The sequence below is a fragment of the Scardinius erythrophthalmus genome, assembly GCF_964197995.2.
Source record: "Scardinius erythrophthalmus genome assembly, chromosome: 1".
In the NCBI taxonomy this organism is placed as follows: domain Eukaryota; kingdom Metazoa; phylum Chordata; class Actinopteri; order Cypriniformes; family Leuciscidae; genus Scardinius; species Scardinius erythrophthalmus.
The window spans coordinates 3,415,955-3,488,043 of NC_138221.1; the positions used below are offsets into that span (position 1 = coordinate 3,415,955).

Below are 72,089 nucleotides of genomic sequence, written 5' to 3' on the forward strand. Positions count from 1 at the left end.
TAAATAGTTTATTAATCGTTTACTTACACTTTCTAAGTGATCTTATGAACCACTGACAACAACTCCTAAATATCCGGTTTGTAAATAATGCAATACTTCATTTAGAAATGATAAATTGATCATTAAAAAGTGAGAAAATACAATTATTAAACACACTATAGATATGTTTATAAATCAAAAATAAAGCATTTATAGCTGTATTTATAAACTGCTTATTAATGTCTATCCATGCTTTATAAATGATGAATTAACTGTTTTCTTTTTACTAATGTTTAACTAATGATTAATTGCGTGCAGTTATTATAGTGTTACCGAAACACAATTCAACTTATAAAAGCGTAAGAAAGAAAAATAAACAAGAAAGAAATCCGCACTTGTTAAATATGCAGCAGTGTGTGCAGTGTGTGTGTGTAAGAGTGGGATGTGCGCGTCTATGAATATAGCAACACTGGCCAAGTCGGCAGCACGGGTGGCTAAGAGTGACTCGGGTACATCGGCGGCGTTAGCCCATCTTGCTCCTGTCTTTTTCCCTGTTCCACCAAGCCATGGAATTTGGGAGTACGGTGCAAAATACTCCAGTCCCGTCCCAAACCGAGGGTAACGCCCGCTAAGTGTTCTCCACGCTTGTAAACAAGGGGGCGGTACTTCCGCCTACGTCCAGCGTGACCTTTCCAGTGTGATTACGTAAAAGTCACGGCTAACATCAGTGAGATCTCATCCTGGGGAAAATTGAGTTTTTTGAGAAAAACATTTCAGGATTTGTCTTTTAAAAGAAACCATGGCTAGGATTGACAGGATTGGCAGGATTGCATTCATGAGCTGCAATCATTCAAGCTTATGTAATCTTCCAGTGTTTGCTCATAAATAGGGGTGACAGGTAAGAGTCTAGTTCATTGCTCTTTTATTTCTAGATTTGTATTTTGTCTAATTCTTGTGTGATTCTGTTTATCCAGATTTGTTAGCGGTTGTTTATGATCATCATTCTTTTACTTCATACTTAACGTTGAGCATTATTCATATTATAAGCTCTAAAATGCTTATATTATGTGAGCATTTGTAAAGTCCCATTTGTAAAGACTTTAACATCATCAGCTCCTCCTGTGGTTATTAACTTCCTCTGTTCTGACCAACTCAGTGTTTAAATTCAGCTAGAGTTTCCGTTGTGTTGGTGTCAATACCACAATGAAGTGAACCACACTGGCTCAACGCACATCTGCTCTGAACACAGTTTATAAGATATTCTTTTGCACACAAGAGCATTACTGTTAGTCTCCCTTCCTTATTTTAGCAGTTTCCTGAATTATAAAACAGATTTTAAAAGTATTGTAAAGTAATTATAAGCATAAGCTTGGTAAAATAAAGCGCACACTGTGTCCCACAGTGAAGTGTTGCTTTACATGCGTGAAACGAGTGAGAAATGCATATACTGTTAATCACACTGATTGTCTGGTTGGCCAGAGGAGAACTGAGCGACTGAGACTGGGTTCTCACAAGGTTTTTTCTCCATTCTGTCACTGATGGGAGTTTTGGTTTCTTGCCAATGTTGCCTTGGCTTTTGGCTTGCTTTGTTGGGGACATTTAATATTCAACAATATTATTGATCTGCCTTACTTAGGGTGGACGATGACGCAATTTTCTTCTAGAAACAAAATTTGCTGTATTATTTTCATGTTATCACTGTGAAGCTGCTTTGATACAATCTGTGTTGTAAAAAGCGCTATATAAATAAAGGTGACTTGACTTGACTATACACATTTTCTACACATGGATTATAGCGTTCTGCTTTACTCTCTCCAGCCTTGAGAAATATATCAGATCCAGACTCCTTTATCAACACTACAAATGCTCTGGAAGATCTGGGATGTATTTCTCAAGCACCACTGATTTAACTTCCGCCTCCCTGAACTTCTGGACCACTTTGCTAAAACACTTGAACGAGTCGTTTTCCACCAACTATCTCCATTTCTCACACAGAACATCCTCCTGGACAACAACCAGTCTGGCTTCAGAAGCGCCACTAAACTGAGACGGCCCTGCTCTCGGTTATTGAAGCTCTGAGACTGGCAAGAGGAGCCTCCGAATCCTCAGTTCTCCTCTTGCTGGATCTGTCTGCTGCTTACAGTTAACCACCAAGAAGAGCATCTCAGGAACAGTGCTTCAAGTCTGACCTCTCAGTGGCTCCTTCAGGGTGTCGTGAGGTGTTTAAGATCCAATATCTAGCTCTCGGTTATTGAAGCGGCTTCTCAACTACAACTCGCTTCAGTGGACTTACAGATACTGTCACATGCCTGTCCTGTCTTGTGCTGCACATGGGTGTTTTTGTTATTTTGGGCCATGTGCTCTTGTCATTGTCTGGTCCATCCCACTTGTTATCTGATTATTGTTTGAGTTCTCCCACCTGTTCCCCCTTGATTAGTTTCCCTTTATTAGTTCCCTCTTGTTTGCAGTCTGTGTCGATCGTTGTCTACGTTTCCCCTGTGTTATGTTCCTGAGTTCTGCCTGCCTTGTTTTCCCCCACGGGGAGTTTTGTTGTAGTTTGATTTTGTTTATTATTTATTAAAAATTCCTTACCTGCACTTGAATCCTCGCTTCACTTTTTGACCACCCGTGACAGAACGATCGACCATAAAATGAGGATTCAGCGGAAGGATTCACTCCAGCCTCCTATTTCCTGCCCGCAATATGAGCGCATTGTAAGATTCAGCACTTTGAGTTCCCTTCGTCAGATGGGGACTAATGTGAGAGAGTTTGCCGTGAAGTTCAGCGCAGCTGCAGAAGGACTGGGGCTTGGTGTTGAAGCTCTTAAGGACTTGTTTAACTACGCCCTTGATGAACCCATCGACTTCCTGATAATGAGAGCATTGAAACATCTGACGTTTGAGGAGTTTGTGAATTTCTTGGAGCGTCACGGTAATCCTCCTGCTAAAGAGGTCCCAGTTCCGGTGGTCCCAGTTCCGGTGGTCCCAGTTCCGATGGTCCCGGGTTCGGTGGTCTCGAGTCCGGTGGTCCGGAGGCGGAGGAGGAGGAGGAAGACTTCCTGCCTCCCCAATGGCCCAGAGGCCGCCCCCTCCGAGCAGCCCGCTGTCATCCCTGAGATCGTCTCGGAGCCGCCCATCATCAGTCCTACCACGGCCAAGAGAGTGGTCTTCTTGTTTTATGCAGTGGTGGTACTGCAGGCGTGGAGGTAGCACAGTACGTCTGCCGATCCAGAGACTGTTCCTGAGCCTGTGTCTTCGGACAAGATGGCAGCCGCTGCCGAGCCTGGGTCTTCGGACAAGATGGCCGCTGCAGAGAGTGTTCACGTCACGTCTGCCTGGCCTGTGTCTTCGGACAAGATGGCCGCCACAGAGACTGTTCACATCACGTCTGCAGAGCCTGTGTCTTCAGACAAGATTGAGCCGGAGCCAGAGCCAGTGTCTGTTCCTGAGCCAGAGTCTCCTCCTGAGCCGGAGCCAGAGCCAGTGTCTGTTCCTGAGCCGGAGCCAGAGCCTGTTCCTGAGCCGGAGCCAGAGCCTGTTCCTGAGCCGGAGCCAGAGCCTGTTCCTGAGCCAGAGCCAGAGCCTGTGTCTGTTCCTGAGCCGGAGCCAGAGCCTGTTCCTGAGCCAGAGCCAGAGCCTGTGTCTGTTCCTGAGCCGGAGCCAGAGCCAGTGTCTGTTCCTGAGCCGGAGCCAGTGTCTGTTCCTGAGCCGGAACCGGAGCCAGTGTCTGTTCCTGAGCCGGAGCCAGTGTCTGTTCCTGAGCCGGAGCCAGTGTCTGTTCCTGAGCCGGAGCCAGTGTCTGTTCCTGAGCCGGAGCCAGTGTCTGTTCCTGAGCCGGAGCCAGTGTCTGTTCCTGAGCCGGAGCCAGTGTCTGTTCCTGAGCCGGAGCCAGTGTCTGTTCCTGAGCCGGAGCCGGTGGTGTCTGTTCCTGAGCCGGAGCAGGGGTTGGTGTCTGTTCCTGAGCCGGAGGTGTTTGCGTCTGTTCCTTGGCCGGTGGTGTCTGTTCCTGGGCCGGTGGTGTCTGTTCCTTGGCCGGTGGTGTCTGTTCCTGGGCCGGTGGTGTCTGTTCCTGAGTCGGTGGTGCCAGTTCCAGTGCCTGAGCCGGTGGTGCCAGTTCCAGTGCCTGAGTCGGTGGTGCCAGTTCCAGTGCCTGAGTCGGTGGTGCCAGTTCCAGTGCCTGAGTCGGTGGTACCAGTTCCAGTGCCTGAGTCGATGGTGCCAGTTCCAGTGCCATTTCCGGTGGTGCCAGTTCCGGTGGTGCCAGTTCCAGTGCCTGAGCCGGTGGTGTCTGTTCCAGTTCCTGAGCCCTGGCCGCCCGGGGGGTCGTCTCCGCCCTGGCCGCCCGAGGGGTCGTCTCCGCCCTGGCCGCCCGAGGGGTCGTCTCCGCCCTGGCCGCTCGAGGGGTCGTCTCTGCCCTGGCCGCCGAGGGAGAGTCTCCGCCCTGGCCGCCTGAGGGGTCATCTCCGCCCTGGCCGCCCGAGGGAGAGTCTCCGCCCTGGCCGCCCGAGGGATTGTCTCCTCGGTCCAGGCCACCCGATGAACTGTCGTCTCCGCCCTGGCCGCCTGTTGGACTGTCTTTGCCCTGGTCTGTCCCTCCCGTCCCGCCCTGGTCTGTCCTTCCCGTTCCGCCCTGGTCTGTCCCTCCCGTCCCGCCCTGGTCTGTCCCTCCCGTCCCGCCCTGGTCTGTCCCTCCCGTCCCGCCCTGGTCTGTCACTCCCGCCCCGCCCTGGTCTGTCCCTCCCGTCCCCCACCCTGGTCTGATGGAGCGTCTGGTAGCCGCTCCGTAGGGAGGGGGTAATGTCACATGCCTGTCCTGTCTTGTGCTGCACATGGGTGTTTTTGTTATTTTGGGCCATGTGCTCTTGTCATTGTCTGGTCCCTCCCACTTGTTATCTGATTATTGTTTGAGTTCTCCCACCTGTTCCCCCTTGATTAGTTTCCCTTTATTAGTTCCCTCTTGTTTGCAGTCTGTGTCGATCGTTGTCTACGTTTCCCCTGTGTTATGTTCCTGAGTTCTGCCTGCCTTGTTTTCCCCCACGGGGAGTTTTGTTGTAGTTTGATTTTGTTTATTATTTATTAAAAATTCCTTACCTGCACTTGAATCCTCGCTTCACTTTTTGACCACCCGTGACAGATACAGTACCAGCTCATGAAGGGGAATTAACATATTCCTAACAAACATCTCAGGAAAGGAGACTTATTAAAGGAGTCATAAAGTAGAAATTTCACTTTTCCACGAGAATCAATGCATAATGATTGTACACTGGCCGGGAAGCCGATATTTAAAAGTGAAGCGTTTGTTTACCTCAGGGTTTGTAAAATAGGCCACGTGCACGCGTCAAGACGGGGGAGGATATACCAAATATGGACACCGCAAACCTATGCAGCGGGAAGCCCGCCCCTCTCCCCCTCTCCCCCTCAGATTCAGTTTAGTCGACTCGAGAAAAATGGAGAAACCGAGTGTAGCCTACACCTGAGATGCTCTGTGGGTGACTGCCACAAACAACATGCAAATGTGTTTTATCTACCAAAAACGGACGAAACTATCAGGGAACAGTGGAGGAAATTCATTTTTAATGACGCTGTCCCAACAACTCTTTCAAGTGGCGTATCGTTAGGTGTGTGTGCTAAACATTTTACACCGGAATCATTTACAAATTTGGGGCTTATCAGGCGAACTTGGCCTCGAAGCTCCGTTTGGGAAAAGGTGCCATCCCAACCATCAGGGACTTGCCAGAAATTGAAAAGGTAAGACTGTGTTTTTATTGCTCTACTGTGGTTAACAAATAGCAGCTAACTGCTAATGCGGCTATTGTATGTAACGTTACCTTCGAGGTAAACACGGGGAATGGACTCTACGAATGCTAGCCACATCTTTCCACTTTGTTTTACACTAGCAGCTACAGTAGTGACGGTACAGGAGTCCATGCTCAGTGGCTAAAACTGTTTAAATGCAAGTATAACATCACGTTGCATGTCTAAAGAAGAAAAATATTGAATGTCTAAATAACCACAACGTGAAACAAGGCAAAAACACCACATGATAGTAAACGTCTATCTCAAAACCACTGTAAGCTAAAAAAAAAAAAAAAAAAACTACATCTCCGTTAATGTAATCTACATTAAATAAAAGGTAAATTTATGTGGGAGAAAATAGCAACACACGTTTTTGCTCGTTACTGATGTTAATGTATGTCTCAGTCAAAATGATTGTCTTTACCATTCAGAGACATCTTGATGTAGAACGTCCTTCCATCGACTCTACAGCTTCACTTTCCAGCTCTGGTTCAGAGTCCGGCTCAAACATGTAGGGTTGAATCCCATAGGTCGCGGCCGGGTCGGGTTCATTGACAACTTGCGCCATGATGTCAGTTTGTAATGATGCTGAAGTTACCTGCGGTGTCAACCCCACTCCTTCCTGCAACCAATCAACGCGCCCCTCATTTGCATTATTATAATGACCGTCCACGACAGCCAAAACATCGCATCAGATCTCGCGAGACAATAATGCCTTTAGAAATAAGGGTCTTGAGGGGCTCTGTGTTGATTTTTTTTTCCACTTTTCTTTTTTAGAAGTGCCTGAAAGACTATAATAGAGCATTGGGTACCAAAGTTAAAACAACATTATGACTCCTTTAAACACAACTGCAGAGGTTTATTAAGAAAATTACAGCAATCATTCAAAATGAAAAAAGATGCTAAAATCAGGAATGAACAGACAAGATCCAAGAATCCTCAAATCAGCTCCATCACAAAGAACAGAGAGAGATTATACAGTCTGAGTCTGTCCATTACTGTATTAATATTATATTTAAAGCAGTTTACATATGAAGCACAAGAGAATGACTTTCAACACTGTAGGCAAATATATCCATAAAATCCATATACTGTAAATGAAAATAAATCTGGCTTTTTATATGTAAAAAAACAAACATTTTAATCTAAACATGATTATGTCACTATAAGTGCTCAGTTTTCTGAGAAGAAGAAAATAAAACAATGAACAATCCTCTGTAAGTTTTTGCTATTGTAAATATTGCTGCAGATTGGCTCTAAACTCATCAGTATTTTATTCTAATATTGTCGGCATCTCTATTTCCTCTGGGTGCTTCGAGTCCTTCCTCCCTGCAAAATAAAAGCATTGACTGACCTCTCGTATGTGTTTTTATCATGATTGCAGATTGTTCCAGATCAGATGAGTGTGAATCATCAGATTGTGTGCGGCTCAAAACTCACCAGCTCTTCTTGCACAGATGATCTGAAGAAGAATCACAGTAGGAGCAGCAAACACTGCCATCTCAACAATAATCACAATCACTGCAGGAAACATGAGAGGAAGAAGAGAAACTGTACATGACTGAAGTCAAGGGTATTCAACTATCAACAGTTATTGATGAAGCATTTACAGACTGACTGATAGTTTAATGTTATAAAGCTGTCAGTATAAATGAACGTGTCGTACCTCTGTATAATGATCCAGCAGTCACACTGACTTCAGTTTCTGATGCTGTATCAGCTGGATCTGTGGATCACGTCTGTTAGTTCAGTTCAACACATAATGCCACTGTAAGAACAATGGTCGTACATTAATATTAATATTAATATTAGCTCAAGTGATCTATAGGGAATTTTAATAATTAATCATGAATATGATTAATATTTTGTATGTTACAGTTACATTAATTTATCGCAGCTGAACTAGATTGATATATGAACGATTACCATAACGGGTTATGGTTCGTCATTAATACATCAATTGTTCTTATTTCAGCTCGAAGTTATGGGATAACTTTAATGGAATTAATTTAGTTATCAAACAATCTGTTTGTCCAGCGAACAGATTGTTCGTAAGATTAAATTAACTCTCAAGGAAAATTATCCTTCTTACAAACACGAGAAAGAGTATCTCTTCCAGGCCTTGAAAAGACACTCTCGGTGTTTGTAGACTAAAATTAGGTTACTTAAATCGTAGCCAAGATAAAGCATATAGCTAAGATCGAACATTTCAGGGACTAAGTAACATGGGCAATTAAATCAGAGTCAGTCAAGGGCATATGGAATTTAATAATTGGACTAATACTACATCGAACTAAGGAATACAAGTTCTACAATTTACACGAGTAAATGTATGTACAGGACATGAAAACAAAATACAAGACTAAACGGATAACAGATGAGAGAGGGAGAGGAAGGGAGAAAGTGAAACTAAAGTTTCAGGATGAGAGAGATCACCGAGATGATCTCAGCATGGCAAAAATCACCGACAGTAACCCGTAAGAGACAACAAAGAAATCACATTGTAAGTTCAATTCAATAATCGATACTTGCATGGTACATGGTTCTCTTTGTATTTGCTGAAGAAGAGCTCCTTTAAGAGCGGGGCGTGTTTCCTCGTGTCTTCGGGGCGCGTAGACTCGCGCGCAGTTTAAAGGTTCACTGAAACGTGAAGTGGCCAGAAACATGATTCAGAGTTCGGTTCCCTTTGTGGAGGGAGTAACGAATATGAAAATAAAACTTAGTAAAGAAAATAAAACGGAGATGAGGACTTCCTAGGTCCCATGGAGCCAGGAATTTCCTCAGACGCAGTGCTCGTGCACGTCCTCAATGAAGACGAGCGCGCGCCGCGGGATTTTCAACAGTCTTTTCCTCTGAGTTGAAGTTGTCGGCTGAAGTTCGAAGACGAAACAAAACTAAAAGACTTAAAGAAAATAAAATATCAAGCCCCCTAAACGGGAGCCATTGATGGTCTCCCTGATGAGGAGGGTTCGAACAAGCAGGAACAAACAAGACGAAAGAAAATACCGAACTCAACTCAGCAGAACGCGGAGTGTAACCGCTTTTCTAGGGCACAGGAATTTCACTCCTCCCTGGGGCTTGAGCCAATTGGAATGCGAAATTCCAGGCGGGAGAAAAGTTCTTTGTCTCACTATGAGTTTGATTTGCATGTTTTATGGCAGTCTTAGGATCATGCCATTTCTACGTTAAACAATTATAACTGCAGTAAAATGCATTTTATCATAATTTGGTATCCATATCTTTCCTACGGGTATATGGAGGTTCAATTCAAGACCAAATTTGGTATGTTTAAAAGCTACGGCCTAGAAGTACCTTCTTACTCTGTAAGATAAGTATTAAAAGTTCGATTAACAAACTGGGAATAAGACTAACCTAAAATGTGATGTGCATTTACAAGTGGGAATGAAAATTAGACTTTTTTTAAAAAGATCCACATGGCATATCTATGATTGCAACGGGTGCACATCTGAAACCTTATTCCTTTACGGTTTACAAGAGTACAAAAACCCATCACAGAGAAGAACAATCATGAAAAAGAGAAATTACATTCAGGCTTACATATTTCTTCAATGGTTATACATATAAAATATCTAGGATGAACACCTAATTCTGCTCTTCTGGCTAACATTCCTGTTAGGTAATAAAACACAGTTCCACACAGGGGGGAAGGGATTGCCAGAGAATGTTAGTGAACCCTCTCTAACTAAAACACTATTGATTAAAGAATACATTTCAAAACCACACCTCTAGAAAATCACAATTATATGGTCAAACGAATTAATAAAACATGCGTACAGGAAGATCAAACCCAAATCTGAGTTACATACATTAAAACTATATTTCTATAGGAGGATGTTTGTGTGTGTGTGTGTGTGTGTGTGTGTGTGTGTGTGTGTGTGTAGAAGGTTTCAAGTTTCGTTATCTCTCTGTGGTCCAGAGAGGGAAAAGGGGGGTTTGGAATGTCTCTGAGGTGACATTAGTGTCGTAAAAGTCAATTGGTTCCAGTCTTTATGGAGCCTGGCGTATGATTTGTAATTTCGAAGTCAGGAGGTTACAAGCTCTGATAAGCTTAGCAAAGAACGTTTTGGGCAGGAATTTGCTTAGAAAACACAGAGAGTCCGAATTTGTTAATTCAGAATCAAACGAACGAATGATTCAAATAGCCAATGTTGTTACACCACATATACACAACATCATCATCACATAATACTGGAGCTTCACATCACAGAAATGATGAATATGTGCACGAGTCTGTCATCTATTATCTTCTTACTTCACTCTCAAGCTGTCAGGAGGAGACTGGCAGTAGTTGAGAAGAGACTGTACTGTATTACTGTATTACTGTATTACTGTGTTACTGTATAATTTATTCCTGGTTTATATGAGAGTGAAACACAGTTGAGCTTCTGCAAATAAACCTATAATTAACCTATAATTCCTAAAGCCGACCTCCTACATGGGTCATTTTAGGCTTTAATACACTCGTCTGATTTATGCAATATATCATGTATGACCCATGTAGGAGGCCAATATTGGGGATTATAAGGATTGTATGCGGTTTATGACTTTGACCACTAATATTTTACAACTCCAAAACGTATGAAGCCATCAGAAAGAGTAGAGCCAATCTGTGGAAGTTTTCACAAATCTGTCAGAAAAGAGTGTTTTCTCACCTGAATACTTGACAGTGTATCTGACTGAGGTCAAGAGTTGATCTCTGCGAGTAAGCTGACATCTCCACTCTCTGTTGTCATCTTCATTCAGGAGTGTTGTAGTCAGACTGATGATACAGTGATCTTGATCTGATGATGATAATATCTGATATCTGGAGTCTGTCTTCAGATCAACACCAGCCTGATTCACCCACAACAGCTCAACTCCCTCAGAACGGACCAAAGAATCACAGGAGAGTCTATAAACTGAATACAACTGACAGGAGAGAGTCACAGAGCGGCCTGGACTGATCTCAGTCTGTGAGGATGATGAAGATGATGAAGATAAAGTTGATGATGGAGACACTGAAACTGAACACAAGACACAAATCACAGACTCTTCAATCATCATCTGAGTTTAAAGGGAGAATCTGCCCTTTTTAAATTGACCACATAATCATAAACTTACCGTGAAGAATATTCAGAAGAACATCAGCATCAGGTCCTTGTTGTTCTCCATTCACATATTGTCTGCATCTGTATAATCCATAATCTTCTTCTGTGATGTTCTTGATGTTCAGAGAGCAGTCAGACTCCAGACTCAGTCTCTCATGTCTCTCTGTGTCTTTATTCTTTATCCCTCCAGTAATCAGTTCATCACCGTTATAGTAGATCCATGTAGTTGAGTTGCAGTCAGAAAGAGCTTTATTACAGGACAGAGAGACATTTTCACCAGAACTGATGAACACATCATCATCTCCACTGGTTCCTGAAACACAGTATATCTCAGTGATCATTATGATATATATTAATAAATGAAACATAAAACACACCAGCATAAAAAGCAGAAGTTTTAAATCATAGTATTTTCCCTGACTTAAAGCAAACAACACACTCTCCAGAATAAACTATTAGTCTTCATCAGAGAGCTGTTCAAATCACTCACACACTCTTAATATGAAGATAATTCTTCATCATCAGATGTTTGAGTGACACTATGTCCAGTATCAGGAATAATACAGTATGATCTGTGTGTATCAATACACAACTCTGAGATCACAACGTGAATGTGTGCAAGAATAAACTGAGCATGTTCAAATGAACTCTTTCCAGACTAATTCCACTAAATGTCTTTAGAGAAAATACAGATTTCTTTACCTGTGAGAAGTGAAGAGAGAATGATCAGTCCCAGCACACACAGATCACACTTATCAGCCATTTTCTGTTTCTGTCAGTCTTTCTCTTCATTATATATAGTTACAGCTCCTCCTTTAAACATCATCAGCTCCTCCTGTGGTTATTAACTTCCTCTCATCTGACCAACCGAGTGTTTAAATCCGTTGCTATATAGTGACATATATAGACTGTGTATTTTAACACTGGGGATTTTGCTCTGTGGTCTTGAATGGTCATGACTCTGAGTAAGCTTTTCTCACCTGAGAAAGACAAAGACACTCCCTAATGGCCCTATTAGGAGCTATCAGGGCCCTATCATTCTGAGCAACCTTGCACAATACTGTAAATGAGGAGATTTAAAAAAAGAATGGCTTTTAAATTGTTTGGATTTATTTACAACACAACATAATCCAAAGATACAAAACAAATGTCAAAAAAGCACTCATTGAAAACTATTATCCAAAGACAGAGACCTTTGTGCCATTCCTAAAAGCATTGTACATACCTTTCATTTCCAAGGTGTTTGATTTTCACTTTACCATGTTCATGTACAGAGACTCATGTGAATGTTGAAGTCAGCAGGAGTGGCATCTGGGCCCTGAAAAAAAAAAAAAAGTGAACATACTGATATCAAGAGAAACTATAGGCCTGCACGATTTTGGGTATAAATTTTAGATTTTTCTGGTTAAAATTGCTTTTTAAAATTCACAGAATACACACACACACACACACATAAATGTTTCCAATAATAATGAACATCAGGTTTATTGTGCCTTATAGGCATAGGCTATGCGCAGTGCTGCATAAAATAATAACAATAACCATAGCAGCCTATAAATCTTCCAAAATATTTCAGTAACAACTAAGCTAGAGAAAAATATATTGATTATCATGTTACTTCAAATGTTTCCATTTGTTATGATGATATGGCATGAGATAATAGTAAAAACATGAAGCCGTTTGGTGCTTTTCACCAAATATGATACATTCAAACGCGATCGCGCTCCAAATATGATACATTCAAACGCGATCGCGATCCAAATATGATACATTCAAACGCGATCACGCTCAAATATAAAACATTATGATTACCATATCTACATTTGAGCAGATATCCACAAACACAGTAACAGTAAACACGGGTCTAAATATTATAATATTCACCATATATCTAGCAACAGTTCAACTGCAACGTGACATTTATGCAACAATAACAAACTAATATGTAAGAATTTCTTACCTTAAATCTTCCTTGTTTTCAAATCGCGTTCTTCTTAGGTAATTCCAATGTAAGCTCACGGCGCTCGACGAAAAGCAGAGACTTGTGAAGTGTTTTGGTGTTTTGTTTTTGAGGTAACGAGCGCGTTCGCGTCCCCATGTGGAGATTTGCATGTGAATGTCTTTTATGCGAGTGGGCGTGGCCAAATTAACTGTAATGAGCAAGCGTTTGAGAAGCTGGACATCTTGTTGGTTTTATACAAATTACTTAAACAGAGAATATTTGTTTTCGTTTTGAATCCGATCATTTAAAAGTACACACTTAAATGTTTATAAAGGTATATGGCTCATAAATGTGTGACAAGTATTTGCTGAGTTTTGTTTCAGTTTATAGACGTGCTCAAGAAAAAAAAGTTCGCCGTGACGGAGAGGCAGAACGCACACCCTGTTTATTTTCTTTATTTTACAAAAGCACAATGTTTTGATTTGATTGTAAGTGGACACATACAAAAGGAGAAATATCACAGATTCTTTTTTTTATATTTCTTTTTTCTGTATGACCATAAATGACGGAGTAATTTAAGTTTATAGTGCTACAATGTGGAGAAAATCCGGCAAAACGAGCCTGCGCGTTTGCCGACCTCAGAGGGTTAACTTCCTCTCATCTGACCAACCGAGTGTTTACATCCGTTGCTATATAGTGACATATATAGACATATATAGACTGTGTATTTTAACACTGGGGATTTTGCTCTGTGGTCTTTAATGTTCTTGACTCTGAGTGACACTCAACTTTCCTGTACAAAACCCCCATGTAATGTATTGAGTGAGCGTCGACAGCACCCTCATCAGTCTAAACGCTTCCCTCCTAAACGTCAGGGACCCTGGGCTAAGATAATGCTGGACACTTCATCATCATCATCATCATCCAGTGAAGACAAGCTTTTCATTTTCTTTAAAAGACAGAAAAGAAGGTTTTGGGTGCACCCGATCTTACAGAAAAGCGAGTATGAAGGGGAGTGTGCTAATATCCACTTTTCTTTTCCTCTCTCCTTCTTCTCTCACAGAGGTGTCCCTGAGGCTTTCCCACAGTTTTTTGCATCTTCAACTAAACACAGTGCGTTTTCTAATGTCGATTACATTACATGTCACACACGAAGTAACAAGATAAAATCATTCGACTAGAAACTGTAGATATCACACAAAGAATGTATAGCAGGGGTCGGCAAATAACTTTGGCCGCGGGCCAATATTTTTTTTAGCCAGTAGATGGCGGGCCAGCTACACGGAGTAGTCCGCAAAATTTAGATCTCATTTCCAGAATCTCACATTCAAATGTCTCTAACGGAAAGAGAGAGATAAGTAGCCTATAACAATTATAAATGCTATACAAAAATTGTGTTCGTGTCAATATAAATATTATTTTAACATTGTACTGTCAGCAGAGAAAAAATGTCACAGAAAAAAAATAATGAAATATAAATAACAAATAAATATCAAATCACTCAAGCAACATAAATGAAAACCATATTGCCCTACTGAAAAATGAAGTAGCCTAGGCTATTTTCTGCCAAACTATTTCAAACATCCTTGCAAAAATAAAATAAATTAAAAAAAAAATAATAATAATAATAATAATGTTGTTGACTGACAATGGTTTCAGTACCAAACAGCTCCTCAGAGCTATAGGTGTAGCTACAGGTGGTCAGAATGAAGTGTGGATACGCTGTCAAAACACGTCGGGGAGTGGGCTATTGTCAGTCAGACCGCCCGCTCTGTCCAAAACTACACCAGAGTTCTGACCGCTACCGTCTTTATACTTTAAAATAGAGTCCTGCACGGGTTCGGGTACCCGACGGGTCACCCGCAAATTTTGCTCAAACGGGGGAAAAATATCCAACTGTGTCGGATACGGATGCGGGTCGGGTCTGACACGGGGGAAACACGGGTTTAAAACAATCACATTTAAACGTAAAAATATATGCATATTTTTAGGAACACATCTATAAAAAATATGCCTGTATTTCAAGTTTATAAAATAATTTAAAATCCACATCAGTTTATCTGTGCCCACGCGCCACGCCTTCCCAGGAATCTATAACGTTACCTTACTTTCAGTTTTAAAAATTCATCATAACCGCGCGCGCGATCTGCTTGCAGTCGTCGAGATGGATGCTGAGGAGTTGAAGAAAAGAATAGCTAGTGGAAATTGTAAAGTTGTCGACAATAGTCATCAAAAATCAAGTCCAGTGTGTGGGAGAAATTTGGAGTTATCTGAAGAAAATATTGTAAGGCTTTGCTGCATTTTCATGTTGGATAGCCGCAAATGTGGAACTTCATCGCCGAGGAAGCACGCAGATAACTGTGGTAACAAAGCAGTTCTATCGAACAGTAGCCTATTTTTCAAATTTAACACTGTTAAGTAGCCTATGTGTGGTGTGCATTAAAATGGCCGTAATCTGTTACCACAATAGTACTTGATCTGTTTAAAACGATTTAATTGGTATATGTCTGCTAGGTGTTAAATTAAAATTCAACATTCAAATTCGTCTAAACCTGTTATTCATTTTTTCTATTTTTGATCTGAGCGCACAATCAGAAAATCGGAAAACGAGTCGTTATTCGTTTTTTTTTTTCATTTTAGTTCAGGAAATAAATAATGGAAAAACAAGTCGTTTTTCATTTATTTATTTTTGGTTTTAATGAAAAAAAAAAAAAAGCGATTAAACGAATAATACGCGGGGTCTATTTGTAAACCGTTATTGTAAAATAAAAATAGGCTGAGAAAAAAAAAAAAAAAAAAAACGGACTTCCAATATAATCCGGCGGGCCAGAAAATATTGCTGGCGGGCCAGTTTTGGCCCGCGGGCCGCCTATTGCCGACCCCTGATGTATAGCCTACTAAAAGCAGCCCTAAATAGTCTCACTACATTTCGTTACATGTTCACAGTAAACACGGTCTCTGTCTCTATCTTTGACGATAATAGTGTTAGCTTTCTATCCCAGATGTAGTTTAGCCTGCTAGCCTACACAGCACAGGACTATACAACGACTAACACTATCACACAACACACTCACAGTCGAGATAACAGAGTTGCTTGGCAATGCTACGCCACACATCGTCTTTCAAATCGTTGTGCTTGTAGTTTGTGATCGGCTGAAGCCTTTTCTGTCGCCGCAAAAGCAAAAAACAAAAATAAAACTATTGCGCGAATTATTCGTGTGTCAAAAGTGTGAAAGGACCTTTACTGTTACCGTTACAGTTATCAGTAGTTATTATACAGTTATCATTAGTTATCGTTACAGTTACATGTATCGTTAGTTATTATAGTTATTGTTATCATCAGTTATTATATAGTTATTGATACAGTTATCATTATCGATACTGTTATCATCATGGTTATTACATAGTTATCGTTACAGCTGTTATAGTTATTACAGTATTATAGTTATAACTGTATTTTTACAGTTATTATAGTTATTACAGTTATGGTTATGGTTGTAAACTTGCGTAATGTGGGAATAAGAGTTTGACACTGTAGCATGAAAGGTTTCTTTTTTTAATGTCCGTTTAAAGGTGCCATGTGTCAAAAAAAATTAATTCATACTCCACATTCCATACCAGATGAGGGCAGTATACCTCCAGAAAGTGAGTTGCTCTACTCTAGAGTATGAATATGACATCTTCAAGCTACTCCCCTTCACCTTTACCAGTGAATATGTTCATATTCGTTTTGTTCATATTACATTTTTTTTGTTAGTTTGAATTACATTAATTTGACAGACAGCATTCGCTGATGTTGACCAAGCTAGTGCCAACGGAACTCAGAGCTTCCAACTCTCACGCATTCACCATGAGACACACGCAATTGACACTTTTCACACTCTCACCCCACACATCACTTTTCTTCACGCACAGAAAAATCGCGAAGCAAAGAGGACACGGATACCGACAGAATAGACAGAGCAGGTTAGTTATGATATAAAAAAATCTCAGCTCTCAGATTCTGTAAATTTTATTACGCAATTCAAACAATAAATACCGTTTTGGCGCTTGTAAATGTTACACGACAGATCCCTAGCGCACGTGAACAGATCATCTCTACTAATAGTAAAAAAACCACGAACACTGTTGAAAGATAGAGTACAACTTACCAAAATGTATTCCTTATACATAATATCGACCAATCAGTGTTTTTTATCAGCGTGAAGAGATCAATAACACAGTTGGAGAACAATTATGTCAGATTTACCTCAGGAAAGCCATTTAATAAACATAATATATGTCATATAGTTGGCAAGAAAAAAAGAGCAATAGAGATTGTGCTATATATGTGTACTATATTACAATACTGTATTTATGAACGTTATATATAGGCTACGTTTATCGAACAGCCTTCGATACATTTCTATGTTATAACTTCCCGAAAAAACTACACAAACATATAAAACAAACTTCTAACGAAATACTAACAGCATCTTACTTACCAATCCAAAAGAAATGTTGCAAGTTCGGAGTCGAACCTCATTTCTTTCATGTCCATAGTTGTCTCCAGCGATGGAAAGCAGTGCCAATGTTTACTCTGGTTCTGTTCCTTTGTTTATCAGATTTTATTTGAATGTAGTAGTGGGCAGTAGGCTACTTTCCACACGATTGACATCAGGTTCAAGTACGGCCACAAGCCGTGCGAGTTATTCGTGTATTGCATGTTTGACTGGTGGTTATGTTGCCCGCATACCGCCTCCCATGGCCGAAACTGGTATTACGACACCTGTCGGGCCGTGGCTAGTAATGCTAATGCTAATTCAGGTTGATATCTCTGCAGCACTATAATTTGTCATTTTTTTGATGACATCATCGCCCTTATTTCTTCTCATTCTTTTGATGCGTGTAGCTCATTTTTTGGACATTTTTACCTCAATTTTTACACATGGCACCTTTAAAGCATCAACATGTAAAAACACACACACACACAGAGTGGCGAGAGTTCATGAGTGTGTCGCATCAGTCGCTCCACGGGTCTGCCGCTCCTCAGTCCTGGTGCCGCTCGTTCCGGCCCGTCTGTCTGCGTCTCTGAGCTTTGGTGCTTCTGCCCTGGCGGAGCTTGTTGTCTTGCGCTGATGACGACTTCCTGTCGCTCTGGCGGTTTCTGCGCCTCATTTCCTTTTTGGACCTTCGCTTGCTGCTCTTCTGTTTAGTGAGGCTGTTGAGTGACGCCGTGAGGCTCTGGATCCTGCAGAATCACACACACGACAAATCTGAATCACTGACTCATTCAAAGAGCTTTACAACACGATCTGAACCCCCTTCTGGTGTTTGTTTGTGTGTGTGTGTGTGTGTGTGTGTGTTAGTGAATGATGACAGTGATCATACTTCTTGGACAGCAGAGGGTTTCCGGCGACCTTGGGCAGGGCTGTCGTCTTCTCCTCGCCGTGTGTGTGTGTGTGTGTGTGTGTGTGTGTGTGTGTGTGTGTTAGAGAATGATGACAGTGATCATACTTCTTGGACAGCAGAGGGTTTCCGGCGACCTTGGGCAGGGCTGTCGTCTTCTCCTCGCCGTCCTGCTCTTCTCTCGGCGGATCCAGCATTCTGCCTGCTGATAGGTTGAGGTCGCTGATGGTCGTCACGGTGACGGTGTGGTTGGGATGATCGTACTGAACGCTCTCCGTCGTGGCCGTGATCACGTCCTCCAGCTCGTCACCTGCATGCTTGTCTTCAGTCATCTGCTTCCTTCATCCGTCTTCAGTCATTGCCTCGATCTCCATTTCAGAACAGACATCTATCCTGAACACTGTATTCATCAGTTACTCTCCTGCTTCCATCGCTGCGATCACACACTTCTGCAAATAAACCTGTTGATTACTTTACCTGTGTGAATCCTTTACCTGTGTGAAAAATACATCAGTGTTTACAACATTTATAATAAGTTATAATAAATAACAACAGTTATAACATTTAATAATCCATAAGCATTTCACAGATTCTATGTACACTAATTGTATAAAACAATTCTGTCAGTACACCATAAGTTTTAAAAATGAACTAGATCAATGTGATTAATGCCATTCATAGTTTCCATCCTTATGTTGTGTCTCCCTCTAGTGGGCAAGCAACATTTATTTATTATACGTGTTTTAAACACTTATGAAAATAACATAGAATTATAAAATATATATAAATATAACATTCATGCATTTATAACATTTGAAATTTTTAGAAATGTGTACTTTTATTTTATAATATTACAATTTGTGATTTTCCATTGGTTAATGTTACTAAATCATGATAACTAGTTTACTAGATCAATGCGATTATTTCCATTCATAGTTTCCATCCTTATCCTGTGTCTCCCTCTAGTGGGCAAGCAACATTTATTTATCATACATGTTGTAAACTCTTATGAATATATATATTTTTTAAATATATATAAATATAACATTCATGCATTTATAACATTTAGAATTTTGCCCTTTTATTTTATAATATTACAATTTGTGATTTTCCATTGATTAAGCCATGATAAGTAGTTTACTTTATTATATATTTTTAATTCATGTAAATATTTTATTAACCACTGAAATCACTTTAGAATGAGTGGAACGTGTCCAGTTGAGTGTGCTTAGTACAGTAGAGGCGGGTTAATACACATTTTAGTGTTTAAAACTAATGAGGCTTCATTCAAAAATGTCATAAGCTGACAGGGGTCAAAAGGTCAAAAAAGGGTCACGCGTCCGTAAGGAGACGGAATGTTGTAGGACCCTGAAATTCTAGGTTTTAGTGGTTTTGGAGGTGTCTGGTCCTGGTTTTGAATGGTTTGAAGATATTGAGATATTGATATCATGAGATATTGACACTCTATTTCTTAACCGGAAGTGGTCGTATCTCCTAATTAGAAGTTCTCATTGAATCATGGGAGGCGTTAATAGAAACGTCTTGGTGAGGCCTTTAAGAAGACACCATATTTATGTCGTTCTGAGCTTTGGGGGCGGAGCTATGGGACCTAATATATTTGTGTATCCAAAAATGATCTCGGTCTAGTAAAGTCGAACCGACTCGTAATTGGTGTCATTGGAAAGGTCTCTATGAGTGTTTTCCAATGACACCTTGGTTGTACCGCTGGGACATGGAGTGAAATCACTCCCAAGCATGCTCGAAGAAGATAGGCTCCCTAGCGTGATCCCATTCAGTCGACGTTCTTGACTGAAAGGGAACATAAAACTCTCCAGAATAAACTATTAGTCTTTATCAGAGAGCTGTTCAAATCACTGACAGACTCTTAATATGAAGATAATTCTTCATCACAGGGCTGGCCCTGACCAATTTGCTGCCCTAGGCAAGATTTTTCCTGGTGCCCCATGCATCACAGCCCATTTCACCCCTTCATTGTGTTCACGATTATATAGACTATATATATATATATATATATATATATATATATGTATATATATATGGTAAATTATGTAAGGGATAATGTATAGTGAGCCGGTTGTTATAGTGAATAACAACCCCGATAGGCTGAACGGGATCCCGACGCGAAGCGGAGGGATCTTGAATCAGCCTGAAGGGGTTGTTATTCACTATAACAACCGGCTCACTATACATTATCCCGCTTATTACATGGCTACCAACAAAATAAATAAATAATTTGACACAAATTATTTATTTAAAAAGGAGTTTATTGATTTAAAAAAGATTGTATTGCTTCCGCTAAAGAAAATAGTCCGTTCCGCGTCCATAGCAACGCGCTGTTTTTCATGGCAACGGTTTGTTATACTTCGCAGCGGTCTGTTATCAAGAATTAACAGACCGCATTCTACATTGGAATTCAACCAAGCCATGTAATAAATATATTTATTACATGGCTTGGTTGAATTCCAATCTAGAATGCGGTCTGTTAATTCTTGATAACAGACCGCAGCGAAGTATAACAGACCGTTGCTGTAACGATCACCAGCTGGAGTGCCTCTGAGAGTCATCAGAGGGCACTACACACCAGACTGATCACTTCACAAAACTACCATTCCCATAATGCTTCATACCTGGGACTGATTGCGACTCACCTGCATCTCATTCAGACACTCCATATAAACCACACTCAAACAGAGGATCACTGCGAAGTATTGCATTGCCACGGACTGTAATCACTGAGCGGTTTCCCCTATTCTACTGATCTGTTTATTGACCTTGGATTGATCTCGTTTCTGTCTGTTTGCTGCCTGTCTCGACTTGGATTGATCTTGGATTATTGTCTCTTGCTGCCTGCCCTGAACTTCTGCCTGTGACCTGACTTTTCTCTGTGTCTGTTCTCTGATCACCCTGTTTTGCTGTTGCCTGACCCTTGCCTGTTTTGACGTTCCTTCATTAAAAGCTGCAAATGGATCCTACTGAGTCTTCCAATTCATAACAGAATACTTCGCCGCTTCAGATCCAGCAGCCGAGAAAGAACCGAGACCCACCATGGACCCACTAATCAGTCTCTTCCGCCTCAGCCAAGGTAACCGATCTATAGAGGAATATGTTGAAGAATTTTGTGAGCTCTGCCATGGGGTAGACTTGGACGATGCAGTCTTAAAGGATAGTTTCCGATATGGGCTTGAGGACATGTTAAATTATCTCATGCCTGACAACACCCCTCAATGGACTATGTCAATATATAGAATTCGCCCTGAGGATAAGCGGCTCATCCTTTTCTGTGGGCCCTGTGGATGAGGGTTCCCATGAACTTCTCACACCCGTTGAACCAGAGTTCTGCTACACCTCAACTGATTCCCCAGACTCTCGTTACGTCTTAGCAGAATTCCCCGAGCCCTCTACTGCTGAGGGGGCGTTTCCAGAGACCATTGCTGTCACGTCTACCGATCCAGAGACTGTTCACGTCACTTCTTCCGATCCAGAGACTGTTTACGTCACTTCTGCCGATCCAGAGACTGTTCACGTCACTTCTGCCGATCCAGAGACTGTTCACTTCACTTCTGCCGATACAGAGACTGTTCACGTCACTTCTGCCGATCCAGAGACTGTTCACGTCACTTCTGCCGATCCAGAGACTGTTCACTTCACTTCTGCCGATACAGAGACTGTTCACGTCACTTCTGCCGATCCAGTGTCTCCAGACAAGATGGCCGCCGTCGAGCCAGTGTCCGGACAAGATGGCCGCCGTCGCCGCCGAACCAGTGTCTCAGGACAAGATGGTCTCCGCCGAGCAAGTGTCTCCGGACAAGATGGGGTCTGGTCCTGGCTTTGAGTGGTGTTGGGTTAGGTTTTAGTGGTTTTGGAGGGGTCCGGTCCTGGTTTTGAGTGGTTTGGGTTAGGTTTTAGTGGTTTTGGAGGGATCTGGTCCTGGTTTTGAGTGGTTTAGGTTAGGTTTTAGTGGTTTTGGAGGGGTCTGGTCCTGGTTTTGAGTGGTTTGGGTTAGGTTTTAGTGGTTTTGGAGGGGTCTGGTCCTGGTTTTGGGTGGTTAGGTTTTAGTGGTTTTGGAGGGGTCTGGTCCTGGTTTTGAGTGGTTTTGGGTTAGGTTTTAGTGGTTTTGGAGGGGTCTGGTCCTGGTTTTGAGTGGCTTTGGGTGGTTTGGGTTAGGTTTTAGTGGTTTTGGAGGGGTCTGGTCCTGGTTTTGGGTGGTTTGGGTTAGGTTTTAGTGGTTTTGGAGTGGTCTGATCCTGGTTTTGAGTGGCTTTGGGTGGTTTGGGTTAGGTTTTAGTGGTTTTGGAGGGGTCTGGTCCTGGTTTTGAGTGGCTTTGGGTGGTTTGGGTTAGGTTTTAGTGGTTTTGGAGGGGTCTGATCCTGGTTTTGAGTGGTTTTGGGTGGTTTGGGTTAGGTTTTAGTGGTTTTGGAGGGGTCTGGTCCTGGTTTTGGGTGGTTTGGGTTAGGTTTTAGTGGTTTTGGAGGGGTCTGATCCTGGTTTTGAGTGGTTTTGGGTGGTTTGGGTTAGGTTTTAGTGGTTTTGGAGGGGTCTGGTCCTGGTTTTGGGTGGTTTGGGTTAGGTTTTAGTGGTTTTGGAGGGGTCTGGTTTTGAGTGGTTTGGTTTAGGTTTTAGTGGTTTTGGAGGGGTCTGGTCCTGGTTTTGGGTGGTTGGGTTAGGTTTTAGTGGTTTTGGAGGGGTCTGATCCTGGTTTTGAGTGGTTAGGTTATAGTGGTTTTGGAGGGGTCTGGTCCTGGTTTTGAGTGGTTTTGGGTGGTTTGGGTTAGGTTTTAGTGGTTTTGGAGGGGTCTGGTCCTGGTTTTGAGTGGTTTGGGTTAGGTTTTAGTGGTACTGTTTTCCACCCCTTCTTTCTACCATAATTTGTAGTTCATGAAAGCCTTAGCGTAAGTTCTGCCAGGCAGACTCAATCAGCGCATCATGTATTACCTCACTTCTAACCAATCATGTGCTAACACTCGCAGTATAAAAGATTGGTACTAACATTTGTCTGAGTTTGCAGATGCTGACACTGCCAATTACCTCCATCCTTCCCACCACCACCAAGATGGTTCCTTCCTTTACCTCCAGGGGGTCGGCTGTGCCCCTGCCTTTGTCTTCAGGCAGGATATGCAGCTTCCACTACCTTCGCATTGCGCGCTAAGGATGGGACCTACGCCAAACAACTTTATAAATTTATGCTTGCTGGGCTGTTAATAAATATACGCTTGTTATATCAGTTTATCTCCCGAGTCTTTCTGGTAGAACTAAAGGAACAGAGGGGCTGATAGTGATCAAGTGTACTTCGGGGTCGATGAACTCTCACACCTTTAGTGTGGTGGGGGAAGATGTAATTATCTGATTGGTCAGTTTGAACGTCTCTCATTTGGGTTAAAGTCACATGGTCAGGGAAGGATAAAACAAAATTAGAATTAGGGTTAGGGTTAGGGTTAGGGTTAAAAAAGAGACTCATACATCTCCCCTCTCTCCTCCTCAGAAAGAAAAGGCAGGCCCTTGAATCGCGGGTCCAGAGCAGAAGCTGTGAAAAGAGTGTTTCTCTCTTGCTCGCTTTTGTATCTCTTGCTGAGGTCCCCACTGATGGCTTGCTTTATCTCCCAGACCATTGATGACTCTCCAAAACTGTCCTTCGTGTCCTGGATGAGTTGAGCTTGCAAAGGAGCAATCAAACAGATGGTGGAGCTGCTCTCCTCTGACATGAGAATAGTTGCATCATTCATTGGCTTTAGGGCCTTGATAATATCCTCTGCATTTGAGATGTCTGCTTCAGTGAGAGTGCAGATGTCAGACTCTCCTCTCCTTACCTGAGGAGACAGTAAGGCAGCAGAGACTGCAGGCTGTTGCTCCAGAAACCTGTCAATCATCTCATACGCACTATTCCACCTGGTACTCACATCTGTTTTCAGCTTGTGTTTCGGCAGACCAAGTAGAATCTGCTTCTCTTCAAGCTGGTGTTTTGCAGTGGTACTGCGGTGAAAATGCGTAGTAATGCGTCTCACCCTGCCTAGTAGCCTTGACACAGTGGGCAACTTGAGCGCCCGCTGAGAGGCCAGGTTTAGCGTGTGGGCATAGCACTTCATGTGCAGGAAATTACACATTTCAGCAGCAACAGCCATGTTGGATGCATTATCAGTAACTAAAACTAAATCTGTTGTAGTGATCTTCCATTCCTCTGCTACATTCTTTAACAGCTCAGCCATATTTGCACCCGTGTGGCTCTCATTCACTGCTCTTGTCTGGAGCACATGAGACGCTAGCTGCCACTCACCTTTAATAAAATGTGCAGTTACGGTAAGATTCTGTGGCAATGGATGTCCACGCATCACATGTTACAGCTATCGTACCCGCGTTCTTCAGTGATTCCATGACTTCGGTTTTGGCCTTGTTGTAGAGTGTGGGGATCGCTGTGTCTGTAAATATCTCTGAGATGGGACGTTGTATCTCGGCTCCGAAGTGTGCAAAATAGCGCGAAAGCCCTGGTTCTCAATGCCTGAATATCCTTGGCAATAAAAGTTGTGATTGATTGTACAATGCGCTTTGCCCTTTCCAAGCCGGGTGGAAGCTTCGACAATATAGTTTGCTTGATGGTCCTCTGTTTGGCAGCAACGACCGGTACAGCCGAGGGTTTTTCCTCCTCTGGGTGGAAACGTGTCATATGGCTTCTCATATTTGTTGTGTTTTAGTATTTTAGTTTTATTCTACAAAGCTTACAAATAGTGTGGCTCTTGTCTACCTCCTTTCCCCCTTCAACTTCATAGAAGCCAAAATATTTCCACACGTCAGCTTTTAACGAGGAAGGTGTTTGAATTTTGCGCTCAGCCATCATTGCGTCTGTTATGTGCACGCCACAGACGGTCCAGGCACTGCACTTCCGCGCTTCAGAGTTCCGTCTTTTGCGTTCCGTCAATATTACATTATTATTAATATATATATCAAAAAATTCAAAAAATTTGAAAATCGAGTTTTGACATTTTCGAATCGATTCAGAATCGTCCACGTCCGCATCGCGATGCATCTAAGAATCGATTTTTCCCCACCCCTACAGGTGATGCGTCTGAACATTCATCTTCTGCAGCTCCAGTCGCTTCACCAACACTGATTCCAGTCAGAAGCTCAAACTCTGAGACGACATCAAGCCGAACTACAGCAGCAGCTCCTACACAAGGTTCATGATCACATGATCACTGTATAAATAGATTTATTTTTGGTGAATGGCGATAGTCATTCTCCTCCTGACAGCTTGAGAGTGAAGTAAGAAGATAATAGATGACAGACTCGTGCACATATTCATCATTTCTGTGATGTGAAGCTCCAGTATTATGTGATGATGATGATGTGTATATGTGGCTATATGTGGCATTATGTGTTGAACTGAACTAACAGACGTGATCCACAGATCCAGCTGATCCAGCATCAGAAACTGGAGTCAGTGTGACTGCTGGATCATTATACAGAGGTACGACACGTTCATTTATACTGACAGCTTTATAACATTAAACTATCAGTCAGTCTGTAAATGCTTCATCAATAACTGTTGATAGTTGAATACCCTTGACTTCAGTCATGTACAGTTTCTCTTCTTCCTCTCATGTTTCCTGCAGTGATTGTGAGTATTGTTGGGATGGCAGTGTTTGCTGCTCCTACTGTGATTCTTCTTCAGATCATCTGTGCAAGAAGAGCTGGTGAGTTTTGAGCCGCACACAATCTGATGATTCACACTCATCTGATCTGGAACAATCTGCAATCATGATAAAAACACATACGAGAGGTCAGTCAATGCTTTTATTTTGCAGGGAGGAAGGACTCGAAGCACCCAGAGGAAATAGAGATGCCGACAATATTAGAATAAAATACTGATGAGTTTAGAGCCAATCTGCAGCAATATTTACAATAGCAGAAACTTACAGAGGATTGTTCATTGTTTTATTTTCTTCTTCTCAGAAAACAGAGAAGGAACTCTGAGCACTTATAGTGACATAATCAAGTTTAGATTAAAATGTGTTTTTTTACATATAAAAAGCCAGATTTATTTTCATTTATATGGATTTTAAGGATATATTTGCCTACAGTGTTGACAGTCATTCTCTTGCGCTTCACATGTAAACTGCTTTAAATATAATATTAATACAGTAATGGACAGACTCAGACTGTATAATCTCTCTCTGTTCTGTGTGATGGAGCTGATTTGAGGATTCTTGGATCTTGTCTGTTCATTCCTGTTTTTAGCATCTTTTTTCATTTTGAATGATTGCTATAATTTTTTTAATAAACCTCTGCAGTTGTGTTTAATACGTCTCCTTTCCTGAGATGTTTGTTCCCCTTCATGAGCTCGTAATGTATCGTAATATAGAATAGTAAGTGTGAGTATTAATGGGTCGAGTGTTGATGAAATATATGCGTTTTCAGCCGTTTCTTGAAGATGGCTAAAGCCTCATCAGCTCAGGTTGAGTTCGGCAGGTCGTTCCTCCAGCAGGATCAGTCCAGGTGAAGGTCTGTGAAAGTGATTCTGTGTCTCTTTGAGATGATGCACCACAAGACAACGTTCACTTGCAGAACACAAGCTTCTGGAGACACATCGGTCTGGAGTAGTGAGTTTAGGTGTAGAGGAGCAGAGCCAGTGGTTGTTCTGTAGGAAAACATCAGGGCCTTGAATCTGGTGTGAGCGGCTGTTGGAAACCAATGCAGGTTTATGAGGAGAGGAGTGACGTGCGTCTCTTCGGCTCGATAAACACACTCTTGCTGCAGCATCTGGATCAGTTGCAGAGGTTTGACAGTGATGCTGGAAGGAGAGAGCATTACAATAGTCCAGTCAGGAGAGAACAAGCTCTTGGGCAAGGAGTTGTGAAGCTCCGATAGGAAGGGCCTGATCCTCCTAATGTTGTATAAGGCTAATCTGCAGTTCTAGCACTGTGGTCTGTGAAGTTCAACTGATCATCAATAGCTGAATGGAGAAGTTGTGATGAAGTGTTGGGTTGGCCAACACCATGAGCAGTTCTGCCTCAGCAAGGTTTAGTTGAAGGTCCTTCATCCAGCAAGAAATGTCTGTTAGGCGAGCAGTGAAAGAAAGAAGAAATTAGATTTCTGATTGGCTACAGCAGTCAGATGACATCACAGGTGCCCTGATAGGCTGTAAAACATCATCAGCTCTTTTGTCTTCAGAAAGCTGTTTGTCTGTAAAAGTGTCACACAGATGGCTGGTTGGGTTAAAAAGTGCATCACGTCATTGAATCTGATCTGTTTTGGAGCAAAGCACGCTGGGTTAACTCTCGAGGGTCTGGCTGTACTCAATGCGATCGATTCACAGTGAAGAAGCTCCGCTCCCGCCTGGCTCTCTTTAAGAGGGATGGGAGCAAAGCATTTGCACATAGCGGTCCAGTCCCACTGCTTTGTTTATGAGGCTCATAGGTGGAGCTGGCGGAGGAGTTTGATTCGGATCTCTGCCTTTATCAAAACTCAGCCACTAGCTCCTCATGCCCAAACCAGAAGCATCGGCAGGCCCGTCCGATCCGGCAGAGAGCATGTTTTTGGCCCGGTCTATCTCTGAGGAGAGATGAGACAGATGTTTTATGTAAGCCTGTCTCCTCCCTCTCTCCAGGAGTTGGACATGATGACCCTTGCCATGGCCGGTGGAAAAGAGGAATCTCCTCCAGATAGATTAGAGGAGTGATTCCTTGCCAGGCATGCGTGGCAGTGGGCCCGGCTGGAGGAGATTCCTGTTGCACACCAAGGCGATGTTGCAAGCCGACTAAATGAAGGACCTTATCAAGGCGAGGGAGTGTCTCCAGATGCAGTCCTGGAGCTCCGGCACTCCACAGACCTCCTGAAGTCCATTGAGTGGCATCTGTGGGTTAACCTTTTGGGGCTCAAGGAGGAATAAAAGTCTTCCGGGCTGTTAATAACACCATTGAGACAGTGGTCCAGAAGTTCAGGGAGGCGAAAGTTAAATCAGTGGTGCTTGAGTAATACATCCCAGATCTATCTCCCAGAACATCTGTAGCGTTGATAAAGAAGTCTGGATCTGATCTTTGTTCCTCAGAGGAAACAGCACATTATAATCCATGTGTAGAAACACTCCCTGAGACAGATTAATCTCTTCTTTAGAGACGCTCATGTAGTGTGTGCATATACTTTCTGTTTGACCAAACTGGAACTGATGCTAATAATTACTTTTAAAATACTTTAAAAACTGTTTTATAATTCAGGAGTCATGGATAGTGGATAACTTTTAAGTAACAAAACAATTTTTTCACTAATAATGTAATGATTTTATTTCTAGAATTTAACGGCATGCAGGAAACTGCTAAAATAAGAAAGTGAAACTAACAGCAATGTTCTCGTGTGCAAAAGAATATCCTTGTGTTCAGAGTAGATGTCAAACCTAAAGAGCAAGCATTTACTTACCTGTTTCGAATGCGCATGCGTCGCGTCTGAGCGCGTTGTTGTCTTTGGAGCTCCATCGATTGATTTATAATTCTTGATTTCTCTTTAAACTCACTTACAACGAACATTTTCTACTTTTCCTCACCTCATAGTTATAACGCGGATTGTTGAGCAGACGCGTCTCAAGCCTTGTGATCCAACGCTGGATACTCTTATAGGTTACGTCCGTGGATCACGGCTGAACGCGTCTTCTCCGCACTCATTTAAGTTACAAACAAACATTTTTTCGCCTATCGTGCGTCTACTCTACACCCGTACCACTGAAAAGACGGATTATATCCAAGACTTAAGCCATAAATTAGTATTAATATTGATAGCACCACTGGTAGCGTCGTTGCTAACTTAACTTACTGTCCATCTGTTAAAATGGCGAATATATCAAATGTAAGTAGTCTACCTTTTGGTGCAGGTGAGGACACATTTGAGCTGCACGTGGTGCAGTCTGAGCTGGAAGCTGTTGAGAAACAGATCCACGACCTTTTAGTAAGAAAAGCCGAGCTGATAGACCGGCGTTTGGCTCTCGAAACATCACGTGCCGAGGCACACAAATCAGAGATTAATGTTACTAACCCGCTGACTCCGACCTCGTCTACTCCGTGCGTTCCTCAACATCGGTCCCGAACGTCGAGGTCGCGATCAGCCATGGTCTCGTTCACTCCGGCTCCAACATGCCATCACGAAGCCTGGATTTTTCCGCAGCGGAAGTCGCGAGTCAGGTCTAGACCAAGAAAACTCTCTCCGACCCTCCCGGTTTTCGAGATATCCACACAAAACCGCTTCTCCCCTCTTCGCGAAACAGAACGCGATGCTGTGATCATCGGCGATTCCATCGTTCTACACGTACACGTTACGTTAAATAAAAGTAAGGTGCATAGTCACTGCTTTCCTGGTGCTCGTGTTTCTGAAATCGCTGCTCACGTTCCCGAGATTCTGAACGAGCGCGTCGGAACCGTTGTCCTGCACGTGGGAGGGGCCGACATCAGACTGCGCCAAACGGAGGTTTTGAAGAAAGAGTTCAGGAATCTGATCGATACGGTACGCAGCACATCGCCTGATATAACGATTATTGTGTCAGGACCGCTTCCCACGTATCGACTAGGTCATGAAAAGTTTAGTAGATTATTTGCGCTTAATGAATGGTTAATATCATGGTGCAATGAGCAGAAACTTCTCTTTGTAAATAATTGGAATCTGTTTTGGGAGCGTCCTAGGCTTTACCGTGCTGATGGCTTACACCCAAGCAGATTCGGATCGGATCTTCTGTCAGATAACATCTCCAAAATGTTAAATACCTTTTGACTAGTAAACAAAAGTCCAAATCATAGTCTCTGCTGCACCAATTTAACTGATATAAATAGTGTAGAACATTGCATAGAAACTGTGTCTATTCCTCGTTTAGTGAGATCAAATCATAAATCTACTGCAGGATCTAGAAAAAATCTAATTGTTATTAAACCAGAAAATGTTGCTATTGGTAATCAAAAACAATTTTTAAAGCTAGGTCTTCTAAACATTAGATCACTCACACCTAAGGCAGTTATTGTAAATGAAATAGTCACAGATAATAGCTTCGATGTACTTTGCCTTACTGAAACCTGGCTTAAACCAAATGATTATTTTGGTTTAAATGAGTCTACTCCAGCAGGATACTCCTATAAGCACGAGCCCCGTCTGAATGGTCGTGGCGGCGGTGTTGCAACAATCTATAGAGATTTTCTCAATGTTACTCAGAAAACGGGTTATAAGTTTATTTCATTTGAAGTACTTGTACTAAATGTTACGCTGTTAGATGTTCAAAAAACATCCCTATTAACTCTAGCCTTGGCTACCGTATATAGACCGCCTGGGCCTTACGCTGATTTCCTAAAAGAGTTTGCAGATTTTCTCTCAGACCTATTAGTTAACTTCGATAAAGCATTAATTGTTGGAGACTTTAATATCCATGTAGATAATCAAAATGATGCGTTAGGGGCTGCGTTTACAGATTTATTAAACTCCTTTGGGGTCAAGCAAAACATTACCGGACCGACTCATCGATTTAATCATACACTCGATTTAATTATATCACATGGAACCGATCCAACCGATATAGATATCATTCCACAAAGTGACGATGTCACTGACCATTACATGGTAACTTGCATATTACGTACTCCTGTAATATATCATGCTGCGCCGCGTTATCGATTAGGCAGAACAATCCTTCCATCCACCATAGATATTTTTTCAAACAGCTTATCGGATCTGTCTCAGCTGCTCAGTGAACCCAAACAAACAGATGAACTTGAGGAATTAACTAGCACTATGAGCACCATTCTCTCTGGATCATTGGATATTGTTGCGCCCATTAGATTAAAAAAGGTCAGAGAGAAAAGTAAAGCACCATGGTACAACAATACTACGCGTGTTCTAAAGAGAGAAACCCGTAATTTAGAGCGTAAATGGAAACAAACCAACTTAGAGGTCTTTAGAATCGCATGGAAAGACAGTATGTCACGTTATAAAAAGGCCCTAAAAGCGGCCAGGGCTGAGCATCTACGCAAACTAATAGAAAACAACCATAACAATCCTAAGTTCTTATTTAACACCGTGGCGAGACTAACAAATAAACAGATGTCTCCTGAACAAAATATTCCATTACAGTTTAGTAGTAATGATTTCATGAAGTTCTTCACTGAGAAAATAGAAAACATCAGAACCACAATTGTAAACGTTCAATCCTCAATCGCGCCTTATAATTCAGCCTCAATTATCACCCCGCAAGAACAATTACAATGCTTTACAACTATAGAACAAAAAGAGTTAAATAAACTTATCACTTCATCTAAAACAACAACATGTTTATTAGATCCCATACCAACTAAACTATTGAAAGAAGTGTTACCTGTAGTGGAAGAGCCTCTCCTCAATATTATTAACTCGTCTTTATCTTTAGGTTATGTTCCAAAAACATTTAAACTGGCAGTTATAAAACCTCTCATTAAGAAACCACAATTAGATCCGAATAATCTAGTAAATTATAGACCCATTTCAAATCTACCTTTTATGTCTAAAATACTAGAAAAAGTTGTGTCCGCTCAACTGGGCTCTTTCTTACAAGAAAATGACACCTATGAAAAGTTTCAGTCTGGATTCAGGCCGCATCATAGCACTGAAACTGCGCTCGTTAAAATCACAAATGATTTACTTTTAGCTTCTGACCAAGGCTGTATCTCAATATTAGTTTTACTTGATCTTAGTGCTGCGTTCGATACTATAGATCATACAATACTCTTAGATCGACTACAAAATTATACTGGTGTTCAAGGACAAGCACTAAGCTGGTTTAGATCGTATTTATCTGACCGCTACCATTTTGTTTATTTAAATGGAGAAAAATCTATCATAACTCCAGTAAACTATGGAGTGCCGCAGGGATCTGTGTTAGGCCCTCTATTATTCTCAATATATATGCTACCACTTGGAAATATTATAAGGAAACATGGAATTAGTTTCCATTGTTATGCTGATGACACTCAAATCTATATTTCATCACGGCCAGATGAAAATGCTAAATTATCCAAATTGACAGAGTGTGTTAAAGATATAAAAGATTGGATGACGCATAATTTTCTTTTATTAAATCCAGACAAGACAGAGGTACTACTTATCGGTTCAAAAAAACACCCACAAAACCTCTCACAATACAACTTTAACATAGTAGGATGTCCTGTTACTTCATCCTCTACAGTAAAAGACCTGGGTGTTATATTAGACTGCAACCTGTCTTTTGAAAATCATATTTCATATGTTACAAGAACAGCCTTTTTCCACCTTAGAAACATTGCTAAGCTACGTAATATGCTATCAGTTTCTGACGCAGAAAAGTTAATGCATTCATGACCTCGAGACTAGATTACTGTAATGCGTTATTAGCCGGTTGTCCTGCATCCTCAATAAACAAGCTACAGTTAGTCCAAAATGCCGCCGCTAGAGTTCTAACTAGATCAAGAAAATATGATCATATAACACCGATTTTATCATCCCTACATTGGTTACCTATAAAGTCCCGTATTAATTACAAGGTATTGCTACTGACTTATAAAGCCCTAAACGGCTTAGCTCCAGTCTATTTAACGGATCTTCTATCGCCCTATAATCCATCGCGCTCTTTAAGGTCACTAAATTCGAGGCTTTTGGTCATACCTAGGATATCTAGGTCCACCAAAGGAGGGAGAGCATTTTCACATTTAGCACCAAAACTCTGGAATAGTCTTCCGGATACTGTTCGTTGCTCAGACTCGCTCTCCCAGTTTAAAACTAGATTAAAGACGCATCTCTTCAGCCAGGCATTCATATAATACTTTTAATCCTACAGTTAAATCCGACCTCTAGTTCATAAACGCCAGAGGAGAACTGGCCCCCGACTGAGCCCGGGTTCTCCCAAGGTTTTTTTTTTTCTCCATTAGGTCACCTGATGGAGTTTTTCGGTTCCTTGCCACTGTTGCCTTTGGCTTGCTCAGTTGGGGATATTTGGGGATATTTAATTTAATTAATCAATCAACGATACTATTGATCAGCATTACCGAACGTAGACGTTCCACTAGAAACAAACATTGATGTATTGTTCTAATTTATTACTGTGAAGCTGCTTTGATACAACCTGTGTTGTGAAAAGCGCTATATAAATAAACTTGACTTGACTTGACTTGATGTGTGTTGAGCCAGTGCGGTTCACAATATGCACTTCTCAGACATGTTTCACACACATGTAAAGACTCTTAACTGTGGTATAGTGTCAATAAATATCAACTCTAGCATGATTTACACAATCAGATTATCAGGAGTATGACAGCGCCAACATGTGTATTATATGGTTCATGATACTTTAACATACACACATGTAGCGCCCTCTCCCTTAGATTTAAGCGGGAGGGGTCCTGGGTTAGTTTATTATTAGATCTCTCTAAGTAGCCTCTGAATGTTATTAACTTTATTTCAATAAACCCTTATCTCAATATTGGTGTGCTTATGAACAGACTAAAATAACCACTAAGTCTTGTAAGTGAAATAGAAACTTTAAGTAGTTTACTCAAATAAAATGGTGAAAATCGAATAGCAATTGAAAATAAAATAAAAGTCAAGACCACAGACACACACACTGTCAAGAGTTCAGGTGAGAAAACAGACAAAACTATCAGAGATTAATTTTGACTCTGGCTTCATACATACTGTCATTGTGAAATAGTTCTGATCTAAGCCATTCAATTCCTAAAAGTGACTTCCGACATGGGCCATAATGGGCTAAAATAGACTGTTGTTTGTGAAACACAGTGCAGGCTAGAAAATGAGGACAGTTTTACTCTTTTAGATCATTCTCATTAAATCCTCTATTCTCTTAAGCTGCTAATTACCTGTCAGCTTGCAGTAATTATGAGAATGCAGTCCGTTTTGCAGAAACAAAGGAGATAATGATCAGGGATGGGAACTGTAAAAAATATATATTTTGGGTTCCATTAATGATTATTTTAGTTCAGTTTAATTTTAAGAAAGGAATATTTGGCAAAATTCCATTGCCAGATGATGAGAATTTTTATAATAAATAGATTTCTCTTTACAGCGAGGTGTCAGTGGGCTGTGCTCTTAGTGTGACATTACATGATTTCCGTAGTGTTTTCATAGCTGTGATCTCACTGTTGAGGTCTGGAAACATGTTACTGCTGAGTGCGAGAACTCACAGTTTGACCACAATAGAGCCGTGATCATCTCTGAACCCAGTTGATGAATTTAAAGACGGCCCTTCTGCTGGTTCTGGCATCGGTCCAGAGAGTTGGCGATCTGTCTGATCTGCTCTTTCAGTGGACGCATCGTGCCTCGAGTTTGGGCCTAATCTCCAGTCATCCTACCACCTGCCCTCTAGACCCCGTCCCCTCACACCTTCTACAAGCCGTCTCTCCCACACTTCTACCAGCACTCACACACATCAACTCAGCACTCCATACTGGCACTTTCCCTACAGCATTCAAGCAGGCTCGGGTTACTCCACTGCTTAAAAAAAACACATTAAACACATCACTCAGAGAGTTACAGACCTGTCTCTCTCCTACCATTCATAGCAAAAACACTATCTGGTCCGAATACCGTTTTTTGAGCTTCGAAGCTTCGGTCGTAATGAACATCGAATATTCAAAGCTTCGGAGAGAGGGTGCTGAACATATCCTTCTCTCTAATAAAGGCAGGAATCTCTATGTGTCTGTATGTCTGTTTGCATTTTCATTATTTCGAGAACCGTTCATCCAATCGACTTCACAGGGAATGCAGTGTCATATTTGGTGCAATATAGATGGACATGCGAGACGCGACACATTCAGAATTAATAAACTTTTAGTAAACTACAGAACGAGCGGGAAGCGGCGCACCACACGCGGGCAGGGCTTATATGCTCCTAACGGACACTGCACTAGTGATATAAAACGCACACACACAGGTCTGTTAACTTAAACAATACTTTTAAGGTAGTCTAATATTTTTTATATTTTTCTGACTAACAAATTACTGACACAGTAAAGGGTAAATTTAAATAAAGAAAAACGAAATTTAAATACAGAAAAAATGAAATTTAAATAAAGAAAAGACGAAATTTAAATAAAGAAAAACGAAATTTAAATAAAGAAAAAACGAAATTTAAATAAAGAAAAAAAGGAAATTTAAATAAAGAAAATTTCAATTTAAATAAAGAAAAACGAAATTATGTTAAATTAAAAACGAGATTAATTTAGATTGATAATAACGGGTAAAAAGGCTAATACATTTTGTTTCTATTATTCTATTTTCCACAATGTCAAAGCAACGCAGCTTAACCCAAAACACAAGCTCAGGCATGCGCTTCTGTCCATATAAACTCTGCTGTTCTGCGCTCTAGCCAGAGAACACTCCGGTTGCTGGAACACTTTTAGGCGTCGGTTCTATTTCTAGCATGCACGCGTTTTCCGCGTGGCTCGAGCCGCGCCTGAGACGTGTGTCTCACGCAGGAAATGTACAAACTCCAACCTGTTAACATGGGAGCCAAAATAAAAACGGACATGCCACGCAGCTGAGACGCTCACGCCACGCAGCCAGTGTGTAGCCGGCCTTATTCAAGCGCGAACTGTTTCGCGGGGGATCCCAGGTGTGCAAAAAAACAAACAAACAAACAAACAAACAAAAATATTCGACTGTCAAATTTTCAAATTGAATACCACCCCACCGAACGAATATTCAAATATTCGAGTATTCGAGTCCAGCCCTAGAAAACACTTGAACGAGTTGCTTTCAACCAAGTATCATCTTTCCTGTCTCAGAATAACCAGCTGGATGTCAACCAATCTGGCTTCAAGAAAGGGCATTCAACCGAGACTGCATTACTGTCGGTCACAGAAGCCCTGCAGACCGCCAAAGCTGCTTCCAAATCTTCAGTCCTCATTCTCCTGGATCTGCTGCCTTCGACACTGTGAATCATTAGATCATTCTGTCCACCCTCTCATCTCTGGGCATCACAGGTACTCCTCTCCACTGGTTTGAGTCCTATCTCACAGGTAGATCCTTCAGGGTCGCATGGAGAGGCGAGGTATCCAGAGCACATCAGCTGACCACAGGGGTTCCCCAGGGTTCAGTGCTGGGACCCCTCCTCTTCTCCATCTACACCTCATCACTGAGACATATCATACAGGCTCATGGTTTCTCTTGCTATTGCTATGCTGATGACACACAGCTCTTTCTCACATTTTAACCAGATGATAAGCCACAAAATCACTCTCCAGAACATTCTCATTCATGGTTCCTTGCTGGTGGAATGATCTCCCACCCTCATCCAGAATGCAGAATCCCTGACAACATTCAAAAGACAGCTGAAAACTCATCTCTTCCGTGAGCAAAATAATGATTTTCTTTTCCTTTAATCCTCCCTTGTCTGAAATATGCTACTCTGAGCAGTGCCTGAACTTTGTATTTTGAGCACTTGTGTTGTTTTTGCCTCTTCATGATGACTCGCTTGCTGTATTCCTCATTTGTAAGTCGCTTTGGACAAAGGCATTGTCACGGGATGCACACAAAAAGAGTAAGATCCATGTGCAGTTTAATGGGGTAATCCGTAATCATAAACCAGCCAGGCAAAGGGTAAGGATGGCTGACGCGAAACAGTCGTTCCGAAGCTTTGCGAGATCCCGAAGCGCAGATGTGTCGAAACACTGATCCGAAGCGTGATTCGAAACACCCATGTCACGTGACTATGACCAAACGAAGCCTCGAAGTGTTTCACTAAGTGTTTCATCAGGTGTGGTCCGCCGAATCAGCGTTTGATTGGAACGGTCGGGAACAGACCACACAATCGCACATCTGTATAAAAGTGAAAAAAAAAAAACGCATTTTGACCTCGTGGGTTTTTGTGAGAGGAGTTTGACTTTGAGATAGCGAATTTTTGGCGATATAGTGACATAGTGCGATTTGATTAGTTATAGGCAATTTAGGCTTACATTTAAATTTACACAACACATTGACTGATAGGCTAGAGACAGACAGAGTATACATATAGTGACACATTAATAGATACATAATATAAATATATAGACAGCTAGATTAATAGATAGATACATATATAGATAGATTACAGATACATATATAAATACATATATTATAGATAGATACATATATAGATAGATTATAGATACATATATAAATACATATATTATAGATAGATAAATATCTAGATACATAGATTATAGATACATATCTAGATACATAGATAGATTCATATAGATAGATAGATTTGGATAAATAGATAAAATGGAGGCTCCCCAGAAGAGATGCCGTACATTTGTGGTGTGGGAGCATTTCCATTTAGAAACCCCAAATAAAGTGAGATGTGTGTATTGTGATCGGTATCTAGCCTACTGCAACAATACATCATCCATGATGCGCCATTTGAGGAGCACTCATCCTGCCATTTTGCAGGTGCAGAGGATGGCATTCCCCCTGTACCTAGGCCTGCTACTGACACTGTTGGGCCATCTATGCAAGGTATGCATTGTTTGAAATATAATTATAATTGAAATTAGTAATTAGAATTAGTATTGTAAAGTAATTATTAGCATCAGCTTGGCAAAAGAAACCTGCATTTGCACATGAGCGTCTGTAAAGCAGATATTAACTGTCTTCAGGGAGTTTCTACACATGGATTATAACATTCTGCTTTACTCTCTCCAGCCTTGAGAAATATATCAGATCCAGACTCCTTTATCAACACTACAAATGCTCTGGAAGATCTGGGATGTATTTCTCAAGCACCACTGATTTAACTTCCGCCTCCCTGAACTTCTGGACCACTTTGCTAAAACACTTGAACGAGTCGTTTTCGACCAACTATCTACATTTCTCACACAGAACATCCTCCTGGACAACAACCAGTCTGGCTTCAGAAGCGCCACTAAACTGAGACGACCCTGCTCTCGGTTATTGAAGCGGCTTCTCAACTGAGTTTGTTATGGTCATGTTCATGTTTGTTTCAAGTTTCAAGTCAAGTCGGGTCTTTGTTTATCTTGTATTTGTTCATATGTTGGATCTAAATAAAACTGCACACGGGTTCTCAACTACAACTCGCTTCAGTGGACTTACAGATACATAAAGATGCAGCATTCCTGATGTTTGTGCCAGGAGGAAAAGAGCGCGGTCTGTGAACGAAGGAGGACCAGCAACAAAGAGAGTGTGTTCTCGCTCAGAGTTCCCTCGGCAGCCAGCGGAGAACCTCGAGAATGTTTGTTTAAGTGTTGTATTGAAACCGATGTGTTCTGTAGCAATAAACATAAAACATTCTGTGCCTCAACAAAAGAGCTCTTTTCCTCCTCTGACTCAATAGTAAGATGAGTGACTATATAAGGAGAACCTCTCCCCCGGGAGATATTTGGCAGAGCGGAAGCTCGGCTCAACTCCAGCTCACCTGTCACATGTCATTCTTTTAGGAGGCAATGTTACATAAAGTTAAAAATAGATTATTTTAGAGAAAAATATCCTCAGAAGTCACGCTTTAAGGGTAATAGAAGACGACGGAAAGAAAGATCGAGACGAACGGGAAAAGTTAGAAATACACATGAAAGAAGAATGAAACTATCTGGATTAAGGCCAAATCAAAAGTGATGAAACTGACAATTTATTTAATTTAAACAGTTTATTGAACAGCTGAATAATGATTATTTTTGGCTTTGTTTCTGCAAGGTGGGTTTTTTTGTTTTTCTTGCTTTTTTTTCTATTTCCTATGTCATCTGATCTGAGTCATTGCCCTATTGAATCCTGATCTGTCCCTGCCGTGGATGCTCTGTAGTTTGTGGTTTGGACAAGGCGAGCCAAACAATTACATTTAGTCATTTAGCAGATGCCTGTCACAGTGTCTGGTTGGTGTACCCTGAGTGTCCACTAGAGGTCTCTTCCCCATACCGTCACCACCACATCATGAACTGCATTTCCCATAATCCTTTGTCTGAACTCATCACTGATCATTGCACACAGCTGTTCCCACTCACATTGTTTGTATCTGGCTATTTATACCCTGTCTGTTTCAGTTATTGTCATGGAGTCCTTGTTTGATGTCAGATTGCACTTCTGAGTTCCATTCCTGTTTTGTTTCTTGTTTTTGGACTGTCTTTGTATGGATTTTGACCCTTTGCTAGTGATGGCCAGATCGAGGCCTCGTGAAGCAATGAAACAGTTGAACCAAATGTGCCATATTGTTTCGAGGCTTCGAATCAATCCGACACCCGTCTCAACGGTGACACCTAGTGGTCACTTGCAGGTGTTGATCTGAAACAACCTTGACGAGCCATTAAAGAAATGTGTTGTTTTTTTATTATTATAATTTTCTAATACGTGAAGCTTGTAACCTATAGGCTCCTCACTGTGCATAATGTTATTTTGGTCATGAAAAATGAATATTAATAAAAGAAATCAAGCCACAATGTCTCACTTTTTTAGAGATCTTTAATAAAAAATATTAATTTCTCTGCTGTGGAAGGACTTAGCCTACTTCTTTTTTTACAGATAATTTCTCCAGCCTTTGAAAAAATCCTCTCACAAGGAACACTTGTTGCTGGCATACAAAGATATTTTTAGCTAGGACATACAAATGTGGAAAGATTACTGCTCTCTCTTTCCAGTAAGTTAGTGGATCATGAGTTCTGGGCAAATACGCATCGTTGATGTAAACAAAACCAACCAAAAGGTTGCAATTATATTTCAATTATAATTATATTTCAAACAATGCATACCTTGCATAGATGGCCCAACAGTGTCAGTAGCAGGCCTAGGTACAGGGGGAATGCCATCCTCTGCACCTGCAAAATGGCAGGATGAGTGCTCCTCAAATGGCGCATCATGGATGATGTATTGTTGCAGTAGGCTAGATACCGATCACAATACACACATCTCACTTTATTTGGGGTTTCTAAATGGAAATGCTCCCACACCACAAATGTACGACATCTCTTCTGGGGAGCCTCCATTTTATCTATTTATCCAAATCTATCTATCTATATGAATCTATCTATGTATCTAGATATGTATCTATAATCTATGTATCTAGATATTTATCTATCTATAATATATGTATTTATATATGTATCTATAATCTATCTATATATGTATCTATCTATAATATATGTATTTATATATGTATCTGTAATCTATCTATATATGTATCTATCTATTAATCTAGCTGTCTATATATTTATATTATGTATCTATTAATGTGTCACTATATGTATACTCTGTCTGTCTCTAGCCTATCAGTCAATGTGTTGTGTAAATTTAAATGTAAGCCTAAATTGCCTATAACTAATCAAATCGCACTATGTCACTATATCGCCAAAAATTCGCTATCTCAAAGTCAAACTCCTCTCACAAAAACCCACAAGGTCAAAATGCGTTTTTTTTTTTTTCACTTTTATACAGATGTGCGATTGTGTGGTCTGTTCCCGACCGTTCCAATCAAACGCTGATTCGGCGGACCACACCTGATGAAACACTTAGTGAAACACTTCGAGGCTTCGTTTGGTCATAGTCACGTGACATGGGTGTTTCGAATCACGCTTCGGATCAGTGTTTCGACACATCTGCGCTTCGGGATCTCGCAAAGCTTCGGAACGACTGTTTCGCGTCAGCCATCCTTACCCTTTGCCTGGCTGGTTTATGATTACGGATTACCCCATTAAACTGCACATGGATCTTACTCTTTTTGTGTGCATCCCGTGACAATGCCTTTGTCCAAAGCGACTTACAAATGAGGAATACAGCAAGCGAGTCATCATGAAGAGGCAAAAACAACACAAGTGCTCAAAATACAAAGTTCAGGCACTGCTCAGAGTAGCATAAGTCAGACAAGGGAGGATTAAAGGAAAAGAAAATCATTATTTTGCTCACGGAAGAGATGAGTTTTCAGCTGTCTTTTGAATGTTGTCAGGGATTCTGCATTCCGGATGAGGGTGGGAGATCATTCCACCAGCAAGGAACCATGAATGAGAATGTTCTGGAGAGTGATTTTGTGGCTTATCATCTGGTTAAAATGTGAGAAAGAGCTGTGTGTCATCAGCATAGCAATAGCAAGAGAAACCATGAGCCTGTATGATGTGTCCCAGTGATGTGGTGTAGATGGAGAAGAGGAGGGGTCCCAGCACTGAACCCTGGGGAACCCCTGTGGTCAGCTGATGTGCTCTGGATACCTCGCCTCTCCATGCGACCCTGAAGGATCTACCTGTGAGATAGGACTCAAACCAGTGGAGTGAAGTTCCTGTGATGCCCAGAGATGAGAGGGTGGACAGAATGATCTAATGATTCACAGTGTCGAAGGCAGCAGACAGATCCAGGAGAATGAGGACTGAAGATTTGGAAGCAGCTTTGGCGGTCTGCAGGGCTTCTGTGGCCGACAGTAATGCCGTCTCGGTTGAATGCCCTTTCTTGAAGCCAGATTGGTTGACATCCAGCTGGTTATTCTGAGACAGGAAAGATGATACTTGGTTGAAAGCAACTCGTTCAAGTGTTTTCTAGGGCTGGACTCGAATACTCGAATATTTGAATATTCGTTCGGTGGGGTGGTATTCAATTTGAAAATTTGACAGTCGAATATTTTTGTTTGTTTGTTTGTTTGTTTGTTTGTTTTTTTGCACACCTGGGATCCCCCGCGAAACAGTTCGCGCTTGAATAAGGCCGGCTACACACTGGCTGCGTGGCGTGAGCGTCTCAGCTGCGTGGCATGTCCGTTTTTATTTTGGCTCCCATGTTAACAGGTTGGAGTTTGTACATTTCCTGCGTGAGACACACGTCTCAGGCGCGGCTCGAGCCACGCGGAAAACGCGTGCATGCTAGAAATAGAACCGACGCCTAAAAGTGTTCCAGCAACCGGAGTGTTCTCTGGCTAGAGCGCAGAACAGCAGAGTTTATATGGACAGAAGCGCATGCCTGAGCTTGTGTTTTGGGTTAAGCTGCGTTGCTTTGACATTGTGGAAAATAGAATAATAGAAACAAAATGTATTAGCCTTTTTACCCGTTATTATCAATCTAAATTAATCTCATTTTTAATTTAACATAATTTCTTTTTTTTTTATTTAAATTGAAATTTTCTTTATTTAAATTTCCTTTTTTTCTTTATTTAAATTTCGTTTTTTCTTTATTTAAATTTCGTTTTTCTTTATTTAAATTTCGTATTTTCTTTATTTAAATTTAATTTTTTCTGTATTTAAATTTCGTTTTTCTTTATTTAAATTTACCCTTTACTGTGTCAGTAATTTGTTAGTCAGAAAAATATAAAAAATATTAGACTACCTTAAAAGTATTGTTTAAGTTAACAGACCTGTGTGTGTGCGTTTTATATCACTAGTGCAGTGTCCGTTAGGAGCATATAAGCCCTGCCTGAAGAAGAATCACAGTAGGAGCAGCAAACACTGCCATCCCAACAATACTCACAATCACTGCAGGAAACATGAGAGGAAGAAGAGAAACTGTACATGACTGAAGTCAAGGGTATTCAACTATCAACAGTTATTGATGAAGCATTTACAGACTGACTGATAGTTTAATGTTATAAAGCTGTCAGTATAAATGAACGTGTCGTACCTCTGTATAATGATCCAGCAGTCACACTGACTCCAGTTTCTGATGCTGGATCAGCTGGATCTGTGGATCACGTCTGTTAGTTCAGTTCAACACATAATGCCACATATACACAACATCATCATCACATAATACTGGAGCTTCACATCACAGAAATGATGAATATGTGCACGAGTCTGTCATCTATTATCTTCTTAATTCACTCTCAAGCTGTCAGGAGGAGACTGGCAGTAGTTGAGAAGAGACTGTACTGTATTACTGTATAACTGTATTACTGTGTTACTGTATAATTTATTCCTGGTTTATATGAGAGTGAAACACAGTTGAGCTTCTGCAAATAAACCTTCAGCTTGAATGAAGGACATAAGCCTTATAATTCCTAAAGCCGACCTCCTACATGGGTCATACTAGGCTTTAATACACTCGTCTGATTTATGCAATATATCATGTATGACCCATGTAGGAGGCCAATATTGGGGATTATAAGGATTGTTATGCAGTTTATGACTTTGACCACTAATATTTTACAACTCCAAAACATATGAAGCCATCAGAAAGAGTAGAGCCAATCTGTGGAAGTTTTCACAAATCTGTCAGAAAAGAGTGTTTTCTCACCTGAATACTTGACAGTGTATCTGACTGAGGTCTTGAGTTGATTTCTGCGAGTAAGCTGACATCTCCACTCTCTGTTGTCATCTTCATTCAGGAGTGTTGTAGTCAGAGTGAGGATACAGTGATCTTGATCTGATGATGATAATATCTTATATCTGGTGTCTGTCTTCAGATCAACACCAGCCTGATTCACCCACAACAGCTCAACTCTCTCATAACGGACCCAATAATCACAGGAGTATCCATTATATGAATACAACTGACAGGAGAGAGTCACAGAGCGGCCTGGACTGATCTCAGTCTGTGAGGATGATGAAGATGATGATGATGATGATGATGATGATGCTGAAGATGATGATGATGATGATGATGATGATGATGATGATGATGATGATGACGAAGACACTGAAACTGAACACAAGACACAAATCACAGACTCTTCAATCATCATCTGAGTTTAAAGGGAGAATCTGCTCTTTTTAAATTGACCACATAATCATAAACTTACCATGAAGAACATACAGATAAACATAAGCAGCAATTAGCACTTCTCCATTCACATATTGTCTGCAGCTGTAATATCCATAATCTTCTCCTGTGACGTTCTTGATGTTCAGAGAGCAGTCAGACTCCAGACTCAGTCTCTCATGTCTCTCTGTGTCTTTATTCTTTATCCCTAAAGTAGTCAGTTCAACTCTCCCTGAATGTCTGAATCTGTTAGAGTAGGTCCATGTAGTTGAGTTGCAGACAGAAAGAGTTTTATTACAGGACAGAGAGACATTTTCACCAGAACTAATGAACACATCATCTCCACTGGTTCCTGAAACACAGTATATCTCAGTGTTCATTATGATATATATAAATAAATGAAACATAAAACACACCAGCATAAAAAGCAGAAGTTTTAAATCATAGTATTTTTCCTGACTTAAAGCAAACAACACACTCTCCAGAATAAACTATGTAAGGGATAATGTATAGTGAGCCGGTTGTTATAGTGAATAACAACCCCGACAGGCTGAACGGGATCCCGACGCGAAGCGGAGGGATCTTGAATCAGCCTGAAGGGGTTTTTATTCAGTATAACAACCGGCTCACTATACATTATACCTCTTATTACATGGCTACCTACAAAATAAATAAATAATTTGACGCAAATTATTTATTTAAAAAGGAGTTTATTGATATAAAAACGATTGTATTGCTTCCGCCAAAGAAAATAGTCCATTCCGCGTCCATAGCAACGCGCTGTTTTTCATGGCAACGGTCTGTTATACTTCGCAGCGGTCTGTTATCAAGAAATAACAGACCGCATTCTACATTGGAATTCAGCCGAGCCATGTAATAATTGTCTTCATCAGAGAGCTGTTCAAATCACTGACACACTCTTAATATGAAGATAATTCTTCATCATCAGATGTTTGAGTGACACTATGTCCAGTATCAGGAATAATACAGTATGATCTGTGTGTATCAATACACAACTCTGAGATCAACACAACGTGAATGTGTGCAAGAATAAACTGAGCATGTTCAAATGAACTCTTTCCAGACTAATTCCACTAAATGTCTTTAGAGAAAATACAGATTTCTTTACCTGTGAGAAGTGAAGAGAGAATGATCAGTCCCAGCACACACAGATCACACTTATCAGCCATTTTCTGTTTCTGTCAGTCTTCCTCTTCATTATATATAGTTACAGCTCTTTCTCTTCATTATATATAGTTACAGCTCCTCCTTTAAACATCATCAGCTCCTCCTGTGGTTATTAACTTCCTGTTTATCTGATCAACCGAGTGTTTAAATCCGTTGCTATATAGTGACATATATAGACATATATAGACTGTGTATTTTAACACTGGGGATTTTGCTCTGTGGTCTTTAATGTTCTTGACTCTGAGTGACACTCAACTTTCCTCTACAAAACCCCCATGTAATGTATTGAGTGAGCGTTGACACACACTCATCAGTCTAAAGCTTCCCTCCTAAGCGTCAGAGACCCTGGGCCAAAGATAATGCTGGACCCTGCGCCTCGGAAGCAATCCTGATCATCCAGGAAGGAAGAGGGGAGGGTTAAAGCATTTTTTTCGCCATTTTTTCGCCATTGACTTGCTTATTTGGGGGAATTTAATTTAATATTCAACAATAATATTGATCTGCCTGCATTGACACCATTATATGAGAACTGAACTGAGCTGGACGATGACATCACAGTTTTCTCCAGAGCGGCTATGTATATAAATTAACTAAATTAATAACTTTTTTACAACAAAAATGAACCATCACTGAACTTACTTAAGCTGGACTGTGACGCTATTTCCTTCTGGAAACAAACTTTGTTGCATTATTTTCCTGTTATCACTGTAAAGCTGCTTTGAAATAATATGTATTGTAAAAAGCGCTATAGAAATAAAGGTTAAGTCTCGCCGCGGCCGGACCATCCTCCAAAAAGTCTCAAGTGTTCCTCCAAACACCCTGTTCAGTTTCGGCTGTTGGAGTAGATGTTGCAGTTGCAAGCTGTGTTCATGTTCACGCACCCATGCAATTGACCGCTGTTAGCACTTTTCCTCTTCCAAAAGCCACGGGCGTCAGCTCCCTGCCCAAATGCAACGCACTGTCTCCAGAAATAATTCAGCCACGGGCCGAGGCGTGGAAAGCCATCCCAGCGGTGTCAGAATGGGTACTGGACACAGTGACACGAGGCTACTCGCTCCAATTCGCTCGCAGACCACCCTGATTTCTGGGGCATAGTCAACACTTCGGTAAGGAGTGACATGTATGAATCGCACCCTCATGAGATGGTCGTTGAAGATGATAACTTTGAAACAAATCCTCTCTAAAGTATGGCCAGGGGATACGACTTTCATATGCATATTTTCAGCAGCCCCATGGCCAATACCCCTGAGGAAAGACCTTCTTCCCCGAGGAACTGGACAATCTGTCATCCCTAGCCCGAGCTGTGAGCCCTCCATGTGTGGCCCCTCAACAGGAGCTTACGGACCTCCCAGCGAGAGTCCCAAACTCCATCTGTGAGTCTAGAGATGATTTGCAAGCGCTCTCCGTCAGCGCTTCCTGCCTTGAGTTTGGGCCTAACGACTCCAAATTTGTCCTCAAGCCCAGGCACGGCTACGTGCCCAAAGTGCTCTCTACTCCATTTAGAGCACAAGTTATTTTACTGTTTGCTTGCGGAAGACGAACAACAACTACACTTACTCTGCCCTGTACAGTATAGGCAGTCCTTCGTATGCATCGGTGGATGCACTAAAGGGTTTCCAGTCATGAAGCAGAGATTGTCCTGCTGGATAGTGGACGCTATTGTATTGGCCTACGCTTCAGTGGGCCTTCAATGCCCCATCGGAGGCATGGCCTCTTCCTGGGCGTGGACCAGTGGTGTGTCAATTGGAGACATCTGTGCGGCGGCCGGCTGGTCCTCGCAGTCCACCTTCATTCTAATTATTGGACAAAAAACTCCCTCACGTAATAACCTAGATTACTGTCTAACACTTGATGGCTGCTCTGTCAAGTCTTCGTCGTCGGTTAGGAACCTGGGTGTGCTCTTTGATACCAATCTTTCATTGGAAAGTCACGTATCTACTATCTGTAAAACCACATTTTTCCATCTTAACCCTCAGAGGTCGGAGATCACGCCGGCGTGATCTGCTCGATTTTTTTCCTTATGAGTTGATTGAGACCCAAAATTCTCTTTTGACTTTGATTTTACAAAACAAGTTTCATACATCAATCGATTCTGTTAAATGTGTATTATTTTTGTGTATACTCACAATAAAAACAAAGTGTTGTGCTTTTTGCCAAATGAAGAAAAATAAACACGAAGCGAGTTCTGCCTTCTCTGTGTCCGTGTAGTCCATTCTAAAACGCGTCCGAAAATGAGCTGTAGCTCAGTGAATACTCAGTCAAACAGGCATTCAGACACACAGGAATGAACCTTGAATTCTCTTCTTTTTAATGAAGTAATTTATATAAAAAACAAATATTCTCATCTTGTAAAATCTGTATTAAAAGAGAGCGATTCCAGTCGACCTCATTAGAGCTATTTCAAATGTAATGTGACTCCGCCCACGGAGAGCGCGTGCTATTCAAACGCAAATGGCTGAGGTAATCCGCGCAATCCTGTGAACGCCCCTATCATCAGCACAAGAAAACCAAAACACAAGTTTATTCAGAACATTACTTGTTTACAACGCAGCGCTGTGAGGAATAATGAGGAATACGAGGAATACGAGCTGAGGAATACTAGTAAGTTTTTCCTTCTCGGGTTTCATTCTGTTTATGAATGAATGAACGGCATATGCGCGCTGTTTACCACAGCTGGCAAAAAACAATATTACGTTCTCCATTATGGACGCGAGCGCTCTAAAACTTTCACAGAGACCTCAAAACAGAAAGTACAAATCCTTTCTTTAAAACGAATTTCGTTTTGTATCAATTGTATCTTAATTTTAATAATTTTTTCATTAACAAATTTCCTGGATTTAAAGTAAATAGGCCTATAGGCTAGCAATCACAACATAAGGTGCTTGAACTGGAGATCATCATGAATCATGAGCCTACTCGCCTCACATGTCTAAAAAATGTGAAATATATTTACAGAAAGCTGTTTCTAAACAAAACCATCCAAAACAAAAAAACTATAGCCTAATAAATGTGCATTTATCCGGTGCGTTCACTAGCCTACTGCAAAGATCGCGAGTCAAAAGCCTATCGTCAACGAATGATGATTTTTTTAGCAAACCGTATTGCTATACTGAGATAGGTAAAAATCGACTGAAATATGTTGAAATAAAATGTAGGCTATTTATATAAGCAACGTAAACTGCAAATTAACATATATATGCCCTAATATTTCATGAAAACAATGTTACAGTCAGGCGAAATATGAAAGACAACATTTTGTTTAGTAGATTTGGGTACAGTTTTTACTGTAGAATATACTGCCTCGTCAAATAAGCTTTTGTTTAGCAATTTCTATATATAAAATAGCCCACTATTTTTGTCAAAAATAAAGTCATCAACTAAGATGTTAGCTGTAATGAATACATAGATAAAATGTAGGCCTATAATCTTTTTTTTTTTTTTTTTTACAAAGAAAGAGTAGGCCTACACTTGAAATATTGTTGAAATTGTAGGCTAATTATTGTTGTAATTGTAACCTTTTTAATAAAATAGCAAAACATATTTACAAGATAGATGTAAGCAAAATCTTAAATGGTCAATATAAGTCTTCTTCTAAATATCCTTTGTCCTTGCATTGTGGCTCAGCCAGTTTCACACCTGTGTGAATGGCTCATTATGCAGAGTGGGTGGTAATTCAGGTGTAAACCACTCCTCGTTCACGCCCCCTCGCATATTGGCTTTCCAAGCAAAACCTGTTTTACATCAATTTAAATCAATGTATGGTTTTATGTGAACAATAAAGCAAGACTATTTTCAAATAATTTTGAAGAAAAAATTCTAGGCGAGGACATCCATTGGTCAAAAGTCTTATTGACACATATTTACTATGTGTTTTGAGGCCTTATTTCAGAAATTTTAGTTTTTAGTTTTTTCAATATCCATGCATAAACATTATTCTCTCAAAAATGAAAACATGTACATTCACGTGGCTCACATATTATTGTAGCCCTGTTTGTGCTTTATAGAGTGAATTTACACCTTTGCCATTAATATGTTTATAAGCAACTGAAAAAAGCACAAATGTCAGGGCATGTCAGAACATCTCAAGGGCCCCAAAAACAGCCCAGACTCCAGAGGGTTAAAACACAATTAGTTACACAACAATTAGTTAATGCGTTCATGACCTCAAGGCTAGATTATTGGCCAAAATTCCAGCAAGTTGATAATACCTAGAATATCAAAATCGACTGCTGGCGGTAGATCCTTTTCCTATTTAGCACCACAACTCTGGAACAGTCTTCCTACCATTGTCCGGGAAGCAGACACACTCTGTCAGTTCAAAGCTAGACTAAAGACACATCTCTTTGACATAGCATTCACATATCACATTATAGACTTCTGTAATTCAATGTTAGGCTGCATAGATTAGGTCAGCTGGAACCGGGAACACTTCCCATAAATCCTGATGTACTCGTTACATCATAAGAGGAATGGCATCTACGCTAATTTTAGTGTCTTTGTTTATCCCAAGGTTTTCCCGCAGCCTGCCGGATCCAGGCCGTATCCAGATCTGATGAAGAACCTTCGCCTGGACTCGATGACAACGCAGTGCTGAAGTGCCAACTAGTCTCTCCCTATGGAGGATCCCTTTACCACTACAGATAAAGCGTTGTTGGGAAAATTTGTTTCGCGTACCTACCCCGAAGTGAAAAAATAAAATAAAATTCTGTATCAAAATTTATAAGGAACCAGCACGCAGCGGTCTTTCTGCCAGTTTGTGGAGGCGTCTCCTGTCTCACTGCAGGACCAGCCTCCATTCAAGAGGCAGCGCAGTGAATCTGGCTGTTCTGGAGACAGAGCGTTCTATGATAAGTGGCGGCTTTCACAATATGCTCAAAGGAAAGACTATCTTCTCGGTAAGTCTCCAAATCTATCAATACAGCATTGGCACCCATTAATTCAACATTGATTCACTGTGACAAATGACTTGCATGAGTAAAGTCTTGTCATTCTGTCTGTCAGGTTACTTCAGTCTGCGGAGGCCTTCAGCCGCAAAAGTAGCACGGCTGATTGGTCAGGAGGGGTGGACGACCAATTGCCCCAAAGCAGAGGAGGTAGTCAAGATGTGGAGGCCGTCCACCAAGCAGAAGGTCGAAACCGACCCTCATGTGCAGCACTGTGTGGCTGAGCAGGCCTGGGGTGCGTTTCCCGAAAGCATCGTTGGTCAACTATGGTCGCAAGTTCCGTCGTTACCAATAGAGTTCAATGGACATTGCGACGAACTTGCGACCATAGTTGACCAACGATACTTTCGGGAAACGCACCCCTGGACAGGTCTTGCTATTAAAGATTGTGGTCCTCCCAAAGATTTCGGTAAGAAAACCTTTCAGTTATTTTCAAGGCAAGAAAATACTCAAATGTAAATTGTACCTTTTAACAGCCATTAACTGCACCAAGAACTAGAATTAAATCCTGAAACGTTTGTCTACATGCAAAGTATATTCAGTAACTCGACATGTAATGTTTTCCTAATTACAGGAGTGTTTGTGACCAGAAACGTTTTTAGTGGTGACATTGTCTGTGATTACCACGGCAAGGTCATCATCACAGCATCTGAGGGGAGAGCTATGATGGAGGATCTGAAGGAAGAGGCAGGGTACCTTTGTAAATCTGGGGAGAAAGGCCTGTGCATTGATACCCAGACCTTCCCTTGCAGCGCTCACCCACTAGCAGACACGTCTGGCCGCCGCATCAATCATTCCTCCAAGCCGGCCAATATAAAGCCATTCTGCTGGAAAATGGTTGTTAACGGAGAAGACCAGGAAGTGGTTTTATTTAAGGCTCTGCAGAACATCCCCGTTGATCAGGAGTATTTGACTGTGGGCTGAGTCGTAAATCGTGCCGTGGGGAGGGGTTAGGTCTCGAGTGGCTGGACGAGTACGCCCCAGTCCATTTCTTTTGTTCAAAAGTTCACCTCACTCTTTTAGATGTAAAGTTAGCCCATATTTTTAAGTTTTGTATTTTCTTTTAAATGTTTTTAATGGTAGTATGTGTATTTATGTTTCATTTTTACAAAAATATTTAGTTTTAAAGTTACATTTTTATTTATTTATATATAATTTACTACCAAACTTTTATATAGTGATGATATCATGGGCTCGTGTTCATAAAAAAACAAAAACAAAAAAAAAAACTATTTTTTAACCCAGCCTCTGACATTCACAAAGTAGTGCGATGTCAGTGCCGGTCCCAAGCCCGGATAAATGGTGAGGGTTTTTACTCACTTATGGTGCACTTTGTCACGGTCACCAGCTAGTCACCACCTCCTCACTACATTTCCCATCATCCTCTCTGGCCCTCACCTGCATGCACTTACCTGACTCCTTACCTGCACGATACCTACCTGAACAACTTGTCTTCAGTCATCTGCTTCCTTCATCCGTCTTCAGTCATTGCCTCGATCTCCATTTCAGAACAGACATCTATCCTGAACACTGTATTCATCAGTTACTCTCCTGCTTCCATCGCTGCGATCACATACTTCTGCAAATAAACCTGTTGATTACTTTACCTGTGTGAATCCTTCACCTGTGTGACAAATAAATCAGTGTTTACAACATTTATAATAAGTGCACCATGTATGGTATAAATACTTATAAATATAACATATGTGTATATATATGCTATAACATTTAATAATCCATAAGCATTTCACAGATTCTATGTACACTAATTGTATAAAACAATTCTGTCAGTACACCATAAGTTATAAAAATGAACTAGATCAATGTGATTAATGCCATTCATAGTTTCCATCCTTATGTTGTGTCTCCCTCTAGTGGGCAAGCAACATTTATTTATTATACATGTTTTAAGCACTTATGAAAATAACATATAATTATAATATATATATATATATATATATATAACATTCATGCATTTATAACATCTGGGGTGCTTCTCAATTCTTATTTGTGCATCCTCGTTTCCTCTCCTCGCTCCCTTTCCCCGCATCTCAGCTCCACCCCCTGTAGGATGCGAGGGAAGGCTGCAAGGAAAAGACGCGAGGACGGAGGAATCGAATGAAAGCTTTTTTTATACATTGGAATCCTTGATCACTCGAGCGTCACTTGACCGCGTCATCAGCAGCGCTCAGAGGATCTGCCCTCATGTTGTTGAAATTTGTTTATTTAAGAAATTCATAATAAATAATAATAAAGAAAGATGCCCTGTTGAAATATGTGAGGTGTGTGGTTTATATAAACTGCAAAAGTAAAGTATAAATCAAAATTATTGTGACCGATGTGAAGGGGGAGGAGAATTTATATGTGCGTCACGTTTTAGTCGATAAAACTCTTCCGCATAGAATCCACCTGTGTATCCTCGCTCATGACTCCTCTGGAAGCCTCCTCACTCCTCGATCCTCGACTCCTCGCGGTGCAATTAGAGAATTGAGACGTCCTTCAAGATGGCTGAGCTCAATTGGTTTCCGGGTCATAGGATGGAGGACGGAGGAGAGAGGAGACGAGGAGGGATATTGAGAAGCACCCTTAGAATTTTGCACTTTTATTTTATAAAATTACAATTTGTGATTTTCCATTGATTAAATCATGATAAGTAGTTTACTTTATTATATATTTTTAATTCATGTAAATATTTTATTAACCACTGAAATCACTTGAAAATTAGTGGAACGTGTCCAGTTAAGTGTGCTTAGTACAGTAGAGGTGGGTTAATACACGTTTTAGTGTTTAAAACTAATGAGGCCTCATTCAAAAATGCCATAAGCTGACAGGGGTCAAAAGGTCAAAAAAGGGTCACGCGTCCGTAAGGAGACGGAATGTTGTAGGACCCTGAAATTCTAGGTTTTAGTGGTTTTGGAGGGGTCTGGTCCTGGTTTTGAGTGGTTTGGCTTAGGTTTTAGTGGTTTTTGAGGGGTCTGGTCCTGGTTTTGAGTGGTTTGGGTTAGGTTTTAGTGGTTTTGGAGGGGTCTGGTCCTGGTTTTGGGTGGTTTGGGTTAGGTTTTAGTGGTTTTGGAGGAGTCTGGTCCTGGTTTTAATGGTTTGGGTTAGGTTTTAGTGTTTTTTTGAGGGGTCTGGTCCTGGTTTTGGGTGGTTTGGGTTAGGTTTTAGTGGTTTTGGAGGGGTCTGGTCCTTGTTTTGAGTGGTTTGGGTTAGGTTTTAGTGGTCTTGGAGGGGTCTGGTCCTGGTTTTGAGTGGTGTTGGGTGGTTTGGGTTAGGTTTTAGTGGTTTTGGAGGGGTCTGGTCCTGGTGTTGGGTGGTTTGGGTTAGGTTTTAGTGGTTTTGGAGGGATCTGGTCCTGGTTTTGAGTGGTTTGGGTTAGGTTTTAATGGTTTTGGAGGGGTCTGGTCCTGGTTTTGAGTGGTTTGGGTTAGGTTTTAGTGGTCTTGGAGGGGTCTGGTCCTGGTTTTGAGTGGTGTTGGGTGGTTTGGGTTAGGTTTTAGTGGTTTTGGAGGGGTCTGGTCCTTGTTTTGAGTGGTTTGGGTTAGGTTCTAGTGGTCTTGGAGGGGTCTGGTCCTGGTTTTGAGTGGTGTTGGGTGGTTTGGGTTAGGTTTTAGTGGTTTTGGAGGGGTCTGGTCCTGGTTTTGAGTGGTTTTGGGTGGTTTGGGTTAGGTTTAAGTGGTTTTGGAGGGGTCTGGTCCTGGTTTTGAGTGGTTTTGGGTGGTTTGGGTTAGGTTTTAGTGGTTTTGGAGGGATCTGGTCCTGGTTTTGAGTGGTTTGGGTTAGGTTTTAGTGGTTTTGGAGGGGTCTGGTCCTGGTTTTGGGTGGTTTGAGTTATGTTTTAGTGGTTTTGGAACAGAATAGGTACCTGTTAGTTTTACTTGTTAGTTTTAAAATAATTACATTATAAATAATTTGCTTGTATATCTGGTTGTACCCCTTTATTACCCAAAACTTAACATATTGTTCCCTTATACCTACACGGAGGTACACTATAATTACAGAAATGTACACCGTCATTTCAGTTTACTTACAAAGTTCTTTGCAGGTTGTATATTTGCTTGTTACCCCTTTATTACCCAAAACTTAACATATTGTTCCCTTACACCTACACGGAAGTACACTATAATTACAGAAACATACACTGTAATTTCGGTTTACTTACGCAGTTGTTTGCGGGTCGTAATATAATAAAGTGTTACCGAAATGGTGTGACCCTAACCCTAATGAATGGGAAAAACTGTAATTCAGAGCATTTAAAAAAAAAATTGTCAAAAAATATCAATAGATCCAAAACAATGCATATCATACATACACACAAATGAAGGGGTGATCCTGTTCAACATTCTCAATGTGGCAAACACTCACACACACACACACACACACACACAAACTCAATCCAACTCGCATAGTTTTCTCAAGCCCTAACCCGGCCCTGGCTAGTGATGTTCAAGCCCTAACTCGGCCCGACCCAAGACCAACATCAATATCAGTGTAAGCTCTCTCTGACGCACGCAGTCTCTGCTACACGCACACACACACACACGCTACTAAGAGCTCTGTGTGTGCGCCGTTCTCTTTGACGTCGTTTCTGACAGCGAACTTCCTGTTTCCTGTTTCGAATGCGCATGCGTCGCGTCTGAGCACGTTGTTGTCTTTGGAGATCCATCGATTGATTTATAATTCTTGATTTCTCTTTAAACTCACTTACAACGAACATTTTCTACTTTTGCTCACCATACTTACAACGCGGACTGTTGAGTAGACGCGTCTCAAGCCTAGTGATCCAACGCTGGATACTCTTATAGGTTACGTCCGTGGATCACGGCTGAACGCGCCTTCTCCGCATTCATTTACAAACAAACATTTTTTTTTTTTTTCGCCTGTCGTGCGTCTACTCCACACCCGTACCACTAAAAAGACTTAAGCCATAAATTTGTATTAATATTGATAGCATCACTGGTAGCGTCGTTGCTAACTTACTGTCCATCTGTTAAAATGGCGAATATATCAAATGTAAGTAGTCTACCTTTTGGTGCAGGTGAGGACACATTTGAGCTGCACGCGGTGCAGTCTGAGCTGGAAGCTGTTGAGAAACAGATCCACGACCTTTTAGTGAGACAAGCCGAGCTAATAGACCGGCGGATAGCTCTTGAAACATCACGCGCCGAGGCACACAAATCAGAGATTAACTTTACTAACCCGCTGACTCCGACCTCGTCTACTCCGTGCGTTTCTCAACATCGGTCCCGAGCGTCGAGGTCGCGATCGCGATCAGCCATGGTCTCGTTCACTCCGTCACGAAGCCTGGATTTTTCCGCAGCGGAAGACGCGAGTCAGGTCTAGACAAAGAAAACTCTCTCCGACCCTCCCGGTTTTCGAGATATCCACACAAAACCGCTTCTCCCCTCTTCGCGAAACAGAACGCAATGCTTTGATCATCGGCGATTCCATCGTGCGACACGTACACGCAACGTTAAATAAAAGTAAGGTGCATAGTCACTGTTTTCCTGGTGCTCGTGTTTCTGAAATCGCTGCTCACGTTCCCGAGATCCTGAACGAGCGCGTCGGAACTGTTGTCCTGCACGCGGGAGGGGCCGACATCAGGCAGCGCCAGACGGAAGTTCTGAAGAAAGACTTCAGGAATCTGATCGATACGGTACGCAGCACATCGCCTGATATAACGATCATTGTGTCAGGACCGCTTCCCACATACCGACTAGGTCATGAAAAGTTTAGTAGATTATTCGCGCTAAATGAATGGTTAATATCATGGTGCAATGAGCAGAAACTGCTCTTTGTAAATAATTGGAATCTGTTTTGGGAGCGTCCTAGGCTTTACCGTGCTGATGGCTTACACCCAAGCAGATTCGGATCGGATCTTCTGTCAGATAACATCTCTAAAATGTTAAATACCTTTTGACTAGTAACCAAAAGTCCAAATCATAGTCTCTGCTGCACCAATTTAACTGATATAAATAGTGTAGAACATTGCATAGAAACCGTGTCTATTCCTCGTTTAGTGAGATCAAATAATAAATCTACTGCAGGATCTAGAAAAAATCTAATTGTTATTAAACCAGAAAATGTTGTTATTAGTAATCAAAAACAATTTCTAAAGCTAGGTCTTCTAAACATTAGATCACTCACACCTAAGGCAGTTATTGTAAATGAAATAGTCACAGATAATAGCTTCGATGTTCTTTGCCTTACTGAAACCTGGCTTAAACCAACTGATTATTTCGGTCTAAATGAGTCTACTCCATCAGGATACTCCTATAAGCACGAGCCCCGTCTGATTGGTCGTGGCGGCGGTGTTGCAACAATCTATAGAGATGTTCTCAATGTTACTCAGAAAACGGGTTATAAGTTTATTTCATTTGAAGTACTTGTACTAAATGTTACGCTCTTACATGCTAGAAAAACATCCCTATTATCTTTAGCCTTGGCTACCGTATATAGACCGCCTGGGCCTTACGCTGATTTCCTAAAAGAGTTTGCAGATTTTCTCTCAGACCTATTAGTTAATTTCGATAAAGCATTAATTGTTGTAGACTTTAATATCCACGTAGATTATCAAAATGATGCGTTAGGGGCTGCGTTTACAGATTTATTAAACTCCTTTGGGGTCAAGCAAAACGTTACCGGACCAACTCATCGATTTAATCATACACTCGATTTAATTATATCACATGGAACCGATCCAACCGATATAGATATCATTCCACAAAGTGACGATGTCACTGACCATTACATGGTAACTTGCATATTACGTACTCCTGTAATATATCATGCTGCGCCTCGTTTTCGATTTGGCAGAACAATCCTTCCATCCACCATAGATAATTTTTCAAATAGCTTATCGGATCTGTCTCAGCTGCTCAGTGAACCTAAACAAACAGATGAACTTGAGGAATTAACTAGCACTATGAGCACCATTCTCTCTGGATCATTGGATATTTTTGCGCCCATTAGATTAAAAAAGATCAGAGAGAAAAGTAAAGCACCATGGTACAACAATATTACGCGTGTTCTAAAGAGAGAAACCCGTAATTTAGAGCGCAAATGGAAACAAACTAACTTAGAGGTCTTTAGAATCGCATGGAAAGACAGTATGTCACGTTATAAAAAGGCCCTAAAAGCGGCCAGGGCAGAGCATCTCCGCAAACTAATAGAAAACAACCATAACAATCCTAAGTTCCTATTTAACACCGTGGCTAGACTAACAAATAAACAGATGTCTCCTGAACAAAATATTCCGTTACAGTTTAGTAGTAATGATTTCATGAAGTTCTTCACTGAGAAAATAGAAAACATCAGAACCACAATTGTAAACGTTCAATCCTCAATTGCGCCTTATAATTCAGCCTCAATTATCACCCCGCAAGAACAATTACAGTGCTTTACAACTATAGAACAAAAAGAGTTAAATAAACTTATCACTTCATCTAAAACAACAACATGTTTATTAGATCCTATACCAACTAAATTATTGAAAGAAGTGTTACCTGTTGTGGAAAAGCCTCTCCTCAATATTATTAACTCGTCTTTATCTTTAGGTTATGTTCCAAAAACATTTAAACTGGCAGTTATAAAACCTCTCATTAAGAAACAACAATTAGATCCACATAATCTAGCAAATTATAGACCCATTTCAAATCTACCTTTTATGTCTAAAATACTAGAAAAAGTTGTGTCTACTCAACTGGGCTCTTTATTACAAGAAAATGATACCTATGAAAAGTTTCAGTCTGGGTTCAGGCCGTATCATAGCACTGAAACTGCGCTTGTTAAAATCACAAATGATTTACTCTTAGCTTCTGACCAAGGCTATATTTCAATATTAGTTTTACTTGATCTTAGTGCTGCGTTCGATACTATAGATCATACAATACTCTTAGATCGATTACAAAATTATACTGGTGTTCAAGGACAAGCATTAAGCTGGTTTAGATCGTATTTATCTGACCGCTACCATTTTGTTTATTTAAATAGAGAAAAATCGATCATAACTCCAGTAAACTATGGAGTGCCGCAGGGATCTGTGTTAGGCCCTCTATTATTCTCAATATATATGCTGCCACTTGGAAATATTATAAGGAAACATGGAATTAGTTTCCATTGTTATGCTGACGACACTCAAATCTATATTTCATCACGGCCGGATGAAAACGCTAAATTATCCAAATTGACAGAGTGTGTTAAAGATATAAAAGATTGGATGACGCGTAATTTTCTTTTATTAAATCCAGACAAGACAGAGGTACTACTTATCGGTTCAAAAAACCGCCCACAAAGCCTCTCAAAATACAACTTTAACATAGTAGGATGTCCTGTTACTTCATCCTCTACAGTAAAAGACCTGGGTGTTATATTAGACTGCAACCTGTCTTTTGAAAATCATATTTATATGTTACAAGAACAGCCTTTTTCCACCTTAGAAACATTGCTAAGCTACGAAATATGCTATCTGTTTCTGACGCAGAAAAGTTAGTTCATGCGTTCATGACCTCGAGACTAGATTACTGTAATGCTTTATTAGCCGGTTGTCCTGCATCCTCAATAAACAAGCTACAGTTAGTCCAAAATGCCGCCGCTAGAGTTCTAACTAGATCAAGAAAATATGACCATATAACACCGATTTTATCATCACTACATTGGTTACCTATAAAGTTCTGTATTAATTACAAGGTATTGCTACTGACTTATAAAGCCCTAAACGGCTTAGCTCCAGTCTATTTAACGGATCTTCTATCGCCCTATAATCCATCGCGCTCTTTAAGATCACTAAATTCGAGGCTTTTTTTTTTTTAGGATATCCAGATCCACCAAAGGAGGAAGAGCATTTTCACATTTAGCACCAAAACTCTGGAATAGCCATCCTGATACTGTTCGTTGCTCAGACTCGCTCTCCCAGTTTAAAACTAGATTAAAGACGCATCTCTTCAGCCAGGCATTCATATAATACTTTTAATCTTACAGTTAAATCCGACCTCTAGTTCGTAAACGCCAGAGGAGAACTGGCCCCCGACTGAGCCTGGGTTCTCCCAAGGTTTTTTTATTCTCCATTAGGTCACCTGATGGAGTTTTTCGGTTCCTTGCCACTGTTGCCTTTGGCTTGCTCAGTTGGGGATATTTGGGGATATTTAATTTAATTAATCAATCAACGATAACATTGATCAGCATTACCAAACGTAGACGTTCCACTAGAAACAAACATTGATATATTGTTTTAATTTATTACTGTGAAGCTGCTTTGATACAACCCATGTTGTGAAAAGCGCTATATAAATAAACTTGACTTGACTTGACTTGACTAAGAGGTAAACTTTTATTTATTTATATATTAGGCGGTGCAGGAGACTTCCACCTCAATAAAATCAAACGTCTAGCCAATAAGGAGACAAAGGCTACAAAGTCAGCTTTATATTTAGGAAGCTGCAAAGTAGGAGGTAAAACCCCAAACAAAGCGGTACATGCTGTTGGATCAAATTGAACCCCCGTACAAACAGAAATAGAATTAAATATCTGTGTCCAAAAAATAAATAGTGAAGGGCAAGACCAAAACATATGGACATTGGTAGCTGGAGCCTGATGACATCTTATGCACATGGGATCGACATCATTATAGATATGGGTACGATGTAGAATTTTGCACTGGGTCAGACCATGTCTAGCACAAATAGATGAGGAGTGAACCCGACGCAAAATGGCATCCCACAGCTCCTCCGAGATCCCCTCCCCTAGATCCTCCTCCCATTGGGTTTTAATTTTATGCTGCGGGGTAAGCTGCAAAGAATAGATAAGATTGTATAAACGTGAAATAGCACCCTTAATGGTAGGCAATGGGGTTAAAAAGGAGTCAATTAGAGAGACCGCTGGGAGATTTGGGAAATTGGGGCTAAGATTGCGGATGAAACTACGAACTTGAAGATATCTAAAAAAATGCTGTCTAGGCAAATGGAATTTCTCGGAGAGTTGCTGGAAGGATGCAAATGTACCAGCAATGTACAAGTCCCTAAATGCCTTGATGCCATAGTCAGACCACAAAGAAAAAGCCCCATCAATTAAGGAAGGATGAAAAACAGGGTTAGCTGATAAAGGTGCTAGGAAAGAGAAGGTCTGTAGACCAAAATAGCGTTGAAATTGCTTCCAAATTTTAAAAGTGGATTTAACTAAAATATTTGTAGGATATTTGTAATTTGTAGTGATTACAATTTAGCTCAAAGGAATTATTAATTAATTTATAGGGAATTCAAAAGAGTCACTTATTACAACCGAGCAAATGACTCGTTCGCGGTTCATTTGAACTGGCTGTAACTATCAACTCTGCAACGGATATAAATATCCGAACTATAGTGAAACACTATATAGTTAGCAAGGTAACTTAGATCAGAAGTTTAAGACATTAAATTTGTAAGCAAAATAACACAAGTAATATTTCTCTTTAGAATACAAACAAGACTTTATTGATTATTCTAACACATAAAACTAATATCTAACACAAACACACACATACACATTCATACGCGTTGCAGAAAGAAAAGAGTAAGGAAAGATTAAGTTTTAAGAGTGAGTTTAAGAGTGAGATGATGTAATCCCAAGTTTCTATGCACTTATAAGACACAACCTGAATGAACCATCAATCATTAGTTTAACCTATCGTTTCCTAGGTTATTAAATCTGTATCAAATACACCAGTTCAGCTTAAGAGTCTGGAGGCAGTACTTGCTTGTCTTTGCTTTTGGGGATTCCCTTTTGTTGCGTGAAAGGGGTTTTCCCGGTCGTTCTTGGCTGGTCTCCTCGTGCCTGATGTCTGGGTCACGTGGTCAGTCACGTGGCGTGCTGGCGGAATGAAAGTCTTTGTTTGAAGCTGGCTTTGCAGAAGAAACGTGGCTCGAAATCTTGTCGCAAAACTTAACTTAGAACCGAGACTCACAACGGAAAAGAAAGGAAACTAAGAAAAGAAAGGAAATTGAGAGGAGTAGATGGTGGCTTGAATGAAGCTGTTTAACCCATGTTCTTCAGATCTTGATTTGGGTTATTTCGTCTGCGCGTTTACATGGTTCCTAGTCTGTCTTAGATCTTCATCTCCCGCTGCATTTTTGGTTCTGCACTAAAACTCTAAACTTTGTTCTGGTGTTAAGAGTTTAAACTCAAATGTCCGCCCAGCCTCCTGGATCAGTTCTAACCAATTAGACACTGTCTTTGTTTAGGAGGTGGCGTTCTCTTCACTTCTTATCATAAATCAAGCTTATCTGTGCTCTCCTTACTCTCTAAGCTCTAGCAAAGAGTACAGAGGCCACAGCTAAGACATTATTACTATTATAAGAATCCAAAACATTTTCCACAGATTTCAATCAAGCCATCCTTTGAATTAAGAACATACGATAATATTGATATGAAACACAACACATTTTCATTCAAACATCTAACAATAATAACAATTACATGAATTGTATGGCATCTAAGCATATCAGATACACCCATCTATTGTAGGAACAATATAGAATCATGTCGTTGCATGATGCTTGATCTATAAGTCCATTGAAAATTGTTCTTGAATGATTTTATGTATGTTATATGTAAAATCTCAGTTCTGTGGTTTGAAACGATTTTACACCCTGAGGTCTATCAGAGGTCCTTAAGGAGGGGTCTGGAATGTTGTGGGCTCGAGCAGCTTCTGCTGTTATCTTGATCGGGCTGAATTGTGCTATCTCTGAGCCAATCATTCTTTTCCAAGCTATCTTACATTGACCAGTTCTTTCTTTAGTTGGGCTCATCTTCTTTGAAGCTTGCATGGCCATAAAGTTCTTAGCTGGGGGTTTTCGTTGGTCAACGGAGACTGGCTGGCTGGAGCCTTCTTTTATGGCTCTGGGGTTGGTGATTTGGTGTCTGGAATGTTCAGTTCTGTGAGAAATTATGTTTGAACAATTCACCTGGAAGATTCATTTGTGTTTGTTTCGCACTCAATCCTACATATCCCCTCTTCGTACGGCGATGTGTTAAGATGAAGACATCGGTGAGCGCTGGAGAAACACGGGTAGAAGAAACAGACACATACAAAGCAAACAACAAGACAACACCTCCATGACTGGTCACTGTACTGGTGCAGGGCATTAGATTACTTAAGTATTAAAAGTTCAAGTTCATTCTCTCAATATGGTCTATTATATTGAATAGAGTTTAAATTTTGGGATTGTTATTCTAATTTGTTTCAGTACGGTGATTATTTGATCAAATTCTGTGATTACGTTTGTTTGTTATCTTCTCTTCTAAGTTGTTTTACGTTAAGACGTTTTACCTTTTATTTTCTGGTGACATAATTTGTGGTAACAATTATGTGACCCATCATGCATGGAGCTCTCTGGCTCACATTCGTTTTAGGACGGCTTACAAGTGTCAGGCGTGGTGCGTCAATCCTACTACCATGACCTTGACCCTTAAGGGGGAAGACATGCATTTTACCTAATAAAAGAAGGAAAGTTAAGGAAGAGGTAAAACAAAACAAAGCAGTGTATGGCTTATAGCTACTGTTGCGCAGCTAAGGTGTCAGGTATCACAGTGTAATGAGAGGTGTCCTACTTGTTGGATGGATAGCTACCATGTTTCCTATGGTAAGTGTAGCTAAGTTGTTAAGCTAGTTTCTAAAGTTAGTTTTCTACCCGTGGGGAAAACATGTTTGTTGAATGTTTTCCATGGTAGATGTGGTTAACCTCTACGTGTTAGTGAGCATGTTAGTGGCGTAGTGTAGTGCATGTATGTATGTGTGTATGTATGCATGCATGTATGTATGTATGTATGTATGTATGGTCAGATCTGTCTCAGTCTGTTTTGCTCCCCCCTTTTCTTGAAGGCTTGCCCACGTGCTTCTTGGCTTAGCTTTGATGAGCTTAGATGAAGATTGGCTGGTTGCATCTTTGCCTTAGGAAAGGGATCGTCTATGATCTGCTGGGGGTCAGTCCAGTAAGGCAGGAAGTTCTCTGGCAGACATTGGGAGGCAGTTTGGCATGGATGCGTGAAGCTGTGGTGCAAAACTTTGTCTCCGTTGTTGCATTCCTCTTGTGATGCCTTCTGGTTGTGACAGACTTTCTGACCTTCTGTGCTTACTGTGGTTACTGTAGCACACACGTGGTTCTTGAGTTTGGAGCTTGTGTGATGGTTTCTTTGTGAGTGATGGGAAGCCAGTGTGGTGTTTTCTGGTACCTCTGGGTGTTTGTCAGTGGTTGGCTTTGAGAGACCCCTCTGTTCTGTGTTGTTGTAGAACAGGTGGTCGTCATCTTCATTATGAAGGTGTACCAGATGATCATTGGTCTTCCGTTCCATCGCTAGTCATAGTGAATTTGACTCATCTTGTTGGTCATTCGTGTTCAGCTTGTTTTCTATGAACACTTTCATTTGCCTCATTAGTTGCTCCATGTCTTCTGAGGGTAAACTGTCTTGTTCTTGGGCACACTCAGTGTTGTGTTTGACTGAGTGGTGCCGAGGTGAGTTTCGTCGTTGATTACTCACATTGAATGCTTTTGGATGCGTTGGTTGACAGCCTTTGGATGTCCAGTTAGAATTCCAGTTGTTTCCTTCTTGTGGGTTCATTGAGAAGCGTGGCTGGTCCCATGGCTTTTCCATGTGGTTGGTGTGGTAGCCGTCATTGGCCTGGGGGTCACATTCTCTGTGCACCTTGCGAAGGACTGTGGTGTTGTCCTGCCACTGGGTGTCTTCCCGTGCAAGGCTTGTGTCTTGGCTGATGGAGTTTGACACTGTGGATGTTTTCAAACCTTTCTTTGAGGACATCTTTTGTTTGATGTAGGCTTTGTGCGTCAGGTCACGTAGCTGTTGAATTGTCATTGTGTCTGCGCTGGCCTCGAGACCAAGATGATGACTTAATCCAGGGTGCAGGTTTCTCAGAAAGAGGTTTTTGAAGTGCACATCCTCTTCTTGTTCAGGTGAGTTATGTGCACCAAAGAAGGCTTGTCGAAAACGGTGGTAGTAGGCTTGAGGAGTCTCTTGTCGACCTTGTTTGGTTTCCAAAGCGATTAACACACCGTGTTCCAACTCTGGGCCTGTGAATTCTTTTATCAGTATCTCACATAGTAGCTGGTAATTTGACTTGACATGAGCAGGTTGTCGGTCTAGGAAGCTTCGTACCTCTGAACTGGATGTCGATCTGAGGAGGTATAACCTGTCTCTGTCAGTCACATGTGGTCTCACCTCAAGATGGAAGTTGATATCTCGGATGTAGGCTTCAATGTCTTGGCCCTCCGTGGAGTTCGGGTTGAACTGAGTGATATTCTTAACCAGCTGGTTGAGATCTTTAAAGGTCATCCCCTGTGCAGCTTTGGAGTCTGCCTGGATGAGCTCTCTTTGTTTGTTGGCAGTGAACAGTTCCGTGGTGAAGGCTGGTGATGTTTTGGGTTGCGGCCATTCACCTTTTCTGTTGTATGGCAGTTCTTGGATGGGAGACTCTGTTCTGCTCAGCAGTGGTGATACTGAGGGAGGTCTCTCCCTTCTTGGCTCTGGTTTCTGTTTGAAAACATGCCGGAGTTCATCTCTGACCGCGTAGAGCTCGTCGTTGGCGTCATCTCGCTGTTGGGTCAGATGGTCAATGTCAGCACTGCACCTTTCCAGGTGGTCTTTCAGAGCATTCATTTTAGAGTTCTTGTCTTTAATGTCAGCTTTGGCTTTCTCTAGCTGATGTTCAGCAGACTGGAGTTGGTTTGCCAGGTGCTTCTGGACAGTCTTTAATTCTTGTTTGTCATGTTCCGTGACTGCAAGGGCTTCTTGGAGCTTGTCAACTTGTTTCTTTGTTTCTTGCTCCACTTCGTCAGGCACTTGAGCTTTCGCTTTGAACTGGTCTGTGCAGCGTTGAGTGTGCATCAGCTCTCTCAGGAACTCAGCAGTCTGACACTTGAAGTCGTCCTAGACTTTCACTTCCAGCTTGTCCATGCGGCTTTGAGCACGTGTCAGCTCCTCCTGAAGGTGGGTGATGTGCTTGTCGCTTAGTGTCAGCTGGGCTGTGAAGGCATTGCTTAGGGAACAGATGATCTTGGTTAGTTCCACGTGGTTGTGGTTCTGATTCTGGCTTGAATCATGTGTCAGGAGTCTTCTCAGAATTATGATTATTATTAAAAATAATAACAGTTCAATTGTCTTTGGTGTGAGGCAGTCTGTGATGCCTCTGAGCATGGCATCCACGTCAGTGGGGTTCGTCGTCCACGACATGTTGGCACGCTGGGGTGAAAAGACTGACACAGATCTGTGTGGGGTGTAAGCCTATGTGGTTGAACAGCTAAGTGTCGTTTCAGTGACTGTACAACAAATAGTGAAGTGTTGTAATGTCTAAGTGTTGGTCTCAGTGTAGACAGGTAGGTTAGTGATGTGGAAACTTCGTCACTCAACTGAGTGAGGGAGAAAGAGAGAAAAAGGTTAAAACAAATCTCAATTGAAAGGATTTTTTTTTTCCAATGGGAGAAATATTTTTATAAATATTTTCTATCAATGAAAAGCTGGTTTAAACTCGTGATGTGTCACTGAGAAAAGGGGAAAAGAGAGAGAGGTTAAAACCAATTTCAATAAAACAAGAAAGAAAATTCTTAAGTAGGAGAAATATTATTTTTCTCGTAAATGCTTCCTATCGGTGAGAATCTATTTCCAGAAAGGTAAACAATATTATTGTTTATGTTTACAAGGAAAATAATACAATAATAATGCGGATACCTTTTTCCGAGTTTTACAGGATTGACACCACACACGGTCAGTTGGACCGCTTACAGCTCTGCTGGGATGCTTTGAAGGCGACGGTTGCTCAACACTTGTCTCTGTTAATTGATCTTGGATAAGATGTCAAATTGTAAATTGCGTTGCAGGGAGAGTATGGAGAACAGAGAGGGTTTGATTGAAAATCAAATACCTAATGACTGTTTTCTTTGGGAAGATTATCTTTCTTTCTTTAGACTCGATTGATGGTTCTTCCAGGTTTGTTTCCCACAAATGTGAAGGATGGGAACGCAGGACAGAACAGGAAGGATGTAAGAAGGAAAGGAGGGAAGGAGATTGGATCCACAAATGGCTCTGGAGCCTTTGTCGAACTACGAGTATAGAATTGATAGTTGCCAACAACTAAACATTCAAAAATAAAACTTTGTAAGAGAGGTTTATCTCTGATTTATTTGAAACTTGTAGTGAGATGCCAATGTCTCCTATTGAGGCTCAGGTGTTTCACTCCCAAGCTAGGAATCAAAAGAAAGGAGAAGATAATAAAGATGAAAGAAAGTAATAATGTGATGGACAAAATAAGAAAAAGGGAAATTAAATACAGAGGTAAATAAGTAAAATAGAATGGTTAAGGTTATAGCCACAACTTGAAAAGGAGGATATACCGCAATAATAAATGAGCAAGCATGAGTCTAACAATATTTGTAATAGGGAAATGTTGGTTGAATAAGTTTACATTTACATTTATGCATTTGGCAGACGCTTTTATCCAAAGCGACTTACATTGTATTCAAAGTACACATTTTTTTACATTTTGTCAGTTCTTGCTTTCCCTGGGAATCGAACCCATGACCTTGGCGTTGCTAGCGCCAACGCTCTACTGTTTGAGCTACAGGAAAGCCTATAACTTAACTTACTTAACTTTCAAAGTTTAAGACTTATTCACCTGAAGTGATTAAATCTAAAAGAGAAATTTAGAAATTATGAGAATTATGAAATTAGATTTATTAAAAATAAATCTAGAAATCATTAGAAATTACCTGTTTAGAAAAATAAAACTTCAATCTTGATTTAATATTTCCTTTTTTAAATCAAATTAGAATTTGGCAATTAATAATCATAAACCAGTATTTTCTTTTCAAGTAAAATGCAGGTAAATGCAATTAATAATTGTGAACCGAAATTTCCTTTTCACAGAAAAAAAATATGGGTAAAGTATGAGACAGGTAAAATAGGAAAGAAGAGAAAAGACCAACAGGTGTAACAGTCGAGGTGTTTAAATGGTTAAATCACTTTAACGTTGTTCAAACAGACACATTAACCACAGATGTTAATATTAATGATAACCGTAAATAATGCTCGAGGCTTTAGCATAGTTTAGGCCTCAATGGTAAACAACTACTTAGCTTAGCTTTAGCTTAGCTAGCCTAGCCACCAAAGGGTTCGTTGGGGTCAGAGTTCTCCCGGAAGCGTTGGTTAAGACTTCCGTGTCACGATTGTAACTATGGCGACAAAACAAACGCTAGTGGGCGAACTGTGAATTGCAGTTTGTAAACAAATAAGCAGTTACATGAAATGTCGGCACATTTCAGCAATGTTTGGAGAATATGCACGTACAGTCGTATTACGTGAAATGACGGCGCATTTCAAACTGTGCACTAAAGGACACCACTCGTAGCTGTTTTACGACGTGGGGCTTCACTCAGTTGTTAAAGAGTGATTAACTTTAAAGGACAGCTTTGTGCTGTACTATAGCGATCTCGGCGGATCGACGTCTCTGTGCAATGTTATCCGAGCACACAAAAACAACAGGGTTTTTAACTGTTGGTTGAGTTTCAACATCAAGCTTTACTTGAACACAACTTTAAATAATTCCTATTTAACTACACTCGGACATACGCAGTGTTTACACGAATTAATTGAACAGACAAAGTCACAGATAAGCTTATATCACGGGGATTGCCGTGGAACACGCACTGACAATCTGAGAAATAAAGACTAATCTGTGAGGAGAATATTCGTCCCAGTGGAACACGCACTGAGTCAGACAAATATAAGGTTATACTTATGATGTTTATCACGCATCGCCGTGGAACACGCACGGTGAATCAGATAAATAACGTTAGAACCACGCTCATCGCTCTATGAGGAGAATATTCGTTCTAATATGGTTATTTTAATTACTGCAGTTTTAATTTCATTCAGCTCTCTGACTGATACAAACACACATAACGTTATAGCTATTTGAAAGACTCTGGAACACGCAGATGTCTTAAGCTATAATTAAAGTATTTCAGAATCGAGGGACACGCTCAATTGTTACCTTATCGTTGCGTGGGATCTTATATCTTGGGTTATTTTACTGCAGTTTGAATAAAATAACAAATAAAAAGAATAAAATGGGGAAGCAGACTCGACAACAGCTCAAGCACAGACATTCATTCAAACAGAGCGCGCGGCGCGCGCTGCATACGTCATACACACAGACTCGGAGGTTCGGATCTCTCCTCCGCATAGGCTACTATGAAAATATAATTACTTCGTATATGCTTACAATTTTAGGTTAAACTGCCCGCATTCTCCACCAATATAATGTAGGATATTTGTAATTTGTAGTGATTACAATTTAGCTCAAAGGAATTATTAATTAATTTATAGGGAATTCAAAAGAGTCACTTATTACAACCGAGCAAATGACTCGTTCGCGGTTCATTTGAACTGGCTGTAACTATCAACTCTGCAACGGATATAAATATCCGAACTATAGTGAAACACTATATAGTTAGCAAGGTAACTTAGATCAGAAGTTTAAGACATTAAATTTGTAAGCAAAATAACACAAGTAATATTTCTCTTTAGAATACAAACAAGACTTTATTGATTATTCTAACACATAAAACTAATATCTAACACAAACACACACATACACATTCATACGCGTTGCAGAAAGAAAAGAGTAAGGAAAGATTAAGTTTTAAGAGTGAGTTTAAGAGTGAGATGATGTAATCCCAAGTTTCTATGCACTTATAAGACACAACCTGAATGAACCATCAATCATTAGTTTAACCTATCGTTTCCTAGGTTATTAAATCTGTATCAAATACACCAGTTCAGCTTAAGAGTCTGGAGGCAGTACTTGCTTGTCTTTGCTTTTGGGGATTCCCTTTTGTTGCGTGAAAGGGGTTTTCCCGGTCGTTCTTGGCTGGTCTCCTCGTGCCTGATGTCTGGGTCACGTGGTCAGTCACGTGGCGTGCTGGCGGAATGAAAGTCTTTGTTTGAAGCTGGCTTTGCAGAAGAAACGTGGCTCGAAATCTTGTCGCAAAACTTAACTTAGAACCGAGACTCACAACGGAAAAGAAAGGAAACTAAGAAAAGAAAGGAAATTGAGAGGAGTAGATGGTGGCTTGAATGAAGCTGTTTAACCCATGTTCTTCAGATCTTGATTTGGGTTATTTCGTCTGCGCGTTTACATGGTTCCTAGTCTGTCTTAGATCTTCATCTCCCGCTGCATTTTTGGTTCTGCACTAAAACTCTAAACTTTGTTCTGGTGTTAAGAGTTTAAACTCAAATGTCCGCCCAGCCTCCTGGATCAGTTCTAACCAATTAGACACTGTCTTTGTTTAGGAGGTGGCGTTCTCTTCACTTCTTATCATAAATCAAGCTTATCTGTGCTCTCCTTACTCTCTAAGCTCTAGCAAAGAGTACAGAGGCCACAGCTAAGACATTATTACTATTATAAGAATCCAAAACATTTTCCACAGATTTCAATCAAGCCATCCTTTGAATTAAGAACATACGATAATATTGATATGAAACACAACACATTTTCATTCAAACATCTAACAATAATAACAATTACATGAATTGTATGGCATCTAAGCATATCAGATACACCCATCTATTGTAGGAACAATATAGAATCATGTCGTTGCATGATGCTTGATCTATAAGTCCATTGAAAATTGTTCTTGAATGATTTTATGTATGTTATAGGTAAAATCTCAGTTCTGTGGTTTGAAACGATTTTACACCCTGAGGTCTATCAGAGGTCCTTAAGGAGGGGTCTGGAATGTTGTGGGCTCGAGCAGCTTCTGCTGTTATCTTGATCGGGCTGAATTGTGCTATCTCTGAGCCAATCATTCTTTTCCAAGCTATCTTACATTGACCAGTTCTTTCTTTAGTTGGGCTCATCTTCTTTGAAGCTTGCATGGCCATAAAGTTCTTAGCTGGGGGTTTTCGTTGGTCAACGGAGACTGGCTGGCTGGAGCCTTCTTTTATGGCTCTGGGGTTGGTGATTTGGTGTCTGGAATGTTCAGTTCTGTGAGAAATTATGTTTGAACAATTCACCTGGAAGATTCATTTGTGTTTGTTTCGCACTCAATCCTACATATTATTGCAAAAAGGGGAGGGAGAAAAGCTAAGAGAGGAGCGTGGATGAGAGCAGTCAACAAAGAAGGTTTAACAGAAAACATAATAAACATAATAAAGCCTCAAGTTAGGAAGGGCCAAGCCCCCAAGGGTCTTAGGTCTCTGCAACAGCTCCTTTCGCATACGAGGGACCTTCCTGTTCCATATAAACTCGGTGATTGATTTGTATAATTTGTGAAAAATAGACTGAGGGAGAAAGACAGGTATGCACTGGAAGAGATAAGACAATTTGGGGAGAATATTCATCTTAACCGAATTAACCCTGGCCACAAGGGAAAGAGGCAACAATGACCACCGTTGAAAGTCCGTCCGTATCTGATATAACAAAGGGGCAAAATTATATCCAAACAAATCTTTAAATCGGTCTCTAATCTGGATACCAAGGTATTTAAAGCCAAATGGAACAATTTTGAAATCTGACCAAATGAACTAAGGATGTCAAGGGCAGCTGGAACTGAGACAGAGAGATTGGACACATATAGCAATAAGTCATCGGCATAGGGGGAGACCTTCTGTTCAAGACTATAATACAAATACAGATACAGATACAGATACAAATACCAGCTGCTTTGCACACAACTAATACAGTTTTATGGTTGAAATGTAATAAAATGTTCAAATGAAGATGTGTTGAATTTGCAGGGCGAGCTCAACCTAAAGTCTAGTTTGAGCTTGGCCTGCGAACTTAAAGGGATAGTTCACCCAAAAATGAAAATTCTGTCATCATTTACTCTCCCTCAAGTTGTTCCAAACCTGTATGATTTCCTTTCTTCTGCTGAACACAAAAGATGATATTTTAAAGAAGGTTGGTATAAACTATGAACTATCCCTTTAAGGGTCATAGGAAGAGAGTGTGTGTGTGTGTGTGTGTAGCTATACGTACAGGACATGTTTCAGGGTGTTAAAACCACATGTGTTTCTGAAGAGGACTTGGAGCATCTCTAGATTCACAGATAGAAAAGGTGTGAAGCCGAAGAGAGGTCAAAGGGAACAGGGGAACTTTCCATATAGAGCTTTTGGTGTGTGTGCTGCGTAAGACAAGGGTGATACAATCTGTAGAAAATCTGAATATGTGCTTTCACAAGCTTATGTTAGTGAATTAAGTGTACTAAGATGACAGCCCATAGATAGATGGCGGCCCAAAAAAGAGGGTTTTTGTGAGGGTTTTTTCGGGTCCACAACTCGGGTGAAGACTCTCATGTGTTTATTATTCTGAATCTTTTTAATAAAACAAAGTCATGTTGTGGTGATTCGTAAAACTTGTTAAACAAGTCTCAGAGTAATTTTCCCTATTAATATTTCATGAATTTAGTAATGAAATATTAATGCTAGCGAACACCCAGTGCATTCGAACTCCAGATTGATCTGTTTCGAGGCTCCGTCGTGTGTGTGTCTGTGTGCGCGCGTGTGTGTGTCTGTGTGCGCGCGTGTGTGTGTCTGTGTGCGCGTGTGTGTGTCTGTGTGCGCGGGTGTGTGTGTGTGCTCCGCCGAGAACCCTGAATAGACATCAGACATCCCTAATCTGAAAGGTAAGGGCAATGTTTAATTTAAACAGATTATGATTATGTCTGAGAATGATTTATGTGTTACAGCGGTATAAAAATGCAACAAGCTTCATGTATTGAGTGTTGGATGTAAACCCGGGATCCAGGAACATCCGGATTAAATAATCAGATTCCAAATATAGCACTTGTAATTAGATTACATTACATTTTAATATACTTGTAGTCAGACTACAATTACTATATGTAACGGATGTGGAAGGACACACTCACAAATTGGGTTCAGCTCGAATTTATCTTTTTTGGAAACAACAAGAAGACAGACAATTTACATTTGCCTGATGATAGACTGCAGACATTCATATGAACCACAGCATCGACACTTGAATCTGCTGTTACCACTAACTTGTATTATTCACATTAAACACACAGTACTAATATACAATGCGAAAAACTTAAC

At 40.9% G+C, this 72,089-nt stretch overlaps 2 protein-coding genes and 1 long non-coding RNA gene across 4 annotated transcripts; 1 reads left to right on the forward strand and 2 right to left on the reverse strand.

Moving 5' to 3' along the window:
- Positions 1 to 7,047: 7,047 nt before the first annotated feature.
- Positions 7,048 to 12,106, reverse strand: LOC308687328 (uncharacterized protein; the record flags this gene model as incomplete). Its single annotated transcript, XM_081359805.1, has 6 exons — positions 11,863 to 12,106; positions 11,585 to 11,769; positions 10,896 to 11,195; positions 10,448 to 10,798; positions 7,215 to 7,295; positions 7,048 to 7,103 (listed from the first exon to the last, which is right to left on the reverse strand). The coding sequence occupies exons 2-6, from the start codon at positions 11,643 to 11,645 to the stop codon at positions 7,048 to 7,050; spliced, it is 849 nt and encodes a 282-aa protein (XP_081215931.1). The 5' UTR covers positions 11,646 to 11,769; positions 11,863 to 12,106.
- A 3,519-nt stretch (positions 12,107 to 15,625) lies between these two features.
- On the reverse strand, positions 15,626 to 42,235 carry LOC308696215 (nucleolar protein 12-like). 2 transcript variants are annotated; one of them, XM_081374694.1, is made up of 4 exons: positions 41,095 to 42,235; positions 39,945 to 40,010; positions 18,321 to 18,706; positions 15,626 to 18,054 (listed from the first exon to the last, which is right to left on the reverse strand). In XM_081374694.1, the coding sequence occupies exons 3-4, from the start codon at positions 18,542 to 18,544 to the stop codon at positions 17,853 to 17,855; spliced, it is 426 nt and encodes a 141-aa protein (XP_081230820.1). In that variant the 5' UTR covers positions 18,545 to 18,706; positions 39,945 to 40,010; positions 41,095 to 42,235; the 3' UTR covers positions 15,626 to 17,852. The 2 variants fall into 2 exon arrangements, with proteins under 2 accessions (XP_081230820.1, XP_081230819.1); XM_081374693.1 differs by adding an exon at positions 25,784 to 25,972 and having other exon boundaries at positions 39,945 to 42,235.
- On the forward strand, positions 35,460 to 39,950 carry LOC308696328. The gene is made up of 3 exons (XR_014030810.1): positions 35,460 to 36,558; positions 37,642 to 37,707; positions 37,894 to 39,950. It is a non-coding gene; the product is annotated as an uncharacterized lncRNA (long non-coding RNA).
- Positions 42,236 to 72,089: the final 29,854 nt, after the last annotated feature.

Bases quoted from the DNA above. Each gene is read 5' to 3' on its own strand.
- LOC308696215 (XM_081374694.1), bottom strand. From the start codon at position 18,544: ATGACTGAAGACAAGCATGCAGGTGACGAGCTGGAGGACGTGATCACG. The intron at 18,055-18,320 runs GTATGATCACTG...GTGATTCTGCAG, and splicing joins AACCCTCTGCTGTCCAAGAA to GATCCAGAGCCTCACGGCGT.